The sequence below is a fragment of the Helobdella robusta genome (assembly GCF_000326865.2).
Source record: "Helobdella robusta unplaced genomic scaffold HELROscaffold_53, whole genome shotgun sequence".
NCBI lineage: Eukaryota > Metazoa > Annelida > Clitellata > Rhynchobdellida > Glossiphoniidae > Helobdella > Helobdella robusta.
Window position 1 is genome coordinate 424,492 of NW_008705278.1, and position 72,089 is coordinate 496,580.

Here is a 72,089-nt window from a genome sequence, read left to right on the forward strand (position 1 = left end):
GAGTAAAATGCGTGATTGGTTACCTTTGGCCGTCATGACGTCGCAGAGCAGAGCGAGGTGTCTGTAGTTGACGTAAGAGCCGTCAAAAGAGATGACGTTGTTCATCTCGCGTTCAATCGCTTTACGTACTGCCTCGATTCCCAGGACCTGAAGTTTCATTAAAAGATATTATGAATAAACATTCGGTAAAAAAAAACGTTAACCAAAAACAAACTAATCAGCCATAAACAACTAATTAGTTGCGATGACATACAGTACACACTTACCTTAAAAATTTCTACAATGTCATTGGATACTGTTCGAACTTTGTCTACATTCTCAACCGCTAATACAGTGCTCAAGTCGGTGCCATCAGTTTCCAGTATCCAGTCCCTCAAAGCTCGAAATTCGCCTAGGTGAAGTAGAGTTATGAATTGATTACAAACATCATGAACGTCAATATAATGATCTATCTCATTGATGATTGAAACTATGATAAAAACTTGTTGTACAGTTTTTAATTTAAAATATTGTAACATGTTATGGTGATTTGTGTGTGGTTGTTGTGATAGTAACTATTTTTAAACTTGAAGAACAGCTATTAATTAAAAAAATTTAAAATAATACTGGTGTGTGTTATGATAGTAACCTTTTTCGTCAATGATGATGCGTTTCTTGTCGTCTGTCGTTGGCTGCACCATGTACACCTGGAGAAAATTGCAAACAAGAAGTTTAATCAAAAAATAATTAGCTAATAATAATTATTAGTTAATCAAAGAAGACAATACAACTTATTTGTTTTACAATCTCAGCCCACACAAGCATTCCTAATAACATCAAACAAACTTTTGAAATGTTGTTGAATCCTTGTAATGTCAGGTCATTCAACATGTTGGTCTCAATGAGTTTGAGAAAATTGTCGTCTGTCATTTTGTCAGGCTGATCTTCAGCTATCTCTTCCACCTGGTAAAATTTATTTAAAAAAAATAAAAAATAGGTAATCGTATTATCGAAAATAGCGAAATTATACACAAAAATTAATAAAAGAGCTGAAAAGAAGCAAAACAAAACAAAACTTACAATATCTTTGCCATTTGCCTTATTTAACAATCTGATCCTAAGAACCATTTTTTCTGCGTTGTCGTCATTAAAGATGACATTCAATTCCTCGCCGAAACCTTGTTGAGAATGAATTGTTTTTATTTTTGAAAATTTGAAATTTTTCATTCGTTTGATCTTTTCACGATTTTTTAAATATTTTCATTTATTTCATGTTATCTACAACATTATGAAAACAAATAAGCCTAAGCAGCCGTGCAACAAATATATGAACCAATCCACCTGCTGTGATTTTCTCCGCCACCTGCTCCATTGTTAGTTTTCTATCCGTCATTTTCTTCCTATCCAACTCAATTCTCAGCAGCCATGGCGATAGGCGGCTTATGTCGACATCAGGCAGATCGTAATAGATGTCCACCTACCAAAAAGTGTTGATATATTATACTTTGACAATTTGAATAAATAAATTTACGGAAAAATAACTAGTTTAAACAAAATTAAAAGTACAAACCCATTCCTGATCTTCCTGCATAGTTGAATGCTTAATGTCGGGTTCATAGAAAATTGCAGAGCCGGATGCGACTTTGCTCAAAGTCGAATGCTCCAACTGACAGAGAACATCCTGTTGAGAATAATCAAGTTTGTAATACCAGTAATTTATAACAAATTAAACGAAAAATTAACAAAAAAAAGTTTGGTCATAAATAAAATAGCGCTTCTTACTTTTGCTTTCTCAGCATCCTTAGCAACTTGTTCAGTCAGGAAAACAGTCAACGAAGGAGTTTTGGGCTTCTTGGAAACGTTTATAATTTCTTTCAATCTAGGAACACCCAGAGTTACATTTTTCGAGGACACTCCCGCGTAGTGGAAAGTGTTGAGAGTCATCTGAGTGGCAGGTTCGCCGAGGGACTGGGCGGCAAGTGCACCCACCATCTCGCCCGGTTCAACTTGAGCTTGGGTAAACTTCGTCTCGATTTCACCGATGAGCCAATCAAACGCTTCAGAGGAGAGATGAAATTCTTCAATGACCTGTTTGAAGTTAGTTTCGATAGTTTTGGTTAATATTTTTGTTATCGTGTGAACAAATGACAGCATAAATATAAATAACATTAAATAAAACGTATTTGATCGACAAACTAACCTTCTTAGAGCATAGCGTAGATCTCATTAATATATTCATGAGCAGAGTAGCATTAGTATTGGCGGCCTTACTCAGCCTATCCTCTCCCTTCACGATCATGAATTTCTTGCTGAGTTCGCGCACATCTGTGGTCGCGATGATTACAAGTTTGGATAATTAGATTAAATACGAATAATTGAAAATTATTAATTTACAAAATACAGTTTTCCCATCTCCTTTTATTTGTTACTTTCGACTAACCTCTTATAACTTTCAAAGGATTAAGATCTGACTGCCTCCTAGGGCTTACTTTAAAAAGTTTTTGCGCGTTCCAAATCATTCGTTGAAGATTACACGGAAGGACAACCTGTCAAATAATCACAACAATAATTATTTCTGCATTAGTATCTTAAATAATTGGTTTTTGAGTTACTGAATTAAATGTATTATTAAAAGTGTTACCGAAATTTTAAACAAAAAATTCCTACTAACTTTACTGTCTCCGTTTGGAAATATCTGCCTGACTGCCATGCGGTCATCGAGCAGTTGTTCGTACTCCCGTTCGATCTCGAATGAAAAGTTTGCATCACGATGCATATCTCTCAAGACATCTTCATATAAACAGCGCTTCAGTTTCCTGTGGTGAAGTATTGATATTATGTTATTATTTCAAATATATATGTTTCAATCGTACCAATGTAGATATATTTGAGTTTTAAGAAAATGACAAAATATACTGAGGGTGTAATGAAATAATACTTTACAGTATGATACAGTGTATGAAATAATACAGTTTGCTCACTTTTCGTTATTTGGGTCAAATTTAAATTCCCTCTCAAATGCCTTGTCAGACGGTTTGAGAGATGGCAGATTCTGGAACTCCACCCACTCGCCCGCTAAACCATCCTCTCCGTAGCGCAACTGGATGAGCTGCTCAACTTGGTTTCTAACTGTACCGTCGTATTTGACCATCACGCTCTCCATGGCCTTGATGAGACGGCGCTGAATGTAACCTGAAATAATTTAGAGAACGTTAGGAACGCTAGCAATAACGAAAGCCAATTGAACAACGTGAAAGAATTAAAATGTTTTCTCAACTGAAAACCAAACACACTTACCAGTTTCAGCAGTTTTGACAGCGGTATCGATCAATCCTTCTCTACCGCCCATCGCGTGGAAGTAAAATTCAGTAGGCGTGAGTCCGGCCAGGTAAGAATTTTCAACGAAACCTCGACTTTCAGGTCCATAATCGTTTTTGATAAAGTGAGGAAGAGTCCGATCACGGAAACCGAAAGGGATACGTTTGCCCTCTACATTTTGTTGCCCTACACAGGCTATGACCTAAAAGACGTGGAAAGAGAATAGTAATAACCGGACAATCAGATATTTAAAAATATCAAAAAATAATTAATTGATTGGTTATTCAACTTACTTGTGAAATATTGATCTTGTTTCCCTTTGATCCAGCAACTACCATTGATTTAAAATTGTTAAGCTCTGATAAAGATTTCTGAGCCAAACTGCCTGTTTTGTCTCTTGCGTCATTTAAGATACGATTGACCTAAAATTGTAAAAATGATGTTGTATATATTAGCAAATTTTTAAAATCATAGATATTAATGAGAATTAGACGCAACGTATACAATTTAATTTAAATTGTACTAACCTGATTTTCAAAGGTTTGTTTGAGACTGTTACCTGGAGTTGGTTCCAGTTCACCAATGTATGTTTTTTCAGTGACAGCAGCTACATCAGCCTATTTGTAAGTTATTTTAAAAAAAGTTATATTGCTTGTTTATATATTTGAGTGTGCGTGGCGAGGTTTTGAAGCGGGCTTATTGACAAATATGGAAATAAAGTTATTTTTATCTAATAATTAGTGAATAAGAAGTAATTCACTTACTTTGGCTGCCATAATAGCTGATTGGATATCCGCATATGTTTTAGAGTCTGCAATTGTGTCTGCTATACCAATGCTGTGTCCCTCAACAAGAAGCCATTGATTGGTGACCATTTGAACGTGCGAGTAAAAATCTGCTGTTGCTTCGTGACCCTATATCAAATTTTTTTTAGTAAAATAAGTCAAGTAACCATTTCAACGGAAATATGACATTCATAACATAGTTTCAAACAAAACAATCACAGCTGCATGAAACATTTTTTGTTAACTTACCAATTCGTGGTAAATAATATGCTGAAGTGATCCAGAACTAGGTCCAAGTGATTTCTTGCACAGAATTCCACTAAGTAGTTGTCCATTCTCAACCAATACTTTCGTATCCCCGGGTGAGATCCATTTGTACGGTCCCCTGTCTTCATTGTCGGGATGCGTGCTGTGAGTACGTATGCAGTTTATCTGGCCGGGAATTATGAGGGAGAAAAGTTGCTTGCCGGTCCAGAGGGGTTCGGGTCTCACAATCGCCGGTTGAGGCATTTTTCCGTTCCAGTGTGGTATGTACATGAGAAGGTTCATCATGTCTTCCTGTTATTGTTTTAAATTGATTTTGTTAGATGAACAATATGTATGTATTAATAAATCACCCAGTTCAATCACTAAATCAAAAATAAATCCCCAAACCATACAGCCAAATATTAAACAAACCTTGCTAATAAATGAATCTCTTCTAGTCATTTTATTAACAGCGGTCAGGGAATCTTGTACAATACCCATAACAGGTCTGTTGGCTTGTGGAGTTATGATCATCCTTGTAACTGATGCCAGCTGACTGATCTCTGCCCTTGTTTCCAGAGACTGAGCAAGGTGGAGGTTCATTTCGTCGCCATCAAAATCGGCATTGTATGGGGTTGTGACACTGTTTTGTAAGGTGAAGAAAAAATTACAGAATGAAAAAAATATTTAAAAAAAAACTTTATATTGTTATTGTATAAACAAATGAAGTTTACTATTACAAACCTGAGGTTTAGTCTAAATGTGGAATAAGGCAATACTTTGACCTTGTGACACATCATGGACATCTTGTGCAATGTGGGCTGACGATTGAAGATCACGTAATCGTCGTCTTGCATTTGACGCTCAACCGTGTCCCCAATTTGAAGATGTAGATCAGATGGTTTAGGATGATATCTTAGATCAACGCGAACATTATTCTCCTTAATTATGTACTTAGCTCCAGGGTACTGGTTGGGCCCTCTGTGCACCAGGTGAGTCAACCTATCAATGTTGAAGGGGGTGACCAGCTCTGGATAGGTGAGGTTTGCGGCAATTGATCTGGGAACGCCAACCTGTTGAAAACAATTAATTTTTGGATTAAATTTATAAAATTACGTACATTGCATTCAAAATAAGTGGATATTTTTTGTTCGTAGCAGTAAATAACAATGACGTACTTGATCAATCTTCAACATGGGGTCTGGTGTAATAACTGTCCTCGCCGAAAAATCAACTCTCTTTCCCATGAGGTTGCCACGGACACGACCTTCCTTGCCCTTCAAACGCTGTTTGATTGATTTCAACGGACGACCATTTTTCTGAGTGGCCTGTTTCGCAGTTGAAAATAATCGTTTTAAGTGCAATATGTGATGGCATATTGAAATTATAATCAATTTAACGCTCGCAGTAATGAAAATAATAAATATTTAAATAAATTGTACACTTGAGAACAATTTAAACAAACCCTAGGTAGTCCGGGCATTTCGTTGTCAATCATGGTAGCCACATGATACTGAAGCATTTTAATGTTTTCAGCTAAAATGTGAGCCGCAGCTCCTTGCTCTTCGTTGCGCTTCAATTGGTTGTTGATCTTTATAATGTCGCCCAGTTTGTGTGTTATGTCATCCTATATTTGTTATACATTCAATTAAAAACGTATTATAAAAAGTAATTGCTTACAGATTTATTAGTACATTGAATTTTAAAATTCTTCCTTATTGAGCACTAGTTTATTAAAAGACAAATAGCTTATAACCAGTACATATATTTGAATAAATAATAATATCATTATTATTATCATTCATCGAGTTAGCTCAGTCTGTAGAACCGCCATATCTCGCGCATCCATTGGTCGTTTATTTTAATTAAAATTATAAAAAGCAATATTTTACAGAGTAGTTGGTACTTTTTTTATTTTTAAATTGTTATAATTTAAAAATTATGGATCCTACAATTTTCTGCAAATAGCTAACCTGACTCCTAGCTGATCCGAACATGAGGACAGACGGTCTAACAGGCAGTGGAGGCACTGGCAAGATGGTCGCAATCATCCAATCAGGTCGTACGTACCTGGCGTCCATTCCTAAATACGTGCACGTCTCGTCAGTGATCGCGCTGAAAATCTCATGAACGCGTTCGGCTGTCAGCACAATCTGTTTAGTTGGAAAAAATCATTTAAAAATGGTTTTTTGTAGAGTGTATCAATAATATAAAAAAATTGAATAGAAACCATTTTTTCTTGCTGCTGGTCATTTAAGACCTTCCACTCTGCAGTCAGTTCCAAACCCGTCCTTTTTATTTTCGGTTGATGAAATCCACAACCTGTCTATAATTATGCGATTGTTATTATTGAGTGTTACGACTGATTAATATATTTATTTATGAATTATCGTTCAAAATAGTTTTATTTGTTCTAGAAATAAAAAGATCAACAACATATTACAACAGAACAGAACAACAGAAACTACAAAGGTAAAGTTAAAATTAAGTCAACTAAATCAACATAACGATAACAACCACACAAATCTACCGACATCAGCATTATTAGCAAGCAGATGCAAATCAAAAAGCATAAAAAACGGACTGTCTGAAAATTTGTCGACATGCGGTTTAATTATATCCAATTACGTATTTATCAGTACTAAATGAAAAATACGTGAAAACACTAAAAATCAGTTAATGTAATTGTTTTCCTCAATAAAATTATAATTTTATGTTTGAAAGTAAACAGAAGTTTGCATATAACTGGCAGTCATTTTATTATTAGAAAATATTGCTTGTTGCACATGGTTACGCAAATTAAATTTAATTATCCTTGTTTATTTATTTTATTTTTAATAAAATTTTATTAATAACTATATTACTTACCGATCATTGTTAGCTTTTATGACTATGTTGATTATGTTAGCAGTTCGTATATGTATACCATTTGCTCATACATGTATATGTATTTAAATTTTATTCAAATTTAAATAAATATTTTTTCTTCGCCTTCTTTAATAATAATATTATTATTTTTAATGTCATTTGTTGTTATTATTATTGTTTTTATTATTATACCTAGCCAGAAAATTTCAGCTGGCTAGATAACACGGCAACGTGAGAGAAAGACAAGTAAAGAAATAGAAAGAATACAAATAGCAACCAATCATATTTTTAAAATCATTTATAAAGGTTAAAGGTTACTCTCTCTCTCTCTCTTGCGTTTGCTTCAGAGGTTTCAACGACAAACACACATAGCGTACATGAATACGCGTGCAAACCACGCATCATACACATTGCGTATGATGATAGGCTGGGATATCTTTGTATTCGAACCCAGTCATTGTAATAGCAAGGCCAAGCGCCTTTAACCATTGAGCCATCACGCCGCCCGATAATTAAAATTATAATATCACCACGTTGTATGTTAATTAGCATATTGCGCTAAGGGTCATTAGCATATGTGCTGCTAGCAGATTTCTGCCAGGGAATAATTAGCATATGTGCTGTTAGAGAATCATTAGCATATTGCGTCCATGTTCTACTAAGCAATAGGAGTCCACCTTTGATACACATATGCAATAATACATACCCCCTTGGTGCATGTATTATTATACAAAATAGAAGTGTGAAAATAATTATGGCAATGCTAACAATAACAGCGTCTGTTTCTTCTTCTCCTTCCTTCCTGGCTCTATCTCCACCAGCTGATTCACAAATGGTCTTCACCTTGCAGAGATCGTACACCAGGTTCTGTCTGCGACGAAAGTCCGTTTTAGTTTTGCCTAATATTTCCTTCATTTTTGGGGATTCCTGGAAGAACAAATTTAAAAAACGATCAATATAATAATTAATTTTGGAATTTCAATTAATAAAATATTCATACAATATAAAATCTTTTTGACACAAATACTTACCGGATCAACGAGCAATCTGGAACAGTTGAAGCAAACACATCTCATAACTTTAATGATCTTCGGCAAGAATACTGCATGGAAAACTGGTCTCGAGAGAACAATATGTCCGAAATGACCCGGACATTCCGCCATGTTCCCCCCACACGTCAAGCATCTGCTTGTTCTGTCAACTACGCCTTGACGCGGATCCATCAATCCGCCTATCTTGGGATGCCCCCCTTCTACAGTTTCGGGATATTTTATCCCGCCATCATCCGTAACGGACATTTGAAGCTGAAATTAGTTAAAACGAGTATTACTTCAAATATTTTAAATAGATATTTTGAAAAAATTAGAAACATATGAAATATATATGCGAAATGTAATTTGATTCAACTTAATGATTGATATAAATTTGCAACAAAATAAAACAAATGTTTAAAACAAGTAAAAAGCTTTCAACATTAAAACATAATAATATTTTAGCGATTAATGTGAAATGACAACGAAAGAACAACGAATTAAAAATCGAAAATTATAATATTTCAAACAATTTCATGCGGACTCAGAATTCCAAACTGCATTCTCTGAACATCTCTCTTCGGAGCAACTGTATCGTGGTAAGCCATTTTAAATTTTCGGGATTGATTTTTACCAAAACTCTTTCGGATAAAGGAGTCAAAAAATGCTTTCGTACTAGGAACACGTGGGTTGGGTTTATATACACAGAGAAAGATAAAATGATACTATATCGTAAAAGATACTACATCGTAAACTATGATCATAAAATAATCTTTGGTTAATTATTGTCGTTTTCTTCAATGACTATTGTGTGGTGAGTTATTTATGCAACCATTTTGATAAGTGCATATATATATTTATTTGCATATATATTTCACAGATATATTTTTTAATTTGATATTAGGTTCGATGCGCAAATTTATTTATTTTGTATAAAACTTTTAGCGGTTGCACAAACACATGTTATATGACCAGGACTTCTAAATGATTCTTCCAGATCAGGCTTGATGCCCGGACTCTCTAAATTTGAAGTTGATTGTACGAAATTTATTTTGGAATTAAAGAAATTGATTGATTGAAATAGTTTTTTATTCTATTATTTTTGATGTCAATTTAAACAGTATGCGCGCGTGTGTGTGTATGCGCGCGCGTGTGCGTATTACATAAATTTGAAAATGATAAAATCATCGAAATCACACAAAAAATTTTAAAGATTAAACCATTATCATAGGCTTTCACACTTGAAGTTGCAATATGGAAAAACAAATTTAACTGCGATAATAATTCTTTCAGTTTCATACCTTTCCAAACATTGAACTAATGAATAAACTTTAAGAAGCTGAACTAGAAACAACGAGTCGATGTTTATTTTTTCAAGTTCGTCTATCACACTTGGAAAGCTTCATACATTCAAAACACAAGAATAAGAGTGTCAAAGAACATCGGACAAACAAGGAATAAAAAAATTCGCAACTTTTTAACACCAACGAAATTTCAAGTTAAAAATAATGTTGGCGTTCAATGAAACTGCCTTTAACGCGCGTTGTCCCTTTAATTTTCTTTTATATTATTCTCGTTAGAGTCCGGTGGGTTGTTTATATTCTTATTCATAGGCGTTTTCATGTTTATGAAAGTGATAACATTAAAAACAAAATTTATTTCCTGATTATGACTCAAAATCCTGAAAATATTTGTATAAATGGACACATTAAATGATAATCATATAGAAAGAGAAATTTGTAGATGTGACGCTTACTTAGAATTCTATTAAAAAAAACAATGTGTCCAATTCGGGCCATAGTCAACCGTCCACTTCATTTAGACTCTGAGTCGATACCAAATAACCCGACTTTGAAACTTTGTGGCCTTACCAGATGAAGATCAGAGTGTGGTCATTTAACAACAACAATGTCAAGTGATATCCATTCCATTAAATGACCACACATAATGAAGATGGCGTTGGTATTAGTTTACGTTCATAATCTAAATTGATAGCGCTTTAAATTGAAATCTTATTTTAATAGGCGCCATATAAATTCTTCAATAATGATAATTTATATGAATATATAATGTATATATAAAACTTCGTTGATTTGTGATATTAATTTTAAATATTATAAAATTGGAGTCATATCTTGAGATAAGAATAAATAAGAGCCGTGATTACGTAAGCATGTTGAAGATTGAAGCTACACGACACATGTAAAATAATCTCTTTCTCTCTCTCTCTTATTACATCTCTTTATCTCTCTCTCTCTCTCTCTCTTATTGGTATTTTGTTATTGAAATATCTCTTGACATTGTTTTATTATATCTTGTTTTATTAGAACTTATATTATGATCAGTTCTTATAACATTCTATTTCTGTACCTAAAATCAAACCTTACAACACCCGATGTCTATAACATAACTATTTTGCCTAAAGTCCACGCGTCTTAATAAATGTTTAAAATTTATTTTTATTTATTTTTAGCAGCCGCTTCTTTTCCAGAAATGGTCATTAGATTATTTTTTAATGTCGTTTTGTTGTGCAAAATATTCTACCTGAAGTTTTCTGTTTTTATTTTTAAGTTCGTTTCATAACATGGTTTCTTTATTATTTCTATTTAATTCCAATTCCTGTATGTTTAGAACGTTGAAAGGTGTTAAGTTAAACAGTTATCTTGTATCAATTGCAGATTATATAACATTTTCAATACTATAGTTACATGCACACATACACAAAAAAAATGTAAAGAAGTTGTAAACTTTTTCACCAAACTAATAATTATGGTAACAATTGAATGAATTATTTCTACGGGAGATTGTAAAGTTAAACCCTTTACATTCTTAAATACCTCCTCTCTTTATAGCTATCACGTGAGAACACGTGCTTCTACGGACTAAATATATTCAACACGTGCTTGTCATTTTTGATTTGATAATTGATCATCATAAACATGAATAATCATAAACAACGGACGTTAATTTTCATTAACATAAATTTTATAACATTTTATTTATATAAATTAATTGTAGAAAACACAGATAATTATTGAAAAGCGAAGATGAAAGATTGGACGACAGCACCGTCACCTCAACGTTTTACGATCTTTAGGTTTCGTTTCAGGTTTCGTTTCAGGTTTCGTTTCAGGTTTCGTTTCAGGTTTCGTTTTTGTTTTTATAAAAACAAAAATGACAACGTGATAGCTATGGAGTGATGATGTATTTAAAAATGTAAAGGGTTTAACTTTACAACCCCGCGTAGAAATAATTAATTCAATTGTTACCATAATTATTAGTTTGATGAAGAAGTTTAAAATTTTTGTACATTTTTTTGTGTATGTGAGCATGTAACTATGGTATTGATAATGTTATATATTCTGCAATTGATACAAGATAACTGTTTAACTTAACACCTTTCAACGTTCTAAACATACAGGAAATTAGACACGAAACTGGAATTAACATAAATTTTATTATATTTTATTCATATAAACTAATTTTCGAAAACATAGACAATTCTTAAAAACGATGATAAAATATTAAACGACAGCACCATCGCCTAAACGTTTTACGATCTTAAGGTTTCGTTTTTGTAGTGAAATCTTGCTCGTCCGGCATTTTTGAGTTGAAATTTAGAAATAAACCGTTGTAGGTTTATTCATTTTTGTGATGGACTCTTTGGTTTACATTCTGGAGCTATAAAGTTAAAGTGTGTTTGTTTGAACAAAATTACTTGAATTTGAAATTTACCTATTTTAGATATACAAAATGAAAATGTTGTTCATTGTTTTAAAAAGATTTTTGTTTCTTTAAAACAGATAATTCTTGTTCAAGTTGTTTCAAAAGTTGAGTTGAGATAGAAGAACTTAAGTGTAATGCCTGAAACCTTGAAAATAATGAAACTAATAAAAAATTATGAATGCCAAATAGCAAAGCACATATGAATGAACATATAGACTCACAAACACGGACAAGCATACAAACAGATCACCGCAATAATCAACACACACACACATACAAACACACATACAAACACACACACATACAAACACACATACAAACACACACACACACACATCGCCACAAACTCACACACGAGCCATACACAAAGCATGCAAGCAGCTTCAAGTTGGGGTATTGATTAATTCGCCATTGAGGCTTTCGTTGTTTGTGTTTGCCACGGTTGTGTTATATATATATATATATATTTATTTATGTATATATGTAATATATATATATTATACGCATAAATACTTAACCATATATACCATATATAATATAAAAAGCAGTTGCGTATAGTTTATATACATAGTTGTATATATGTTATAAGCATTAAATGTATGTATTGTATGTATGCGTGATATATATATATATATATATATATATATATATATATATATATATATATATATATAATATTTATATATAATTGTATGGGATTGCGTAGTACGTAGTATTTTAATGCATGCGTTAATATCAAATTAAGCGTAAATGATTATTTGAATACGCCCATTTCTATCTATATTCGCATGTTTCATGTTTAGTAGTCCATTCAGTTGATGCGAATTAAACTTGTCCTGACATGGTAGAAGATTGAGAATATGGGTTATTAAATTAGCAATGCTGTAGTAGTGTTGCCTGGATAATAACTATGTGAATGCCTGCTGCAATCAGCAAATATTAAATAAAGATAACAAGTCGCTTACTTCTTTTATTTTCTTGATATATATATAAATTTTCCCACATGTAAATATAAAAATAATCCTTCAATTCTCTCTTTTTTACATATAAAGTATTTTTATGGGGCACCTTAATATAAGCAGTTAATAATTTTTAATAAAAATTTTCGAATGGATACGTACATGGATGGATAACATATCATTGATCACAGATTTTATCATCTTCATCTTTGCCATTCTCGTCAGCTCTTTTCCAATTGTAGCTTCTAAACCAAATGGTTAGTACATTGTTTTTGTTTGATATTTTTGTCCATTGGACAGTTGATGGTTTTGTTTACAGCTCAGAAACAATAAAATTGTTTTAATCAGTAGCACATTGACTCAGCTCGTGATATTCTGTCAAAAATCATTTTTCAAAGTCCAATCGCTCAGCTATGAGATTAACGTACAAATAAATAGTAGGCATTAAGATGATCAGAAGTGAATAACGTTAACAATAAACTTTATATTAAAATATCTGAATAAAAGCAGTAAAGTATTGAAAGAGAACTAGCCAGTTTCAGTAACATTTCCACTAAAATTTTCAAAAACGCATCTATCTGAAGTCAACTTCACGACTACTATTGAAATTGGCAAACATAAATTACCAAACCCGCAGAGGTTAGAGATTATTGCCAGGGCGAAGTTTTCAGAACCAACTGCTCGAGCGATGAGGTGGTCATAATGAGAAGCGCCGTGTACGGCAGAATGAGGAAAGCCAGATGTGTGAACATCAACATGGGCTACATGGGCTGCCAGGCTGATGTCATCGATCTTGCTGACGTCAAATGTTCTGGGCGGAGGAGCTGCGAGATTACAGTGCCTGATGTGGCCTTCGAATCAAAGGAGCCCTGTCTCGATCTCAAGTCCTATCTCGAGGCTTCGTACGAGTGCAAAAAGGGTGAGAGTGGTTGAATGTCTGCTGAGTTGGAGTCAATTGATAGGATTTTTGTTATTTTTTATTAAAAATTATTGTAATAAAATTATGCATAATCGTTTTTACCAAAAAAATATTTTTATAAGTTTTCATTAAAAACCCTCAAAAATTGTGTTCGATTACATGAATCTAAGAAGAAGTCAAAACTTCCAGAGCTTCTAAAATAACCTTTCAATCAAGATATATTTTCAACGTTTCACATGAAACTAATAAAAAACACGTCAACAACACATAAACATTCAAACAAGTGATTTGAAAAATGTTCAGTGAATTGTAACTCACAAACCACCTTCGCCAGTGATTGCCGTCAACAACAACGACTGCATGAACAATCGACCCTTGGAGACAACGACGACCACAGGAAGCATCGCCAGTGTCACAGCTGCAGAAATGTATTGCGGCATTCGCTCAAGTCCCTGGCTCATTCATGGGTTAAAAGGTCAACAGATCAACTTAACCCTAGTTGATTTTAGTTCTCCGCGAATAAATATATCACACCATCTGCCAAAAATTCTCACAACTCGCACAGCGCGACGAGATATCTAGATGTCAACTGCCAGAAATATGCAACCATCGAGGAGAAAGGTAACGGCGTATTTCAAGATAGGGTTGTTCCTGTGTGCGGTCACAAGTTGCGCTATCAAGAACTCTACACCTCCCGGGGGCACGTTGTCCAACTGAGCCTTGAGGCCCGGCGGGTCAACCCGGATCATTTCCTCATCAATTATGAGAGTAGGTGTTGCTTGTGTTTCAGGGCATTTTCACAAGCGTGAATATTTCAAGTAATTGTTATCTCATCATATCAATATTCTGACTTGAACATATCAAGTTTTTACTATTAGTATTTATAAGTTCACAGAAAAAATTAGGATCCATTTTCATAGATTTAAATTTAAATTTATAAATCAGTGTTTTTAGAAAATATTCATCTAACATAAACTCATATAAATTTACTTTCAAAGTTCATTTTGCACCAACATAGAGCTGAAGTTTCTAAACTTTATTTCCCACAAAACTAAGTATTCGGCTGCGCCGATCCGACGCTTTCGGTTCATTCCTGGTTCAAGAAGGAGTCTCCGAACAAAGCCACCATCAGGTGCAAACCGACCGACGAAAAGTGGGAGGTCACGTGCCAGGGTGGAGTTTGGGTGGGGGCGTATTCTAATTGTTCTGATGGTATGTTCATTCCATATCTGTTCGATGTTGTTTGTTCATTCAGAGTTAATAAAAATGTATGCAATTATTTATTCTAAATAACGTTTTTGCTTTAGTTTTGGATTTTTCAGAAATATTTTTACACCAGTTAACCAAAAACTTGAAAAACCCATCTTTCGTTGTTTGACTGCTACAATTCTTGCGCCCCTCCTGATGCATTCTTTCTATACGCAAGCATGTGTGCAAGCTGAATGTTTGTGAAAATTGATTTCAAGCAGTTCCAACTTCGTACAGATGCACAATACGCTAAATATGAAATATTTACGCATTGGTTTTATTTAAAAATTGTTGATATATTAAGTAGAGCGAGTATAGAAAAACAAAGAAGTATTCTTTAGCCTGCTTTCATTTCTTCTACGCTTTTGTGGCACGACTCATCATTGCTGATACAACGTTTTTAAATTGTAATTGGCAGTTTGAAAAATTTTTTTCAAAAAATAAATTGAATTTTTGTATTATTTCGAAGTCATGATCGGTGAGAACATGGGAAGAGCTTCAATGGAAGATCCAACAGTTGGAAGTAATTAGCTGATGTTCTAAGAAATATGTCATACAAATTTTTAATCATTCATTTCAATTTGAAATCTTTGAATAACTCTTGTTTGGTGAATAATTTCATTTTTTTTTTCAAAAAATTGTTGTTTAATTATCATGTTTGGATACAGAAATGAGAGTTGCAATATAAATATATTAAAAATGATCTATCGGGCTTACACAATAAAGATTTTCAACAATTATTGTTGCTGTGACAGTGCTAATATAAAATAAAATTAAGATCTATATAGCTTCAAACAAATCTGCCCAAAGAAATCATTTAAAAAAGTTAAAAATTCCAAATTTTTCATAAAATATATCTTCAGGAAATTTTTATTTTTGTGATATTTTTTTCGCTTTAGGAAATGTCCTGATAACGATCAGTGTCCTCTTATTGATTTTCGTGGCATTCATCATCATCGTCGTCGTAGTTGTTTGTCGCAGGTACGATGTCGTTGTTATTTTCCATTTTCAAATCATGAAAGTGTAAAGGAATAGGAATTTCATAAGAACTCAAAAAACATTTTCCAACAAAAAACATAAAAAAACCAATTTACTATTAATATCATCACTAAATATGGTTATACTAATCTACGTCCTCCCTGCTTAATGATTTTTCTAAATATTTCAATTTTCATTCGTGTACAATTTTCCAGGTACAACTACCATCATCATCCCCATCATCACCACCATCATCACCAATGTGACTATCCGACACCTGTATCGTTGAAAAGCAAGAGCAGTTTGTACGGAGCCTCGGAAGACGATTTGGACCACCATCACCACCACCACCATCAGCAGCAGCAGCAGCACCACTCGTCATCATCCTCTTACAACGCACGCAGCTTGAGGTACGGCCATCACCACGCGCATCACCATTCGCAACAGTCGCAGCAATACGAAAAGAGTCGTCGATCGGAGTCGCCGTGCTCGCGCGGTGGCTACAGCGATTACAGTGCAGCGAACTACGAGAAGATGGATGACGACCTGGAGGAGTCGCCTCCCCTACCACCGCTGCCTATCAAAACAAAAACGTCCGCGAAAACATCTGCAGTCAATTTGATCACATCTACGGGAGAAAAGGTCACCCACATCTGGGAGATGCCACTGCCTGTGCCTGGGAAATAGATGGTTGTCTTGTTTAGTTATCTGTTTAAATTTTATCTACGGTTGTCCGTCTGTCTGTCTATTACTAATCAATTCGTCTGTCTGCATCATGTCTGTCTAGATTATTTGTGCTGCACGTTGTGTTTTTCTTCATTGTTTTGGAAAATGTATAATTACTCAATACTTCAAATCAACTTATTTGTTCGCATGATACCCATTTTGGACAATTTCTTTAATTGATGAGTAAAATTATTTTAATATGCAATATTTTTTACTACCCTGTGTTTCCTTTTTTTCTTGGTTCTTTTGTCACCTCAGGTTTTTTAATTCTTGATTTATACCCAAGTGTAGTCAATTTTTCCTGACTAAAGAAGCAAAATTTTTGTAAATCTTTCTTACTGCATCACGACTACGACTAACGTGTCATCATGTCTGTATTATTTTTTGTAAATATGGAATTCCTATGAAAAAAATCTCAAAAATTGACCTCCAAACAATTAACAACATCATGATGGGTTTAACTTATTTCTCTGAAAAAAATCCACTTCTAAATTTGTTGCAGTAGTTTGGTTTGATATAGTGCAGAGTTGGGAGCATGGACTGTTAACGTTAGGATTAGGATCACAATTTTTACATCTCTAGAATGTAAATTTCTTCCTAGCTTGAGTTTCTTTTCTGTTAAAATTTTTTAAAATTATTACGTTTTGTAAAAATAAAAAAAACTTTCTGTTAGATTTTATGTAAGTGTAATTTTCCTATCAGCCAATTTATCAAAAACGATTTTTGCTTATTCAGATGCTAATCTGTATGTTTGTTTAGCGTGAATTACATACTGTAAAGAATAAAATAATCAGTATATATATATATATATATATATATATATACATGTAGATATATGTATATATGAATTTATTTATTTACAGATGTGTTTGTTTATGTTTGAATATGTAACAATCTTTTCAAGGAACACAAAATCAACACAACTTTATACAGTTTTTTAAACACATTTTCATTTCAAGTTATTTTTGATTCGCAGCCTTTTTAGCAATTTCGTTTTAATAGCTATGCTATGAATGTCAATGATTTGTAAAGGAAGTTCCTTGTTGTAAATAATCGAAAATATAAAATAAATGTAGTAATAAACGTTTAAAATGAATTAAGTGCTAATTATCCTTATTAAATAGAAACTTTTATAAATCTTTTTTTTTTGTAAATTCGTTTTAACAGTTTAAAAGACGCACATTTTTCAAATACATAATGTCAGTATGGCGATCTGGCAATACATACGTGTTATTTAAACTAAATTAAATAATTTTTTATGTAAGATTTCGAAATTGAAAATTTAACAAAAAAAAAAATGTAATAAAAAGGTGAAGTATGTACAATTTAGTAAAAAATATTATGGTCATAATATTGTCGCGAACTTTGTTGGTGTTGACGGTGTTGTAAAGCTGATTGATGTTCACGCAATTATTGTAGTTCTTAACAATTGTAGTAGTGTGAAAATTAATGTATCGGATGTCATGGACTACTTGTTAACGCTAAGCTGACGACAGTTCAACAAATGCTGGTTTTTAACATCAGTGCAATTATGGTTAACATTAATGAAAACAATTGATCGCGACAATTGAGATAATAATTTTAATACAGGTACTAATGATGGTGTTTAAGATGATAAAAGTGACGTGAATGATGATAATAATGATGATGACGACGACGACGATGATGGTAACAACAGTCTTAAAATGATGCGAGTAAAATTAAAAATGAGACGCTGAAAATGTCCAAAATGTGGATCGACGAGGTTCGTAGAAATTGATGGATATTATGTTTGGAAGGCAGTTTAAATCGTCAGTTCAATTGGTGTAATGGTCAAATGATCCTAAGTACTCTAACGCGGCACGGTAGCAGAAAGAATATTGCTCCTGGCGAAGAATAAAAAATTCTCAAAAATTATAAGTGTAAATTATTTACGATTTTAGTATATTGGTATATCTGATTATTTTGCAGACATCCTCGTTATAAATGGGGTTTATTGACATTAAAACAAAATGAAACAAACTATTACGACTGAAAATAAATGCAAATAATAAAAAATATTAATTTTTTAATTTTAAATAAATAAAAAAAAAATTTATCGGCACACCCCTGTTTGAACAAGTCCAGGTCTTTGCGTCCTGAGAATGTTGACAGTTTGAAACATGTCGACCACCCCTTCAAATCTCATCCTCTCTAGAACAATACTCAACGTTATGAAGACTCCTGTTCTACCCACTCCTGAACTGTTGTGTTAAAGGTTAAAAGATAAAAGGTCATTCCATGCCTGAACTGTGACGTTTAATAAAAGGTTGAAAATCATTCCAAGCCTGAACCGTTGCGTTAAAGGTTAAAAGGTTAAAAGTCATTCTCTATTTTTTGCAGGTAAGACTTTATACACACATATAGCGCGAGTTTAAATGATATTATAAATTTTGAAAATGAAAAAAATATAGATAATACGTCATTTTAAAAAATAACCCAACAAACCGGCCAACTAACTAAAAACATCAACCAACCAGCCAACCAACCAACCAACCAACCAGACAAGCAGCCAACCAACCAACCAACCAGCCAGTCAGCCAACAAACCAATCAGCTAAACAACCAACCAGCCCGTCAGTTAACCAGCCAACCAACTAACCAACCAACCAACTAAAAAACCAACCTGCAGTGGACAGCAATGGGTCCTTCCTGACCAAACTGCTCTTTGGTTTTGTGAACTTGCCCAATAAATTCAATGAAACCATCCCCTGTTGGAGGCACACCATACTCCGGCCAATCTGTCAGTTGGAACTGTCGAACCGTCCTGGATTGTCCGTCCTACGTATTTTTGTGGGCTCACATTTAACGAACAAATAAATCACAACAGAACGTAGTAGATGTAAAAGCAAAAATAAAAGTAGTAAAAGAAGAAGATGAGAGGTGAGAGTAATTATAAGGTTAATAAAACAAAATGGCGCAGTTGTAATGAAAAGTTGATAGATCTGAGGACAGTACCTGGATTAATTAAACCTTATAAGAGAGTTTTTCTCATGGATGAATGAAAGAATGAATGGATGAATGAATGAATGAATGAATGAATAAATGAATGAATGAATGGATGAATGGATGAATGGATGAATGAATGAATGAATGAATGAATGAATGAATGAATGAATGAATAAATAAATGAATGAATGAATGAATGAATGAATGAATGGATGAATGAATGAATGAATGAATGAATGAATGAATGAATGAATGAATGAATGAATGGATGAATGAATGAATGGATGAATGAATGAATGAATGAACGAACGGACGAACGAATAAACAAACGAACGAATGAACAAACGAACAAATGAACGCTAACCCGCGCATCAGTAACTTTAAATTCTCTCAAAATGTACTGTGGCATGTTGTACTCAGCGAGCGGATCGACGACAAAGTACTGATACCTGGCTGACCTCTCGTTTGGCCAGTACTGATGGCACTTCTCCTGTAAAAATTTCCAAATTAATTATAAAAAAAAACTAAAATAAAACTTGAATTTGTTTAGAAAGTTGGTATTGGTAAGTGATGTTAATGAAATGTGGTTAATAAATGAGAATATTTTTTATAGAAATAATTAACTTTTGTCTAAGTTTTTTTTTGGAAAAAGACATTTAATTTATGTAATCTCTATTGATATGGGCTTAGGAACGTTTAAGTTTTACCCGATGTTTTTTCTTTTTAATAATAATAATAATTATTATAATTATAATAATAAATAACAATATTTACACCTAGAATAATAATTATTTAAACCATTCTAATCTTACCCTTCCCTGCTCTTTCAATTTAGTCAACATGACGATGATGTTGCAGTTGCATTCCCACATTGCTCGCCAGAAATCTTCAACAGTCTCCGCGAGAGGACCTTGTGTTGCTATGTAGGCTTTTCTGTATCTGTACCCCTAAAAATTCGTTCATATAAATTTTATTTGTTTGTTTGTGTTTGTTCATTTGTTTGTTTGATGAGGTTGTACAAGGGTAAAAGTGCGTGAAATTGTTAAACTATTATTATTACCATTATTATTATTATTATTATTATTATTATTGTCAGTAGTAGTAGTAGTGTTTTTGTATTTTTATTATCATTCTTATTAATATTTGAGCATTTATACATAGCGTCCTTATACATATGTTCAAAGATGAATTTTAGCTAACGTCTATGAAGTTTGCGTTAATGTAATCCGACCCATCTACCCCTCTTATAGGCTGCAAGCACACTCTTGTTGACTCGACTGTAAATTATGAATTATAAAAAATTTTTATATAATTATAAAAAACATAATAATTATAACTTCATAACGAACTAAAATTGTTTTCAATAATTTTTTTTAATTCTTTCACAGAGAATAACTGATTAAATGAGGCTTGCAAAATAAAACAACTCTGTTTCGCACTCTTAGCATAAATGTGTGAAAGACAAATTTGTAACTTGTGTCAACCGGTCATTTTATTTTGCTTACAATGTGATAACTGCATCTACATATACAATGACCAACAATTTTTTTTTCTGATCTAAATATGAAAAAAAATATGATCCAAATTCTAGAAAGTAGTATGTTGTCTAGATTACAACATTCATTGCTGAAGTAGCCCTTAGTTTGGTGCATGTTCTTACTATATAGAATTATGAAAATTATGAATTAAAATTATAAGAAACGGTGATAAAAAATGTTGTTCACAAATTGTAACTAACGCGGTAACACATTGACCAATCTGTTTTTGTGTTTGTTGCATGACTGATTGGCACTGGCAAACGACAGGGTGGTATTTTTTCCACTGGACAGTTTCTGATTCATTCAATTTTTTTTCAAATATTTTCTGAGAACTTATGTTAAAGAAACAAAAGTTAGGAATAAACTGCTAATAAATTAACATAAACAATTACAGAATTTATAAACTGTTGAAACACATCAATGGAACAATTAAAAATGTAGTTGAGTTTTAAAGGGTTTGAGTTGATGGCCAATAAACTACTAGCTACGAATGAATATATCAATTGATACATCCAGAAAACACGGAAAGTTTAACAACAAAACGCGCCTTGAACTCTGCCTCCATGCCGCTGATGGTAGAAGAAGACGCGGAGAATTGGTTGGCAGGCTCCATAAGCGACTGAATATGAGCAAAGAGATTCCTGGCAGGTACTTCGGTGTTGCCGCAAGTGACCGCTTCTAAAATGGCTGTATGTATGAATACGTACTGATCTTCTGTCTGGACCATGTAGTTTCGTTGAGACCTTAAGCATGTTACATGTCCGTAGATGTCTACGGTTCCTGAATGTTTTATTCTTTCTAGCATGGCGTCTAGTACGATGTAGACTCCCGTTCTTCCGACTCCGGCGCTAAAAAAAGGTGGAAATATAGAATTATGCAAAAATACAAAGTTTTAATGAAATTATATGTGATTGAAATAAATTAAAAAAAAGTTTCTTTTTCACTCTGTTTCATAATTAACAACTCAATATAAAATATAATCTTGTTCTAACTGAAAAATTGCTAAACAGTGATTCAACTGTTATGTCAACAAATTGAAAACCATTTGAAGAGACTAAATGGATATAGGAATTTAAGAAAAATCCCAACCTGCAGTGCACAATTACTGGACCTGACCCATTCAATGTCATGAATTTAACTCTCTTCATGAAGAGTAGAAGTGGTGCAGGGTGGCTTGGTACTCCGTAGTCTGGCCAGGCCGTGAACTGAAAGTGCTTAACTTCACGTTTCTCTGGTGTGAATTCCTAGTTTGGATGTTTCAATTTATTGTAAGAAACTGATTAAATTGTTAATAAATAATTATTTAAGGATTATATAGTAAATAATTATAAAGTTATTAACTAAAGAATATCCAGCCAAATCTTGTTGTCTTGATTATTAAATTAAAATACTCTGAAGACACTTTTACAGTCTACTTATGAGAAGTGCAATACAAATTCAGCAATACATTTTTTTTTGCAATTCAGCAGAAATATTATTGGAAATTTAGATAAGAGTAAAGAACCATTGAGAGCTGGAATGTCCTGATTGTGAACGTAGCCAGCTCAATGACATCAACCAGAGTAACTTGCAGTGATCCGTACATCTCGCTTCCACGTGACGGCCAGTATTGGTCACATTTTATCTGTTCACGTCAAAAAATATTTTGGGAAAATAAATTTATGTTATTCTTTTTGTTTTTTTTTATGCAGTTCATGATGTCGCATTAAGTCTATTTGATATTTCCATATTTTTTATGTGTTATGGTCTTTATATATATATATATATATATATATATATATATATATATATATATATATATATATATATATGAGAGCTTTCCCTTTTGAATTGCAAGACCTATTTTAAAAATGTTTTTAAACTTCATTTTTTATGAATAATTAGATTGAAGTTTAAAATTTTTATTTTTAATTCACATTTCAGGGTGAAATTTGTTGAACAATTTTCAAAAAATTCATACTACAACAGTGCATTTCAATCTCACCTCGATAAAGAAGCATCATCGTCACATCATGCTAACTCACCCGGTTTCTCTCCTCCAGTTTGGTCATCATGACAATGCTTCCAGATTGCTTCTCCCACACCATCCTCCAAAAGTCGCAAAACGTATCGGGCATTGGTCCCTGGGGAATGAATGAATTTTATAAAAATAACTAAAAAAATCATTTACAATCGTAAGAGCTATCATAAGCAAATGCTGATACATCACTCGACAATAGGACTGTAAAGACATTTCATGAAAGAATAACAATAATAATAATAATAATAATACAATGTTTAAATGTGTATTCTAACTTTGCAACAGCTATAAAAGATGGAACAAAACCTGTGTAGCAATGTAGGCATTAGGCTTCCTGAAGCCATCCAGATAATTAGCATTGATGTAATCACTGCCCGCAACTAACTGACCAGGAATGGTAGTAACGAGTGAATGAGTATGGGGCATGGATTGTAACACCACCCTCGAATGATCGTAGGCTATGACGTTGGCGTACCTGTTTTTTGATTTGTTCACCTCGAGGTTCGATGCCTCCCATGTGAACTGTTGACCTGGGTCGATCGATTCGTACTCCAAACTGAATTTCGCGTTGTCATTTGCTCTCAGCTGTTCGATGTGACACTCGAGGTCGGAGATTGCAATTGGTGGATGGCAGAGCATTGCTGGGGACAGATTAGTTTATATGGTGTTTCTACATTTAAAATGTGTAAATATATCAGGATATATTTTACTAATGAACTAATATTTTAAATCACAAAATTTAACAAAATCCTGTTAATATTTCTGCCAAAAGTTCTGTGGCATATATTTTAATTATATTTACTTGTTTTAAAAACAAAATTAATTTCGTTTTTTTCACAATTTTCAACATTTCAGTTAAAGCTATAGCAGATAAAAAATTTTCCGAAAGAAAACAACGAGCACAACTAATGAGAGACCTGGTGACTGGTACTGGACTCTTCTAATTTCAACTGGGTCAACCACACTAGCGGGCACGGGGGCACTCCCGGTTGTCATGACGACCTTGCTGGCGCATGTTGACACACTTTTGTCGTTAATCCTTCGTTTTCTGCTTTTAAAAAACCAACATCATCAATTTCAATTTTCATACAAATAACTAAATCCCGATGTATACGAAACGATATAACTACTATATCTAATTCCGATACATTTGAAACGAAATAGCGAACAGTTCACCTAGCGATGATGATAATAAGGATGACTAGGAGAATGAGGACAACCGCCGCACAGATTGGCGCAACGATCCACAACAAATCGATGCTCTGTCGGCTGTTGTGGTGTGGCCCGCTCACGGATTGGTAGTAAGGATTGGGAAGCAGGGGACGAGAATAAGGAGAAGATATGTGTTTCTAATTCGATAGGAACGGTTGAAGAAATTATAAATAATTTTGAAATGTTTGAAAAATTAATTATAAATATTTTAGAAATGTTTCAAGGTTTATAAATAAATATTATTTAACAGATTAGGTACAAATGTCGAATTATGAATTTCAAAATTAAACTTACCCGCTCAAAAATACAAAGGTCTAAAATATCAAAAAATTAAGGATAAGCAAACAATTTTGTAAAAAAAATAGTTATGCTACTAGGCCTAACTTACATTAGATGCATAGAAAGCCCTCAGAAATGCTACATAGTTGTAGTTCTTTGGTAGAGGTCTGTTGAAAACATCGCCATCGTCATTCTTTCTGCCGTCTCCAATGATGAATTCTGTAGGTAGGTGGTCCCCATCAAATTTGCCTGCTATCCATCCGCTTCGGGGCGAGCCTAGAGATATCTAGCGTTTAGTTTCGTATTATTTTTCACGATGTGGTTGTAAAAATATTTTTACCTCATTTAATTTCATTAACTAGGTATACAAATTTTAACGAGAGAAATCTTACTCAATGAATGGTGATTTAAGAACTTTTGAAATATCACAATCAAAATTAAAAAAAAAATAGATTTTACAAAAAAATTGTACCTCTCGGTTATTAAAATCAAAGGATCTTTTTGTATCAGCAGCATCGGTTGGCAGAACGACCAGCCAGTAGTACAAGACACTGTTTCGTTCCTCATTGGCGGGTTTCAATCCCAGCTTTACCATACTGTCCGATAAGGACCTGATGACTGTTGGAGATTCCAGACTTGAAACTGATGGTAACAGGTCAACATTTAAAAAATGATATTATTGAAATAAAATGTACTTTGATGAATATAATAAGTGAAACATTGAAAAAAAATTTAAGCTGCTTTTGCAGTAGGAGGATTCGAATTCGAAAAGAACCCTTTCTTTTACTTTACACGAATTGATAATATGTTTAATGTCTTGATTCACGCGTATTCAAATGCACTATGTTGTTACTGTTGATAAAACTAAAAAATTCTAAAACAAATAGAAATTGTAAAACAATATTTTTAAAAACAATGTAGCAGTGCAGAATTTTTGGAATAAAAAAAAATCAGACCGTCTTGTGTGGTTTCTATATGAAGAATGTTAGTCGGTCCCCAGCTGCCATCAACGAACTTTGCAGTAATGTTGAATGTGTAGAGAGTTGAAGAGACCAAGTTGTCAATGTGACGAAGTTTTTCCTCTTTCGGAACGATAATTTCACGTCTCACGTCTACCGTCGTCTCCTCCATGCCACTGAAATCTTTTATCTTCCTTATGCCCATGTATTCAATCTGTTTTTCACGTAATTTAGTAAAACATTTTTAACAATTTGCTAATATGTTATTCATCGAAGTTTGATGTTTTTTTTTGCCTATGTTGTACAGCATTTAAAAACAAATTTGTTTTTATTTATCTGAAAACAGCTATGAGTCAATATAAGTTGTGTTATTTTGCAATAGTTATTTTAGAATCAACCTTGTATCGCGAGACTCCAGGCTTTCTTGGAGGTTTCCATTCCAGCGTGACAGAGCGGGAGTTGTGGACACTGGCAATGAAACCGCTCACAGCATCGGGTTTCTCTGAATATAATAGCGCTAATATAAAACACTGACAGTGCAAAATCTTAATAATATTGCTTAATAACCGCTTGTTGATATGAAGTCGTAATTAATTTTTCTAATTTTTTAAACAAATTAATCGAACCGTTTATAAATCTATCAGATATAGATGTATGGCTGTAACCACCGAATCGCCCGTCCGTTGTTTTAGCCCTGACCTTCACCGCATATGCCGTATTCGGCTCCAAGTTCCTAATCTCTGCCCAAGTTACATGATTGACATCCAGACTGGGCCAGTTTTCAACGTTAGAATTTGGTTGTGAACTGTAGTACACTCTGTAGCCGACAACTTGCATTTTGTTCTTCATGGACTTGCTACGAACTGGAGGTTCCCATGTGACCTCCATTGATGTTAGGGTGATGAACTTTGACTGGACGTTTGTGGGAGGAGGAAGAACGCCTGGTGGGAATATTATTTCCAAATAATATTTCTTAAAATGTTAGAAGTAATTATCAAAACACTTTAACGATCTATAATTTATTTACTTTTTGTCAAAACTGCAAATAATGTGGAGAAAAAAAATTATTTTAATAGATATGATTACATCTTATTGTTCATCCTTGAGATTCAGTGAATGCATTAGAAATATTTTCATCCAGCATTATTTAAACTCTGAAACTTTATGAAACAAAATTATATCTTCAAGAAAATGAAACCTACTGAGACTGAACGTTTTCACCGCAAGTTGGCTGGCCCAAGGCCCGCCGCCAACAGACGTGAAGGCCCTGATCAAGAAAGTGTAGCTAGTGTCTGCCTTCAAGTTCTCGATTAACATGCGACGATCGGTCGTGTTGATTCGTACATCATCCTGTTGGTCCATACTTTCGCAGTAGACAACCTCGTAAATTAGGATGTCCCCTTGCCGATGTTTCTTCATTGGTGGGTCCCAGGCTAATTGGATGCTTGACGGCGATAGCACGCTTGCCGTCAGGTTTTCCGGAGAACCGGATGGCACTGTTGGTAATAGGATTTTTTTGAAAAATATTTCAAAAAGTTTTTCTTCAAATTGAATTTTGAATAACTTATTAAAGACAATTAAAAAATTCATCTGATTTAAGTTCAGCATTCCTCAAAACAGTTGTAAAGCGATAAAATGTATTGAAACACGTATCGTAAAGACTCAGTAAACGTAAAAGTTATTATAAAATTGCGAAGTTTCAATGAAAATAACTGAAAAACTAAATGCTGTTTAGTCACCTCCTTCGATTGTTTTAATAGTCTCTGTGGCATACTCTCCAAAATCAACCTCATTTTTTGCGGCTATTTTGAATTCATAAATTGCCCCGTGATCTGAAATACATTAAACATTTTTCCACAACATTTTAGAAAAAATTAACCAAATTTAATTTTTTAAAGTGATATACAAATTTAATAAACTGGAAAATAAACCTAAGAATGTTGCGGTAAATTTTTCGATGTTGGCCCCAAATCTCCTCTCATCTACTTTTGCCTCTCCTTGAACGCCAAATGCCACTAAATATTCTTTCAACTCTCCGTGAATGTCTTTCGGTGGCAGCCATTCCACAATCACACCTGGACTGCCGGGCTGGTCTTCCGATAGAAGTGTTAGTTTCACTCTCTGAGGAACACTTGGTACTATTGAATAGAAAAAATTATAGTACAGTATACAAATTAGACAGTTATTTTACTCAAAGACCCGAAGTATTGTACACCGATTTTAAGTAATTTAAAGTTTCCAACACCGTCAACCTGCTGTTTTTGTTTTTGTCTTTTTCGGTTTGGCGTTTGGTCCTTCGCCGTTTCGCGTGAATGCAGCAACTGTGATGTTATAGGAGGTGGCAGGCGAGAGTCCTGAGATCAAGTGCTCGTTCTGGTTTGATGGCACGGGCTCGGATCGGATCCAATTGTCTTCATTCAAGTCAATCACCTTAAAATTTCAGTTTAAATTAGGTACAAGTTTTAGTATTCTAACTTGATACTATTTACAAAAATTTGTATCTATTTGAAGTTTATTTGTAAAAAGTTTGTCGGAAACTAATTCGTGTGAATGTCTTTTTGTACCTCAGCGTATTTGATGTAATATCCCTTTATATCAGCGTTTCGATCTGTTGGTGGTTTCCATTCTACTCTCACAGCCGTCGAATTAATCGCTTCTAATTTCAATTTTTTTGGCTCTCCCGGGACTATTGAAGAATTTGTTTTATAAAATAATTTTAGTATGGAGGTCAACAATTCGTTGGTAGGACTATCATATCAAATATGACTAGCACAAAAATAGAAATGCAGTATTTAAAATATATTATTAAGTAACACAGACTCAACACAACATTTTATTACACTTATTGCTAATGGTAAAAGAATGTGTTTCTGCCATAATAACTTTCCAAAACTAATTTTAAACAGAAATCTTTGAGCCACTTTTACGAATCTATTGCTGGTGAATAAACATAATGAGTTTTGTCGGAAAAAACCGTCAACAAATGAAAGAAAGACAAAACAATTGAAATGAAAAAACGAAATGAAAGGTGATTAAATGAACAAATGCATCAATAATCGTTCACCGAACGGAAATATAACGTCGTAAGAGAAGCGGTTTGCTTTTTAATCACGCAGCAGGTATTTACTTAATACGCATCAGCCGCAGTCGATTGCACCTTCTCTCCTTATTTATTATTCTCTAAACGTGCCTGCCTCTTTCTCTCTCTCTCTCTTTCTTACTCTTTTTTTTCTCTCTTTTTTTCTCTCTTCTCTCTCTCTTTGTCGCCCTTTTATGTTTGTTCAATTTTGTTCATGAGGCGTTAGTTTATTCATTTCAGTTCTTCGTTCAAACTCCTATATATTTTTGGGAAGTATGACGATACAGTTGTCTTAGGCTGATGAAATTTCATTTTTTTGATATAATAAGTGAGTTTATTCAAGCGTTTCGTATGTATATTTTAAATTATTTTATTATAAGTTACAATTTATATTCAAATGTGGCAATCAAGAAATCCAACCACATCTCTGAACATAATTTTGTTTTAAATTTGAGATTTTTTGTGTTATATTTTAGCGGAATGAGACAATTTTATAAATATTGTTATACCAAAAAAAGAATTTCTTGGCAAACGAAAAAAATTACATTTTTACGATCGTCTATTGCCATTTTAAATGAATTTATTTATCGCTCAGCGCTTCAGGTAAATAATTTTGACATAAAAGTTTAGTTTAATGAAGCTATTGAGTTTTAGAAGGTTCGTGCTTTAATTAGCTTTTGACTTTTTGTTGTTGTGGTGTCGGTTTTTTGCATAAAAGAATCGTGACTCAGAAAGTTTTTGTTTTTTTGTGTGCATTGTTTATGTGCTATTGCATGTGTTGTGTGAATATTTGATATAGTTGAGTCATGTTCAAATGATGATGATGATAGAGATGTTGAAAATGATGGTGAAGAAGAAGATGATGTCGGTTGAGATGACGACGATGACGATGATGTTTTTTTTTCATTTTTAAAACAAAATAAAGAGACTATCTTTGTTATAAATGCCTGAACAACGTGACCTGCCTGAAGTTCCACCTCCTTTAATTCTTAATCTTTAGTTTAGATTCCGCTACCTCATTAAATCAGCAAATCTCAAATTTGCATAGAAAATAATATTTTTAAATATTCACATTTTTCAGTAAAGTAACTCATTTGTTTGACAATAATTCTTAAAACAACATTTATTGCATTGTAAATATTATTCTTCAAAGATTTTATTTGAATATAAATGTTTCAATCAATTTATTTAATAAATAAAACAACATTTATTGTATTGCTTCAAGAGAATGAACCAGAAAGGCTTAATATCTTTACACTAGTTTCACCTCAACATTAATTGAACAACAGCCAATGGAACAAATATATCCAATAAATTATGAAAACATATAAAAAAAATTGATTTTTCTGTTTATATCAAGAAATAATTGCTTGATGTACCTCTATGAATAGGAGTGAGTTTAGGTAGATGGATGTGTGATTGGTAGGTAGTGGTTTCTCGGTGAGTAACTATTTTTCCGATGAATCAATGACTAAAACGATAGGTTAATAACAAGAGGAAGGATGAAAACTGATCAAAACTATCCATCTTTTAATATATGACACATTTTAAAGAGCTAACTTTTCAATATTATGTTAATTGTTAATTGCTATTTAGTTTTGCTATGTTGTATTTCTTCTGGAAAATATTTCATAATCTGTTAAAAATGTTTGAGCCTATCGCAAATTGTTATTGCTTTTTGAATTATGACTTGTTTCAGCGTGATATATTGAGGACAATAAGTAAGACAACAAGGAGGAAAGAAAAATTGTAGCAAATCTATGAAATCTTCGTAGCAAGCCTGAGTAATGGTCAACATCATCTTTCAAGCATTTTCTCATAATGCTAAATTGCATACATGTTTTGTTTTCTGGATGCGCGAGCTATAAATAAGGAACTTGGTTTTTCTTTTAAAAAATGCCCTTCATAATCTTTATATTTTTGCATACCGAGCGTTTTATAAGTGCTTGTTATTTATAAATATGTTTCAACTTGCAAGATTTTTTTATGATATTTTTTGTTTTACTGTCTTATTTGATGGTGTGCCAACATGTGTAATACTCATGTTAAATAATGCAAAAAAGAGTGTAAATGTATTCAAACTATAAAATTGACAGCATGCTCTCAAAGTAACAAATGATTTGATTGTTTACAATGTTTGTTCATATCTGAAACAATCATTTTGGGAACCAATCAAAATTTCAAATTTTCAAAAATTAAGAAGGACCTCTTTCAACATAACTGAAACATTTTTTTTTCTAAAGTTTTTAAAACATCATTTATATTACCAGAAACTGAACTACAAATTTGTAAACCTTGCGGATCGGTTTGAATCTGGATAGTAGTGCTAGGTGGACCTTCACCCTTCTCCGAGACAGCAGACAGCCAAATGTTGTAGTAGGTGTCCGAGTTCAAATTGCTCAACTCGTACTTAATGTTTTGCGACGGCGAACTGAATTCACTGTCAGGAACGTCTCTACTGAAGTTGGATTTGCTCCGGTAATCCATGTAGTTGATCCTGTAGGAAGTTATCGATCCGGTCGTTGGTCGATCCCAGTGGAGTAGGATGGAGGTGGGGGATTTCTGGGTGGCCCCGAAGTTCGATGGCATGTCTGGTACTGTGTGTTGTTTTCGTGGATGTTGTTTGTTGTTGGGATATATGTTTTTGTGTGTGTAAGGTGCTGAGTGGCTGATGTGTAAGATATTGTTTGTGGATCTGTCGATTTGTGTTTGTCAAGTTGAAAAATTAAATACTTTTGTTTTTCCCAAGCAGATATTAATGAATAAACAAAAAAAATAACAAAAATTGAAAACTAACAAAATATTATAGCATCTTATAAACGGCGAAAACTATAAAACAAATCGTTTTCACACCAAACTAAAAACTTGAATTTCTAAAAAAGAACTAGTTTTCTATAAGAATCTTAAAAATTCAAATGAAAATAACAATAAAAACGCATCTAGTCAGCAATGATCTGACGACCAGCAAACATCGCGGATCTGATGATGCAACTTCAAACATTCCAATGTGGTCACATGACGCCAGGTGATAGTTCATCATGTGTATTTAACCACATTCTCGTTGGATAACACACGCACCACACACACACATACACACACCACACACACACCACACATACACACCACATACCATACACACACACCACACACACACACACCACACACACACACACCACGCATACACAACCACACGCACAAACACACACCACATACCATACACACACACCACACACACACACACCACACACACACACATACACATTCACTCACACAATCACACACAGTAACATACAAACGCAGAATTACACACAAACATATACATTCATGCACACATACAAACATGCACACAAACACAAACATACAAACACTTTTTTATGTTAAATAACCAATGTAACAATAGCAACTTCTGCATATTTACACCGCGGATAAATAACAACAAACTAAAGAACACAGATACGTACGCATCACGCTAATGACAATGATTATTGCAATAGATATAAACTTTCAAAACAGAAAAACTTAAGCAAGAAGTTATCTACAAGACATTATCCAAGACAAGACGACGGCAGCTAAAGACATTGGACATAATCAACCACTGCATACAAAGGAAGAAAAATCATTTCCTGTATTTCTCATTCGCCACAATGAAAGACAATTCTGACTGTTTTTGCTAACAAAAAAAAATGCAACTTCAATAACAAAAAGTTAATGTCATCAGCATCAACATTATATATATATATAGTAATACATTTAACAAAGCAATATTAACGAATTGACATAAATAAGAGCCTGTCTGGCAAGAAACAAAATTTTGCAGAATAGTTTTATGGTTGGGACAAAAATGGCACAATGAAATAGAAAAACAGTTTCAGGTTTTGAAATAAAACAATTTCTAAGGAGGAACAACAAAGTAATAGAAACTTTCAAACAGCAATAACAGATTCGCTGATTCGGCAAAAATAAGCTTTCTAAACTGTCATATATAGTTATAAAATAATACAATAAATAAATATATTAAATTTTTTAATTTTATAATTAATTTATTCATAAAATAAATTATTCATAATATAAAACTGGCTTAAAAAACTAAAAAAACAAGTTTTTGCAAAAAATCTAACATCCTAACTGAACCTAACTGAGTCTCGGCAGAGACTCTGTCGAGAATATACTTTCTACAAACGCTACAACATAGCAACAGACTTACAGCAGCAACAACATCATCAACATCAACAACAACATCAAAACAACAAACTGCCAGCCAAAAACCAAAAACAGCAACAATCACGTCAGCAACAACGGTCAAAACAACAACAGCATAAAAATGACGCCATCAACATTTCGTTGCTGAACAACAGTACATTAATAACCGCAGAAACTACAAACACGTTAACAACGACAACGCAGACTGACACTCAAGCAAAAATCAAAAAACAGCGGCATCTGGCAAAAAGATGTAGTCACTTGAAAATACACGGAAAAGAGGAAATCTTTTCCTCTAGACACGCATAGCAACGGACGGAAAATGGAAGTAGCTGAAAAGAACGACAATAATTTGCGCTGTCACACGCATGGATGCATTGCCAATGCAAAATCATGCAAGCTAGCCCTAATGTTACATGACCACCAACTCCACTGTTTGTGTTGCATTTTTGTCTATAAAAAGATGCACCACACACACACACACACACACACACACACACACACACACCACACTCACTCACGCACATACCTACAGCATTGTAAGGATGTAGGCATTTATTAATTTATACATTACATAGCTTCCTCCATATAACATCACACAGACACAACTTATTTTCAGAACACTAAAAATCACATCCTCATTAAACATAGCATCAAAAAGCAACGCACCACACTAAAAAAACACCTCACACTGTCAGTAAACTTGGATTTTTTTGATTTTTTTTTATATTTTTTTTTAAACTTTACAAAAAAGCAATTTTTTTAGATGGGCAGTTGCATTTGAACTCGCTCAGTTTTAACACGTAAGAATTTCAAAAAATAAAATACGAACAACGAAAACTTGTCAAATAATCATATAACTACCTAGTCATATGAATACGCATTTTGTAATAAAGATGAATGAATACTTATCTTTCACTCAACTTAGGCGTATTTATTTTTCAACTTCGTAGAAATAAATAAACAAATTAATTAGTTTCTACGTTCATTTTCTTCCAGCTTTTTTGAAAATCATAAAATAACATCCTTACATGCTTTGTGTTCATTCGAGCGTTTATAAAGATCATTTTTGAGAGGTAGTTTTATTTTTTACTTTTATTTAAGTTTTTTGCTATAAAATTTTTTTTTTTTTGAGAAAAATATTATTTTTCCATGCGAGTGCATTTAATTTTCATCATTTTTCCATCTACTAGAAAACTGCATTTAGATGAAATCTCAGTAGAAAAATATTTTTCTCTCATAACATTTTAAGACATTTTAAACATTTTTCCTTTGACTAAAAGCTAAAAAATTAACTTAGAGAATAAAAAATTTTCACAGTGTAAAAATTTGTAGTGCAAATTCATTACGAGACAAGCGTACCTAGTAACCATAAATTCATTATTGCAATAAGATTTCAACCATTGATAAAAAACGCTAAGAGAAAATAAAAAATCTTCGATTTAGATAAAAAAAAAACATTTCAAAAAGTTAATTAAATTCCTATTATCTCCGTAGAATCACTGCATTCATTGTTCCGTTGAAAGATTTAATTGCGTTATGTCACAATCACTTGCCGCGTTCAACTTTCATTTTAGGCATTTATATATGTGTATGTAAGTATGCATGCATGTATGTATGTATGTATGTATGTATGTATGTATGTATGTATGTATGTATGTATGTATGTATGTATGTATGTATGTATGTATGTATGTATGTATGTATGTATGTATGTATGTATGTATGTATGTATGTATGTATGTATGTATGTATGTATGTATGCATGTATATATGTATGTATGCATGTATGTATGTATGTATGCATGTATGTATGTATGTATACATATATACACGTATAAATATGTGTACAAAAATTTCATTTCACATTATTTTTCAGATAAAAAAACAAATCCTTCTATCTCATACTGACAAACTAAACACACAAACAACAAACATCCACACAAACAGAAAAAACACAAAACGTGTTTGTTTTTGAACTTTGTCATGTGCATTTGAATACACATGTAAGTACACTTTGAATGAACCCACCATTGCAAGTCTCATGTTTTAATTCAAAAACAGCATATTCACGTCTCTAGGAGCTTCTGAACAAATGTACAAACACACACGCTGGCTATGTCCATTCGTCATGTTAGTTCATCAAACATCAACAAAAAAAAATCATTTCTAATATTAAATTATATAAACAGCATCGTGTTAATCATGATGTTCAAATAGCATAACAGTATCTACATTTAAAATCATTTACACAACGCTTAACAATTCGCTATGATAAGAAATACATTCCCCTGAGTCGCATTTCAAATGCATACGTATCCATAAAGTTGCTTGTTTAAATCGTGGTATTTTTTACCCACAAACACAAAACATGTTGCAAGTTGAGTTGGAAACACGCGTGTGTATGTTGTATATTCAACACGCATGTACACATAGGGCTGTCCGTAGGGGATGTCACGCTCTGAGGGGAGGGGTGCGGTCAGAAAGTTTGTACCTCTTTGTCGTAAAGCGGAAAAGTGTAAAAGCTTGTCTGACGTAATAATTTGTTTAGCTTAATTTCAATTACTATCCTGAATGATCAACAAATTTGTAATGACATTTTCATTAAGAATAGTTTATAACATTTTTACCTGTTCAATGCAACGATAATTTTCAATTGTTAAATGTTCGTGATATTGATAATTTGCATGAAACATTCTAAATTGCAACTAAATGGTGACTTCCAAAGAGGGAATGTTGGAAATTTTGACGGGCTTAAGTTGTGGAGTTAACAATTCGTGACAACCTCTGTGGCCAGCCAGATACGTATACATGAGAACTTTGTATTGATAAATACACACATCCAATTAAACGCGAATGAAAGTTATTCGCGTACGCATGTATATTTTTTGTATAAACGTAAATACAAATGCATACATAAACATACATTAGCGTCTGTGTGTATGCATGTCATTTTTATCCTTAATTGAGAATTCAATTGATCAGACCAACCTGGACTCACTTTATTTCGTGGCGTTTATAAAGAAATTTAATTTGTTTAGATTTTCTCTTATCCATCATCAATCACAAATAAACGTTATTATTTTAATTATATCTTAAAATAATAAAATATATTATAATGAGATTAAAATACCATAAGCCAATGTTGAATTATAGCTAAAAAAAATTATATAAAATGTATTATATGAAATGAGATTATTTTTTTTAAAAACGTCATCAATGATGTTGAAAATTTTGGAACATGGTTTGCTTCAGACAAAGTCCAGAAGTCATAAAAAATAAATCTTTGGTACATGAAAACACAAACAGAACACGAATGATTGAGTGTGTTTATGAGTGTGGATGACTGAGCGAGTGAATTTTGGAGTGAATGAGTGTTGAAATATTTTTTATGAATGAATTATGAAAGATGAATTATTAAGCATGGAATTATGAATAAATTGAATGGGCAATGTTAACAAATATAACGGATGGATGAATAATGACTGAAGGACTGGCTGAATAAATGAATGAAGGTATGAATGAATGAATAAACGAATGAATAAATGAACTAATGCATGATTGATTGAATGAATACGATTTATAAAAGTTTATTTCATTGTTAGAAAAAGTTTTTGATTCTGAAAAAAAAACATTGAAGAAAGGTAAAAATTTGCATGAAAATGAATCAATAAAATTGAAAAACTGATCGACCAGACAAAAATTCAGTTTTGTGACATCAAAAAAAAAATAAAGAGCCAATGACAGATAGATTGCAAGAACACAGTCCTGAATAAATAAACAAGCAAACGTAAAAACAAAACAAAAACTTACTATCGTAAATCCCAACATTCACTTCTTCAGTCCATAGATTTATGCATGATTTTAAAACCATAAATTAATTAAAACTATAATTTCATCTGCTTAACGTTTAACAATAAGCGTTTCGCAAGCAAAGATGGTGTGGTATTTAAAGATGTCTGGTCCTGTTGGTGTTGCAGTAACCGAGTTCAAACGCAAGAAGATCTCCGTCTATCAAGAGTAATGAATCTGACGTAGCGATATACATGTATTCGTGTACTATGTGTGCGTGCGTGCGTGCGTGTGTGTGTATATGTGAATGGTGTGTGTGTGTTTGTGTCACTGATATATCCAAAAAATCAAACATTTCCAGCATTATATCTCGGTGAAGACTGCATAGTATTTTCAAATTAATTAATCAATAAATTAAAATAAATTAATACTTTAATTGAAATTAATTAAATTAATCGATTAATTTAAATTTTTATTTTCTAAAATCCACACACCATCGGTGTTAGTGACGACATGAACGTTCTCAGAGAGAGGGCCATCCCCGACTCTCGTGAATGCGAGGACCGTGATGGTGTAGGTTCGATTCCTCATGAGGTTTTTTAGGGTGGCCATCAGAGTGTTCTCCACCGTATGCTGGGTCCATAGGGACACGGGCAACGAGTTGGGGCTCAAGGTGTAGTAGACTTTGTAGCCCTGTTCAGTACGTGTTTGCTTGCGAGATGATGATGTGTAACTAGGTTGTTGGTTTTGTGCGCTTGGTATGTGTGTGGATGTGTGTGTGTGTGTAGATGTGTTTGAATATGTGTGAGTATATGTGTGGATGTGTGTGAATGTGTCTGCTGTGTGGACGAGTGTGTATGTGTATGTGTGTGAATGTGTGTGTGGATGAGTGTGAATGTGTGTGGATAGGTATGAAAGCGTGTGTATCGCATAAATTGATCAAACTGTCCAGGCCAGGTCTTTAAAAATAAATTGTTCAGTATTAATAGCATAGAACAAAACTCATTAATTAACTTCTGACACCCGCTTTCAGGTTCAGGGCTTAACGAAATTATTTTATAAAAAATTTAACACAAATCTCAGCTAGCTAAATGTTTTTTATCAGAACTTATTCAGGTACAATGCTAAATATAGAATTTTAATTGATACACGCGTGTATAGAACACGTAGGTTTGTGTTTGTGTTTGGTGTGTGTGCATGTGTGTGCGCGCATGTGCGTGTGTGTGCGTGTGTGCGTGTGCGTGTGTGTGTACGTGGAATTATGCTAAAGAATTAGAGTGAAAGAAAAGAAAGTAGCAAAAAAAAAGACAAAAAGATGTAGTGTTCTGCTGGCGTGCACTAAATGTACTTATATTACTAAGTGCCAGAGCACTGAGATGGAGAATATGATAGTGATGTATGTGTGCGAGAGGAGTGAGTCGTTCATTTGAAACGAGGTTTGTTAATTTTAAACGATAGACGATGAGTGACACCAATGTGGTCATGATGATGATGAATCGGCAGGGATGATGATGATGATGATGATCATGATCATGATCGTCATGATGTAGTTGTCGTTGATGTCGATTATGATGATGATGACGACGACGAAGATGATGAGGATGATGCTGTTGATTATGATGACAATGATAATAACTGTTTCGTTGTGAAATCTCATTATCAGTGATAATGATGAAAAGATTGTATGATAAAATGCTAAAAATGAAGGTAAACCAGGTAAACCACTTGTAAAGATGTTAAATTTAAGCCAGTCTCCGTCTGAACTATAAAACATCATTATCCACAAAAAATGATCCTCTATTAAAATAGCATTAAACACATTTGCAACACCATCGCTGCTCATTTCCACCATCACACTCACCTTAATGACACCATTCGTGATGTTTGGTTCCCTCCAAGTGACCACCACACTGTTCGGACTGATGGCTCGTGCTCTAACTTCCAAAGGCTGACTTCCAGGTACTTAATTATGAGTTTTAATTATATTATAAACGAAAATTTATAAACATGAATAATAAATATTATTACTATTAATTGTTAAAATTATCATTTAATTTTTTTTTAGTTTTTATTTTTAAAAGAAACGAACAGAAACATACAGACAAACGCACGCACACACACACATGCGCGCACGCATACTAACACGCACACTCACACACGGTCTGTATATACAATTTACATTGAGATTATTATGCACTCCATAAGGTTAAGATTGGCAGTCACGTTCCTACTCTCACACACGATAAGTAGTTTGTCAAAATTGAAAATAAATTATCAAGAACTTTCCACCTAGTTCGCCTGTTGTGACGTCAACAGGCTGGCTGGGAGGACTCCTTCCATTAGCATTGAGGGCTATGACTCTGAAAATGTACTCTGTGTAGGGTAACAAGTTGCTCACTTCGTGGTCCGTCCTGTAGATATCTCTGTCTTCGGTTCGGCCTAATTGTGTTTTAATTTTTTTTTTCATTCTGTAAATCAAACTTTGTCAAACGCAGAAAAATAGATAAAGTTGAAAAAAAACATATTTGATGAACCAGCCAAGTGGAAAATAATTTGTATTCAGTCATTATTGAAAAGGTTAGATAAAACAAAGTACCGTCTGTTTTTTTATGAATCGATAAAATTTAAAAAAAGAAAAAATTTTGTAAATTCTGAATGAGCATAGCTTCTTGTTCTTGTATTTAAAATTTTTTTTTTTTCTTGTTCATGTGTTTCAAATTTTTTTTAGGGAAAATATATAACAGTATATAATTCGACATTGAACATTTAATCAAGTTTAAAAAAATTAAAAACTATGGCGTTATACAATGGCAAAGACCAAAGTGAATAATCTCTAAACATTAATTGAATCAATGAAAAATGGAAAACAAAAAAAGTTAAAAAGAAAAAATGGTATCGGAACCCTTACTGAGGGCATAGTGGAACTTGGGGTAGTACTCAACAGCGTAGGATTCCACAGGCTCCACGTTACCAGAAAGCCACGACAGCCGCACAGAATTCGGGGACACCTCGGTTATTTTCACTCCGACCGGTGGTTTGGGGAGGGCTGAAAAAAAATATTTTCACATACGCACATACGCAGACACACGCACAAACACGCGCACACGGACTGACCTTTAACCCTAACTTCAGCAGTGTGGTTGATGGTTCCGTGAGTCGAGTTAGCGACGCACGTGTAATTCGCAGACTCGACGACTTTGTGCAGCATCATCACACCGCCGCTCTGAGAAAAAATATTGGGATCACTGTCGACACCATCCTCTCTCCTCCATTTCACTTCAGGGGCTGGTGTTCCCTGGGCAGAGCAGGAAAGTTTGATGGAACTGCCGAATGCCACTTCCTCGTTGATTGGCAGCATGATCCATTCAGGGGCTGAATATCTGGCTAGTATGTTGGTGAAAAAACGTGTTTTCTCTATTAATTTCGTTTCATTAATATTTAATTTATTTTTCTTTTGTGATTAGACCGCTATTTATACTATGAAAAAACAGCATAAAATAAAACAGCAATGAAATGAAATATCCTCTAGCACGATCAAATTCTCCGCCAATCCGGAGCAACACCAAAATGCATTACTTATTTTTAGGAAAAATACCACAAAACAAAACCACAAAACGACCAGCTGAAACAACAATACAAATAGAGAAGACACCATAAAACGAGCAACAAACTCCACAAAGTACACCAACGTCCAACCTCTAACAAAGACATCAGCGGGCAGACTGTAGTTGGTTCCTACCTCGTTTTCCGCCACACATTCGTATCTCCCCTCGTAATGCTGATTTGTGTTCAACATCTGCAAGTCACCTGTTATACAAGTTTGTTTGCGATGAATTGCTGTTTATTTTCCATCTAAAAACCTAAACTGTTCAACAAACACACACACACAAGCAAACACACACACATACACACACATGCAAACAAACATACACACACACATAAGCAAACACATTTTAGCAACGTTTACTTGAAGTTTGATATATGATGTTTAATATTATGAGTAATTGATGTGCTGCCGTCATGTTTGAGTTGATTTTTACTTATTGCTGTCAATTGTGAGCTGCTCATTTGTCTATTGATCGTCTTGGAGTTGATGAAATTGTTGTCGTTTGGTTTTTTAAAGCGTTTGTTAGGATGCTGCTTTCTTTACAATACTGTATACAATTTATATCAATATCTATGCCGTACGTTTTTATGGACAAAGCTATATAATTTTCATTAAGTTAAATTTTAAATATTTGATGATTTGCTAATTTTTTCCAGTAGTTAAATAACTTATGCTTATGACGATCACACTTTTTTAAATTCAATTTTATTGTAAGTTAAATTTTTTAAAATAAGAACATAAACAAAAAGAAAAACCAGTCCAAACAACAAACAACCATTTTTCCAGTGTTTTTGTCACCTATTATTTTTTCAATCTTAAACTGCCATAAGTTTTATTTGTTTAAACATTCTAATAAAAAAACATAAAAGTGCAACCAAAAAAACTAACCCACATTAATTTAGAAAAGCCTTAAACTGACATTTAAAAATACTTGAAATATCTGTCTTTATTTTTCAAAGACAAAAAATCTTAATTGGTTGAAGCAATAATTTACATTGGGAATAATTCATCAGGATATTTATATGTAGTCCTTAGTGATTTATATACACTTGTATATATATATATATATATATATATATATATATATATATATATATATATATATATATTAAATTATAGGATCAACAAAATTTTGACAAATACCGCAGGCATATCCATACGAATCACTTGTCATATTTCATGATTTTCTGTGCGCTTGCTTTATTGTAGATGAGGCTGATATGAACGTTGGAGTGATTTTTTACGTTTTATGAGTCATGGAATTTGAATGCAACTATGAATATCATTTTGATTTGTTTGTTTGTTAGTTTTAGGAGTCATAAACGAAAATGAAATTGTATGAAAAGAAGAAAAAAGAACAAAATTATGTGACAATTTTTATCACTTGTTTAGGTAAACTAAATTTTTGGACTAATTAAATTAAAAATTATTCATTTAAATTAAAAAAAGGATTTATCGAGTTTTATTATAGTCCAGAATATCTAAAAAAAATCAATTTCGTCTTATTTCATCACCATGCATGGTTCTTACTCCTAACCGACCTTCATTCAAATAAATTTATTCTGACGAAATTTCTGAAGTTCAGAATGTAAACAAAAAAAACACACAATCAAAAACGTAATCAAAAACATAAACATAAAAAAACTTAAACATAAACCGGAACATAAACAAGATAAACACAGAAGGACACTGTTTAACGTGCATGAATGTTGAATGGCCTTGAAATAATAAAAAAAAACACGATTCCACATAAATAGTGAAATCATAGAAAGTTTAATGCGGACGATATATCTCCAATTGGAGTTATATCCCTACCTTGCCCTTTAAGATGGTATAACACTAAATGACGAACGACTTAAAGACGCCCAAGCGAGAGAGATGTAAGACGTTTATTTATTTTAGTTTAGTTTTTTCTTATTATGTTTTTTTCTCATTTTTTGGTTTTATTTTGTTCCATTTGTTGTTTCGTTTAGTTTTGTTTCCTTTATTTTGTTTTGTTTCATCATGTTTGTTTGTTTGTTTAAAACATCAAAACTTCTAAGAGATCAAATGTTCAACCATCTTCTCTAAATCTTCCAAAATGTATTTGTTTGAACTTGGAAAGTGGAACGAGGCTACGGATAAACAAACATCAAGAAATTTTTTTTTAATTTGAACGATAAAATAATACTAAATTGAAAATGACTCAATAAAACTTGCCAAAATCGTAACTTGAGTAAAATTTTCAAGAATAAAAATGTGATTTCTAAAACAATAACCGAATAACGAAAGCTTTTTACATCTATTAGCACCACATGAAACGTGTTTGTACCTAAGTTTGACGAATCAAATCATCGACACACTATAAGATGCATATGCGTACATAAATACCATTCATTGCATTAATTCATCAATTCACTCGTGCCTTCCTACACAAAACCAAACACCTAGCAAACAAACGGTGCATTAAAATGAATCAACTCTGTTTACATTTTCTGTATGTATAATTGGTAGAACAAAGTATTGTTGTGCAACAAACCAAACACTATTATTCAAATTCACTTTGAATAAATTTAATCCAGTGACTTCATGTTTATTATTAAGATAAAAAAGAACTTCGATTAGATGGCAAACCTGCATTTAAAATGAATAAAATTATCCATCAATGAATTCAATTTATAAAAAAAACATTTCGCTAATTATTCATCCCAAAATTAACGAAACCAAACGGAATCAAACGAAACGAAACGAAACCCTACCTCGGGGTACAATGGAGTGACTGAACCTCCACATTTCAATGGGTACATTGTCCTTCAGCCAAGTGATGTTTGACTGAGGGTAGGCTCCACAGTTTAGTACGAAACTTTTGTACATGTCGATGATGGTTTTTGCTGGCTGCGGATGGATTTGCGGAAATCCGTGTGGGACTGTAAAAGTGGGATTTACGTTGTTTTAAGTAGTTTAATATTTTTGTAAAACAAATTGAAAATTCATTCAATTATTCACCAATAAAAATACATACCTATGTAATGTATTGTGTGTTAGTTTATTGGTAAGCCGTAGTAATCTAGTACGACTGTAGTAAATATAAAATTATTCTTTATAAGTCTTTTCAGTTTACTTCAAATTATTTTATAGTTGTCCATAACAAACACAGGCGTAAAAAATATTACAAATGTAGAGATATAGAGATCAAATAATTAAAAGTCAATCAAATATCTATAAAACTTTTGTGTATATTTATTTAGAGTGTGACAACAGGTCAGATATTGATCCATCAATGAACACATAATAACTTTTTTCAGACATTTAACTTTTGAACAAGGCTAGCATTGTTTCCCCAATCTCAAATTAATATATTGTTCCTTTCAAAATGTACAGTATGACCTACCTAACTGTTGAGATAGAGTTTTATACTAACTTTTATTGAAATAAAAGATAGGAACCTCCAGTTGAATAAACTAGAAGAGTTTGTAATCCTAATTAATCCTAATTAAAAAAAAATTGAATAAAAAACTGTTTTTCACCACATTCGAAACGACAGGTCGTAGAGAACTCGCGAATGAAGCAGCACGTACAACCACGCTATGATGATTCACGAATTAAACTATAGAAAAAATTCAAGAATCTCAAAAAAAAAATTCAAGAGTTCACTTCAGCATGAATAAAATTTTATATACAAAAATATAGTATAACAAAAATATTCACCTATTACACATGTACTATGAAATAAATTAAGAAACTATGAAATATACAATATATTGCATTACCATAACATACAACAAGAAAATACGTGAAAATAAAATAAAATGGCTAATTGAAAAATGGCATTGAAGCCAGATTGCTGGGGTGGTTGAGGTGGCAGTTTTCCTTATCAAAAGTAATTTATTTAAACATTGCAATGAAGTTTGTTTTCATATATGCATTACTTCATAACTTGTAGACATACACACACACGCACACACACACACACACACACACACGCACACACACAAACAAACACACACACACACACATTGCATTTTTTTTATTGAAATCAAGTTAGAACAACGCTCTTCCTAGCCATCATATCATCTCGTCAGCCGTCTAAAGCAAATGAATCCAGCCAGAAATTAAATTAATTCTGTATTTCATTTTAAATCCTTGGAATTGGATGATGACAAAAAAAATCAGTCGGCCAATAACGATAAATAAATTTAACGATAATAACGTATAGGCAATCGCGGTCATTCAACGGAGAAATAAATCTCACCTCACACAGAATGCACGCGTTCATTCAAATGTATTACAACGCATTTTCGCCTCGATATTTTCCACCTTAATTTTGATTAAATTTATTTTTTCAATTCACGCGATTGTCATTCGTTCTTTCTGCGGGCCTTTTCTTTTTCTTCGTTTTTTTAATTCATAATGTAATTACCAGGAATGTGTTGTCAACTACGTTCAACCGCAAACGCAAACACTCGTGCAAATGAAAGCAGGCACTTACGAAGAGAAACAAAAACACACATACGGACATACAAAGTTAAATACATATGCAAACAATCACACGAACACAAAATATCAAACGAACGCATGTGAACAAACAAACCGCACGCACACATGCAAACAAAAATGACAGACAAAGAGAAACACACATACACACAGCACAACACATTCAGAAACGCACGCACACGCCATAAATAAAACTCTCTCTCTCTCTCTCTCTCACACACACACACACACACTAACAAACACACACACACACACACGAACAAACGTGTTTATTGCTAACAATTGAATGAATTTTTCAACGCTAAAAATTTAATCTCCATTTCGAAGAACTCCTATAAATCTGCTGAGACGCTGGGAGAAGACGATGATTGGTTGAATGTTTGTGATGATGACGACGACGACGATGACAATTATATGCAGCTGTCATAATCATATTGATAAAATTATACATAATTCAGTGACGGTCAATTTTGTTGGTGTCATCATCGAAAATAGTGATTTTGAGTTGAATATGACGATTATTAACTAAAATCACGATAATTTTTTTTATCATTAAATCTCAAAACTGAAATAACCAATAATTAATTTGATAAAATTTAAAAAAAATATGAAGCATATTTTTCATCATCCTGATTGAAAAAGAAGATTATTTTCTAAAAAAAATCGCAGTTTGATTTCCTGCCAATTGTAAGTAGGATTTCAACTAAACCTAATAACATGCCCCAATTTAACAATGGAGAAAAAGAAAACAAAAAGTTTCGAGTTTCAACAGTTGTTTATTTTATTATTCCAATTCAAAGTGGTTTGATTTGAGATGAAATTTGAGAATTATTTCCCAATTAATATTGTATATTTATTTCATTCTAATTTATACATTTTTATTCTTTTAAAAGTAATAAAATTGACAAAAGATTTATTAAAATAATCTGATTAGGGCAAAGGAAATGAAATAAAAAAAAATTAAACTCTCAATTAATTTTCAGATGAATCAAGAGCACACACATACACGCCAGACAACATACATACACACATACACACACCACACACACACGCCACACAACACACACACACACGCCACACAACACACATATACACACACATACTCAAACAATGCACGAGAGTCCACATTACATGTGATAGTCGGGGATCTCGCCGTATTCGAACCCAATCACTTCAACATCATGAACAAACTTTTTAACCATTTCCCCATCTCGTCGCATTAAATGTAATCCGTCTGATTGGAGAATGCTATATATGAATGCTATATATGGATAATATATTAATATTGTATACTTATTTCATTCTAATTTATACATTTTTATTCTTTTAAAAGTAATAAAATTGACGAAAGATTTATTAAAATAATCTGATTAGGGCAAAGGAAATGAAAGGAAAAAAAATTTGGTTTACAGGATGAAGAATGGCCTCTAGTTTGTTGAACTGGAATGGTGTTTTAAAAATAAGTTGCATACACGCAAACAATCCCATTGAACGACGTATTCAAACTTAATTATTCAGCAATTTTTATAACATTGTTATACAGTTACATTGTTTCTCACAGAACATTAAAAATGTTCTGTGAGAAAATTTCAATTCTATCCGTTTATTAATTTCAGCCATCAAAAAGAAAAGAGGGTAGGTGGAAGACAATTTTATTTTTTACCTTTTGTGGCAACGAGTCGTCTCAGCCATTAATGCTTGTTTCCTATAAGTATTTTTCATTGAATATGAACGTTTGTAAAAAAAAATATCTTTTATAAATATATTCTCAAAAAAAAAGTTCTCTGTTGTGTTACTCTCTTTAAGAAGTGAGTTCACGTTGTGTTATCCTCTTTTGAAATTTTTGTTTTGTTATTTTTACGCCTTGTTATGTTATGTTATTCAATCTGGAAGGCGCATTAGTTCCCTCTTTATCTGGCTAGATCGTGTTACATGTTGCGCGCCATTTCGCGGGTGTTGTCGTTGCGTGCGTTCGTAAGTTACCAGGGAAGAAAACCTCCTTTTAAGTTTCTGTTACAATTCTTGTAAAGTTATATCGCATTTCGGAGAGTGTATTCATTCATTCGGAGCTGCATAAAAATGTTATGTTTATGTCGAATATATGCTGCTGTTTACTTTATGAATGTGAGTGTGTGTGTGTGTGTGTGTATGTGTGTGTGTGTGTGTGTTTGTGGTATGTCTCTCTCTCTCTCGCTTTCTTCTCTCTCTATCTCTATCTTTATCTCTATCTCTCTATGTGTGCGTGTTGTGTGGTGTGTGTGTGTGTGTGTGTGTAATATGTCTTTCTCTCCTCTCTCTCTCTCTCTCTTTCTTTTTGTGTGTGCGTGTGCAAAATGTGTTATGGATGGAAGTGGTTGATGTGGCGTTGAAAGAAGACGTCAGTTTAAATAATATTTTTTGGAATGATTGCACTCATGAGATTCCAATAAATTTTTTTTAAAATAAAAATATTTCAGCTAAAAATAATAAATTCATAAATCACTTTAAAATTCTATATTGTACAAAACGTCTAAGTACTTTAAATAATGAAAACTAATTCGAAAGCATTAACTTTCGTAGCCATGCAAACAAAAATCATGGAAAATTTCAACACTGAACACATTTTCTTTTGGAAATAAATTATTATTTTAGTGAAATCATTTCAGAAATAACTCACAATAGTTTTAATCATCAGCAAATAAAAAAAAAATTTGTAACTCTAAGACGATAAGAAGGTAAGAAGGTTGCTGTCTGTATGAAATATTCTGACGTTCCAGCGATCATTAAACTGACGTAAAGAATAATATTTTGATGTTTACATTGGAGTTATCGATACGTTTTAAGATAATGTTTATTTTATGTGCATTACGTATAATTCGAGAATGTTGGAGCATGTATGTAAGATTTGCTTCGTAGTTTTGTGTGGTTTGTTGCGTTAGGGCTAAATTTGGTTGTATTCTCTAAATTAACGTACATTCTTCGGCGATAAGTGTCAATTAAAAACATTTGCGTGGATTCGTTTGTAGTGCAATGTTAATTTTTTAGCATTTGGTTAGAAAATTAAAAGTGTACATGAAGAGAAACACGACATTTTATGATTGATAATAAACAGATAGGGAGTCAGTACAGGTTATTAACCAGAAAACACGGAAATTTTTTTAACATTGTTCCAGGTTTCAAAATGCATTCAGATGAATGTAAAACATTCATGATTAAATTATGACTTATCAGACTTAAGAGAAACATAATGTTTTATTGAATAAAATTTTGAATTCATACTTTGTTGAAAAAGTTAAATGTCATTCATTTACACTACAGTCTTCCAAGTTTCAGAGGAAGTAACAAACAACAAACAGTCAACAACCGTTTTTTTAAATTTAGCCAGCATTTTCTACTTACTTGCTTGTTTACATTTGAACACGGTTTTAAAACAAAAAAACACCGTTTTACATCAAAAAGATTGACACATAAGCTGTCTGAGAAGCTGAAAAAAAGCCGCTAGTTAAGTATTTCCAATTTGTGGCCCCCTCAAACTTTACGTGTCTAGACAATTTTGCGTGTCTAGACAATTCTGTCACAAATGTCTAGATATGTTGGCAGCTGCAGTAAATGTTGTGATCATATTCCAACTGATTAAAAACTTGTCCGCTTATTGACAAATGAAACATTACGAAAGAAACAACATTATCGAAACATTAATATCAGTTTGATAAATTAATAACACGATATTTTTAAAAGTATGCTGCAAAATCAAATTCTTTGCATACTATAAAAAACTTATTTTGATCAAAAAGTTATCAGAGAGACATTTACAATGTCACACAAGCCTATTTTAAAAGCAGTTACTGTTTTATTTTAGTCTTACAAAGAAAAATTTGGCGGAAAATAAATTTAAAAAAAAAATAAACGAGTCAAACATAAAATCTAAAATAGCCAACTAACTGTTGTAATGATCGTACACAGTGAGGTTGAACGTGGCCTGGCTGCTGGCCCCGACGTGATTGTTTGCCTCGCAGATGTATGTGCCTTCGTCTTTCTTTCTTACCTGGAAGTTTTTATCCTCTTGGTGTTACGTATCTTACATAGTTATTTGATAAATTAATTATTAATAAAATTGTTAAAATTATCTCAATTTACAATTTTTATTGCTCAATTAATAACAAAATTTAGAAGTGTAACAAATAGTGATAAATGAAGACATTTTAAGATTTTACCTGCGTGAACTTAAGCACCGATCCGAAATCAACGGGCTTGATAACAAAAGTCGGATTCCTAGCCGATGGGATCATGATCCGGTTGTTATGTCTCCATGTTCCTTCCGGCTGAGGTTTGCCAGTAAATAGACAGTAGAATGTGGCAGACATGCCATCAACCACTTTTAAACTTTTTGGGGGTAGGGTGATTCTTGGTGGGTCTGGAGAAAAAAAGAAATATTTATGTTGAATTTTTTTTATAAGAAAGTTTAAATGATGCCATTGTCGTGTTATGAAGAGATAGTGAATTGGTGTAACGTGTTAATGTGTCTGGTTCTATTGCTGCAGTCACTTCATACAACAAGCAATGCGCTTGAAACTTGCATCTACGCATGTTTATAGAAGTCAAGTGTGTATGTATATGTGTGTGTATTTGTTTGTATGTGTGTGTGTGTGTGTGTGTGTGTGTGTGTGTGTGTGTGTGTGTGTGTGTGTGTACGTGTGAGATGAATGTGTGTTGTTATTATTTTTGTGAAATAGTTGCTAGAAAATTATTAATTAAAATAAAAGTAGAAGAATGTTGGAATACATTTATAAAGTTGAGTGGATAATGAACGAAACTCGCTTTCAACGTAAAAAAATATTTACATATTTTGTTTGCAAAAATGTCAAAAGTTTGGTCATTAAGAGATATTAAACTAAAAAAATATTATTAAAAGTATTGAAATCGTAAAAATATGAATGTAATCTTTCATGATTAAGTAGAAGACTTAAAAAGAAACTGTTCTCCGTTCCGAGATTTCAAATTAAAAGAATTTTTTAAGCAATTTGTAAGGAAACCATTGCAATGAAAATTGATGTTCCGCTTTTAAAACTAATTAAAATTAACTACAAAAAATTGCTATCAAATGATGAAGTTTTCAAAGATTAAAGTAAAATAAAAATTATAAAAATTATAAATATAATTCAACAAAAATTGTCTAAAATTGCAACGTTCTGAACCATTAAACGAAAAAAATTTTATAATCAAACCAACAAAAACAATTCAAATAAAACTAATTAAATTTGAGATTATGGTTTAAAATTATTACCCAATGACAAAATTTATTTTAGTATCCATAAAAACTGATATTTTTTAGCAAAACATAATGACAATGATGAAAATATAAGCACGAGAAACGAATTATAAACATGTCTGGACGCAGTGGCAAAGTTTTAGATGGTTAATTAAACAAAGTGCTTAGCGAGAAATCTCTATATAACTTGCAAGACTCGTGGTTTATGCAATTTCTGAGGAAATATTACTGAAGTTGTAAATAAATATTTGAGTTTGGATGTCAATTTAATAAACGAAATTTCAGACAATAACTTAGTTATTTATTTATAAAAAGATCATCATACAAATAGCCTTTGTTTGATAGCATCTTTTATGTTTATTGAAATAGTAGAAAAAACACAACAAAAACACAAAAAACTGCACCAAAATGAAACTTAATTTGAATTTATCTGAGCTCAGTTAATGTACTAAGCAGTTGTTTTGATGGTTAGTGTGCTAGTCAACATGTCCATTATAAATAAACTGGCTTTAAATTTTTACTTTAACAAAAATTTAAAAACAATCAATTTTCTTTTTGAATGTAAGCATTAACATGTATTTTTTTAAACCACACTAATAATAACATAATTATGTACAGAATATTTGAAAGTTCATCTGGATATCTGTAAGACACAAACATCACAGCAAAAAGTCATATCAATAAAAAATTTTGAAACAACTACAGCAGAATTAAATTTACTCAAAAAACCAAATCACAAAATCACATACATAAACGTGGTATAAAACTACGGAGCCAACAACATGTGCATTGATGGTTGTTCATCATCTTTTATACAACATTTATTGTTTCGAAACTTTTCAATCAGAAGCTAACAAATTATGATAGGCCATGGTACATTTTGTCGACCGGCTGGCCATTAAACGCGGCCCAATTCTATTATAAGATGTGTATTGTATTACACTACTTAATATTGCATTTGTATTCTTTTCTTAGAGATAAATTATTGCAAACATACACAAATGTGTGTCTTTTTCTCTCCCTCTCTCTCTCTCTCTCTCTCTCTCTCTCTCTCTCTCTCTCTCTTTCTCTCTCTTTTAACTCACACACTCTTCTTTCTTTTCTCAACAGTTAACTATTAACTTTTTGAAAATAACTGTTTCGCATTTTTGGTACAAATTACAATTGGATAAATTTGAATACATTGCCGCGTTGTGAATGTTTGAGTGGTCAAATCTTTTAAAAAAACTCATAAAGGTTAACTAATGTATATAATGTAGAATATATTTACGAGAGATTAAATATATCTTTCAGACAAAAACTTATAAAAATTAGTCATGAATAAACATTCTCCAACGTTTATGGAAAAAACTAATTAAACTGGCAAATTCTCAAGAAAAAAAACTTTTAAAATTACATCAGAAGCAACAACAACATCAACATGTTGGCAAAAACAACACATAATCAGCGTAAACACCAACAAATCAAAACGAAACGAGATTTTTTTGTGTAACAAAAAATAGATAATGCCAAAAGCTTGACCAGGATAACATTAACACCAGCGATAACATTAAAACCAACAACAACACACAAACACATTCCCAATCACAACTAACTATCAAACCAACCATCACCCAACCGTCCATACAACACAGTATGTATCAGTGTATCTCTCCCATACAACACAACAAAGCATGTATCAGTGTATCTCTCCCATACAACACAACAAAGCATGTATCAGTGTATCTATAATGGCCCCCTATCATTAGCCTAATTGACAATTCATTAGGCAATTAACGACCAACAAATTAAAACATATGTCCTTTCGCTATGTTATTCAGTGCCTCTGATAATATCAGGATATGCAGCTATATTTAGTCTATAGATGTATATACAATGTCTTCAGCATACATATATAGATTTGCATATATGTGTGGGTATATGAATATATTATATATATGGTATAATTAATATATATATACATATATATATATATATATATATATTATATATAAGTATAATATATATAAACCTAATCGGCACACCTGAGTCTTTCAGTTTTCCAAGCGGGGTGATGTATGTTGAAGATGACTACCTATACATAAATACATGCATATATGAAGGTATGTGTGTGTGTGTGTATGTGTGTGTGTGTATGTGTGTGTGTGTATGTGTGTGTGTGTATGTGTGTGTGTGTGTGTGTGTACGTACATATAGTTTTGTGTATTTGCTTGCCAGAGAGTTTGTTTGTAGTATGAGAATAACCTGATTTAAACATGTAATTAAGCTGGCACTGAATCTCAAAAGTAAGAAAAAGTCAGTGAGACTTATCATGTTGGTTCATTGGTTGTTTTTCATTCCCAACATCTATCCATCGTTTGTTTCATAACAAAAAGTAAAATTTTTATCATAACAAGTTGCTTCTGCAACTAAAGCTCAGAGAATTTTTTTTAATGTTATCCAAACTTTGGCGTCTAAAATTGAAGATGTAATAGCATATACGCATGCAAAAACAGATTTACATGCAAGTAGACTTGAAATTTTAATAAACGTCACTTTACAATCTTACACGAAAAGTTGCTATTAAATTTTTGTTTTCATTCTTTTAATTTTTTTTGTTGGGAACATTTGATTTAACATTTGCAACTATGAAACGATTACAGTGCAAAGCAGTTTTATATACATTCCATTGTTTTAAATCTTTAATTTTTTGGAATAAAATCGTTAGAGGCAAAATTTTAAAATTCATTGACGTGTATTGGAAAATTTAAGGATACTACAATTTACAAATAAAATTTTACATTTTTTTCAATTGTTGACAAAAACAAAACATTGAAATGTGAACATTAAAGTTTATCTACATCATTTGTCTGTAATGTAACGTTTGTGAATGCTTGTGTGCATGCAAGCAGATATGAATGGAAAAACAAACATTTATTAAGCATTACATAAGTTTTTTCAATGAAAAAATCATCATACTCTTTCAAATCTCGCCGTATTGCATCAATCCACACGTTAGGACATCGCATTGTATTAAATCAACTTATACAACATCACAACGAAAAATGACATCAAGTCACTTTTATCAAGTCACATCATATCTCACTACGTCAAATCATATAACATCACATTACATTGCGTGGTCACGTCACATTTCATGCCATTAAATCCCATCATCACAGCAATCCGTCTCTTATAATTAGCAAGCATAAATTAATCACATCTATATAAAACACGGCACATCCAGACCAGGCTTTTAAGACCTCGGCACACATCAAAGAGGTAGATGCGACATGTTTCAACCAATTAAATTTTCCAATTTGTGTATTAGTTTGAAAAACTGTTTGAATAATGATATTCTACGGAGAAAGATATAATATCGCTAATAAACTAATTATTGTATTTTATAACTTTAAAATGTTTTATGAAAATATTAACACGCCTTACATAATGTTATATATATTTATATAAAATATCGACTGTAGCTCTCCATCGTACATAAAAAGTAAGTCTCGTACCTATGAATATAGGTAAATTTCATTTGTGTGAGCGATTATTGTACAAATTTGAGAAACTTTATGGTGAATATTAATAATTTGACAAAAATTACCTCAAGCAAATAACTGAGTACGTGTAGAAACAATTGCAGACAACCATCACATAGACACGGACGTAAAAAAAAGAAATGCATGTACGTAAAGAATCTCCGCGCGTTTTGAACGCATTTGATGTATATCAAACGCAATTTTTTTATATAAATTTACACATCTTCCAACGAAACTTTTCTATTACAACTGACACAAATATCACGTGGGCACATTTCACAACTCAAACAAGCCACACTCCAGGCAGCACACATAAAGACGACGCGGGAACACCGTTAGAAAAAAATGACAGGCACTTAGTGTTAATGTGGCAATTGTAGCAGCGAGGTTAGCGACAGTAAAAACGCGACGCCGAAACAAAAACATCGTTGCCTATGCGCAATAATTACATCATATGATAATTTTTGTGTGTTTCATGTCCGCATGCAAACGTCACTGGACATATGACCATCTGGGAGTGGCGATGCATATTAACTCAACCTATTGTATACCTACAATGTATGAATTGTCAGATGCCCTGTGACACGAGTATGTGATTAAATATGTATGGTACGACACGCAGAAAATTATTTAAAGATTTATTTTAATCTCAAAACTGAAGTGAGGTAATGAGTGATGGACATATATAACTAAGGTTTGTGAGCATGCTGTACGTTTTGTAAACATGCTCACGTTCGTAAAATAATCGTTAAGAAATAAAAAATTAAATAAAGATTCCCTAAAACCCATATGCAATTTTTAATATTATTCATTTTAAATAAATTTTGTTTAATAAAGTCCAATTTTTCAATATAACAGTGATTTGTCGCATTCATTTTCCTAAATATGAAACTTCTGACAAAACGTTTCAACACAGGCGAGAAATAATAATCCCAAAAGTTTAAAACACTATATTTCCAAACATCAAATGCTGCAGTTTGCAGGCTTTCAAACAACAAACTTAATTGAAACATTCGTTTCATCATCAACGATATTGGACCTGCCTTCGCTGCCAATATTCTGACAGGCAAAAAAAAAAACACATCGTAAAAATCTTTTCAAAAAACTCCTAAAAAAATTTGACGCAAGTTATGTTGGAATGTTTTATGCGTGTTACTTCATCATTTTGATTTTTTTTATTATTCTTTAAAAATCAGGATCTTACAGACGCAAAAACTGTAACAACATGCATGGCAGTATAACAAAATAAAACAAATAAGTGAGTAAATAAATACAAAAAGTTAGAAAGAAAAATGTTAAAACATAAAAATGAACTAACTTAGAATAAAGTAATTAATAATAATAGAAAAAAATAAAAGAAAATGTAATTGACGACAAATTAATAGACTAGATGATGACTTAGTGAGTTAGTGAGGTGATCGATAAATAAAAACTAGTTCTGTAATGATAAAGTTTTAGTTAGTATTAATATGTTTGAGGTGTCTTGTGATGAAGGTCTTTTCCTGGTATGTAGAATTCAAACCCAGTTCCCACGCGTGTGTGTAGGGTATATTCTGCAAGTATTCATAGACACGTTTGTGTCCATGATTTATTGTAAATTTTGACACACGAAGGTGAGAAAATATTAGTTATTATTTGGTTATTATTTGTAATAAGCCAGTGATTTCATGCAAGTACATGTGCGGTTGAGCGATTGAGGCCTTAGTATAGTTTTTTTTTTTTTTTTTTTTTATTGGCTCTCTGTTCTAATATGATTTGGTGAAAATTTTGTAAATTATCATTTATTTATTTTAGCTATTTTTATAATATATTTTTTAAATAAAATGTTGGCTTTGCCAAATCAGAAAAATTTGCATTATATTTGCTAACGAAATTGTGTTATTCACGTTCCATGAAATTTGTATATAAGTATTAAGTACAGTACTGTTAGAATGCTTTTTCGGGGGTTTCAATCAAATTTTCAATTATAGTCAGGCTGCAAAAAATACTGAAAAAAACTCAGTAAAATACAATTACAAAAAAATTTTCAAAAGTTCCATAAAATAGAAAATTAAACAAAAATGCGTACAAAGACATCAGCGCCAGCGATCATATGCAATTTCGTTTAGGTGCGTCTGTCAGCTGAATTTACTTCAAACAGAATAAAACGATTAGAAAAAATTGAAAAAAGTATGAAAAAATATATACTCGGAAATTAACCATAAACAGAAATAAGAATCACGAATTACGTTTTACACACGCATATTGAATTCAAACGTTTCTTCACACTCACACAGACACACCACACACACACACACACAAACAAATACACATACACACACACACACACACACATACAGATACGTACATGCACAATCAAGTACACAAATACTCAATAAAACACACACACACACACATAACATACGAACATAGCCTCTTTTAAATAAACTAAATTGTTGCACACGTACTAGCATGCAGATTGCAGATTTAGAGATATTAAGCCCACAAAAATACAAACATGAAGATACATGCAAACAAACAAACAAACAAGCAAGCAAACAGACGCGCAGACAAAACTGCAAAGAGAACATCAACAAAGAAGTGCACATAAGCAGCATTTACTGGATGTCGTCAACAGTGTTAGCGCCTGAACCATGGCAACCAGGTGATAAACAAATTGATAGTCTTCTCACAGGCACGTACAACATAACACAACTTGACATATGATGTGCATATTTGCATATATGTAAGTGTGTATGTGTGTGTGTGTGTGTGTGTGTATTGAATGTATGTATGTATGTATGTATGTATGTATGTATGTATGTATGTATGTATGTATGTATGTATGTATGTATGTATGTATGTATGTATGCATGTATGTATGTATGCATGTATGTATGTATGTATGTATGTATGTATGTATTTGTGTGTAAACTAGCTATGTTGTTGATGTATGTTCTACGACCTGTTTATGGAACGGTTGCAGAGACTATGTTTGTATATGGAGCACGTAAATAAACATACATTTTGTTAAGTGTTTGTACGATGAAACATACACACAGAGCAACCAACCACATGCATATTTGTTTGTGGAGCTAATATGCATACAAACACAAGCATTGATTGGGAAATTTTTTCTTATCGATGTACGTTCGGCATCATTTTTGTGTATGTGTTGGCCAACAGATAAGGTCACGAGTCTGTGTGTGTTTTGTTGTGTCGGTGATTTTGTCTGTGTGTGTTTGTGTGAATGTGTGTGTTTTGTTGTGTCGTTGATTTTGTGCATGTTTGTGCGAGTGTTTTGTTGTGCTGTCGGTGGTTTTGTGTGTATTTGTGTGAGTGTGTGCTTTGTTGCGCAATGGTCTACAGCTCTTATTTTCATGTGAACTACAGATCATGTGGTTCGAGTAAAGAAGTTCTGCAAATGTTGTGAGATTTTCTTAGTGTAAAGGTTTTTATGAATTTTACGTGGGACATCGTGTGGTGTGGTTGTTGGGTGGTTTTGTGTTTTGCGTCAAACACAAAGTAGACAGACACTCAGCAATGTTGGTTGACTTGTTTTTTTCTAATTATTTATCGTTACTTGAACGGGCAGATCGCCGGTTGAGTTTGTTTGTTTTGCCATTTGCTGCTAAGTCTTTGTTAATATGTGTGTGAGTGTTTGTGTGTGTGTTTGTGTGTGTGTGTGTGTTTGTGTGTGTGCGTGTGTGGATGGGGTGGTTTGCAGGTTTGTGAATTGTTCTCTGCTGGTTTGTTTCTTTAAATGTTTGTTGTTATAAAGGTTTACTTTTGCATTGGAGTTAGAATGGAAAATTTTCCTAACTTTAGCTCAACCAGAATTTTCATTCTAAATGGGTTGGGAAAAAATTTGAGACCTATTTGAGACATTAGAGTACCTTGAAAACACTTTTACCAACGCTAAAATCCAACTGCTAACACTGAAAAGTAGAAACATCATAAACATTTGACGACAAACTCAGCTATTATTCATATTTTATTCCCATTTGAACAAATGAGCACAAAAATAACAAACCACACGCACACCCACACGCACACACGCACACCTACACAAGAGTGTATATTTAATTTTTGCTGCGACAATTTTCAAACAATTTGACGCTTTCAAATGTACAAACGCGGTAATGGATTCATTGTTTGGTTTAAATGGTAACATCCTGTAGATACAGACTGATGTTTTAGCGAAAACAATTTACAAATAATTTCAAAACAATTTTTTTTTCAAATTTGTTGCTAAAAAACAAGAAAATGCGTGGAAAAACGGCAGTACACATGTGAAATTAATCATAGTCCGTCCGTAAAAAAAAACTCCATCAACAATAAAACGTAAAATTTTTTATGCTATAACATTCGCAGCGGAATGGGGACCCAGTGGTAATATTTTTGGATAAAAACGTTGAAAAAATTGACAAAAGCAACAATAAAATCCAAGCAGATTGACTATGTAATAAAAATTGAAAAAAATGATTGACCATCAGGTAAAATTACATAAATGTAGAAATTATGATAAATACCATTGAAACAATCTTTCATCATTAGGTACTGAAAGCATGAGTGGAAGTTAGCTCAGGAATTACTTTCCATTATATTCCACGATATGGCAATCATCTACATACTTGTGTGATTTTTACATTTATGATAAAAATGCAAAAATTGACAAAATTAATTTTTGTTAGGAAACTGGAAGCCATAAAAATTATTGAATGAATCAAAATTAAACAACGACATTATAGTTAATTATAATTTATAGAAACTTCATTTGTACTTCATTACTCAGACAAAGGTGTATTTATTATAATAGTTCAGAAAAGTTTATCTAGTATCTAGATTTCTAGTATCTAAATTATCTAGTATCATAGAAAAGGTAATTGCTTTTACTCCAATTTCGGTTCATTGCAATTTTATTTTCTTAATTTCTATAATTTTAAATCTTTATTTCAATTTATATACCGTTATTTCAAATTATAGATGACATCTTTGTCAAAACAACATTGCTAGCCACACTATGATTGGAAGTTTTAATAAATATGAATTGCAACAGTTACGTGTTGTTGAACGTTTCTTTAAGAAATTAATAAATTATAAATAAAATTAAATAATAAAATTAATAAACGCTAAATGGGCAAAATCATTTAGTCAAATTTGTTATCATAGATTTCTCCAATTTGACACTGAAATATGTAATTCTTTTAATACCCCTTTAAATCTAAATTCAAAATTTTCAAATGTTAACTACTTGAATTTTCTAGTTGGACTTAACAGTGTTGAAGGGTATTGTGAAAAAAATTCTCCCCCCCAAAAAAATTTGAATTTGGTGAAAGTCTCCCAACAGAGGCCACAGCATTTTTCTGCTAAATATGCTCTCCTTGGGGTTCAATAAGAAAGAAATATAGAAAGAGAGAGGGAAAGAGACAGAACGGCAGAAAAAAATAGAGAAGAAGAGAGAGAGAGATTGTAAAGCGGTACAACAGGCAGAAAAATAGAGAGAGAGAGAGAAGAGAGAGAGAAAAAAAAATAAAAAGAAGAGAGAGAGACAAATGATGAGGTATCTGTATATATATATGTTACCGTTAACTAATTATATATCTGTCTCAGAAATTGTTAAATAATTATGAACATTTTATGATGTTATTATGAATAACGAGCAAAAATAATTTCTTATTTTCTTAATGTGTAGAGAAAAACAATTACCTGAAAATTATACGTGTTTGCGTGTATGTGTGTGTGTGTTCTGTGTGTGTGTGTGTGTGTGTGTGTGTGTGTGTGTGTGTGTGTGTGTGTGTGTGTGTAGACAGAGGACCAATTGAAGAGATTCTGGCTGTCATGTACCAAATTGGAAAATTGGATAAGTGGATAATTGCATGCTATGCCAACAACAGCAATGCAAACATAATTATCCAATTATTCTTCTGAATTAAAGGTTAACATAATTTGGTTACATTACATCGTGCAGGTGAGTGAGGTAGGGTGAGGATGGAAAGTGTAATACATGATTTTCATTCTGTTAAGTTATGTGTTTGTGTGTTATGCTGTGTTGTTCTGTTGTTACATAATATCCTATCATGTTGTTTGTTATGTATATATATATATATATATATATATATATATATATATATGGCAGGCGTTTATATATATATATATATATAGATATATATATATATATTAACGCCAAACATTCGGTAGAATTTATAGAATATTGTAAAAATTATATATATATATATATAGATATAATTTAATATTATATAATAATATATTATTAATATAATATATATATATATATATATATATATATATATATGTATATGCATACGTGTATCTGTGTTTGTTTGTGTGTGTTTGTCTGTGTGTGTGTTTAGATTAGTGCGTTTTTTATTATTTTTTTCATTGTGGAAATGAAAAACTTGAGCTAAGAAGTGTAAACTCGATGTTTTGCTGTCATAAATCTTAAGCGAAATTGCTAATTTAAGGTACCCACGGGACACAAGTCTTCTTGCTTTGTTTTTTTTTTGGCGTAAGTTTGGATTTCTTTAATGGCGAACTGTTGAAAATTCTATAAATTTTGAAAGAATTTTTTAAAAATTTTCAAAACCATATCAGATATATCAATATTTTTTGTTTTATAATACTCAAAAAAACTGCAAATCTTAAAACAACCGAAATATTTAACAAAATAATAAAAAAATAATCTGCAAAACTACAGGTTATTTTTAAAACTAAAAATTTTTAAAACTAAAAATGACGTCACGCATTGAAGAGGGGGGTGGTGATGTGGTGAGAGAAAAAAAATTGTGACATGCTTTAAAAAGGAGGATGTTTAAAAATTGAGACAACTTGTGACCGGGGCTGGGAAGGCGTCAAAAAAAAACTCAAAAAAAGCATGACTGCCTTTCTGAAGACCAACAAGATGGAGACATACAAAACTTCCACACCGCCAAAACCGCAGTAGTAGTTGTTACAAATTTGATATTATCGATTGATGTATACAATACATACACTAGATTGTATTTGCTTTGTATTGTAGACTGTGTTTGTATACATATATAAAATTATGTAACAAAATTCGACGTTTTCAAGACAACAACACGCACAATGATTGAATTTTTTGTTAAAAATCAGCTTATACGCTTACGCGAACATTTCTCTAATAGAATATTTGTCGTTGTTGTTGTTGTTGTTGGTGGTGGTGGAGGTGTTTGGGCTGTTGGTTCTGTTGGTGTTTTGGGGGTCTGTTGTTTGGTTTTTTTTCATAACGTGTGATGCTGCGTCGTGGTTCATTGTTGATGAATTTATTGTTTAAAAACTTTTTAAAATATAATTTGAAATTTGAAATTCGGTTGAAGTTTATTCATTCAATGATATTTTTATTTATTTAATCAGAAATGTATTTATTTATTTTTATATTGATTCATTCGTTCATCCGTTTGTTCATTTGTCTATTCATTCTTTCATCCATTCATTCGTTCGTTCGTTCGTACGTTCATTCTTTCGTTCATTCATTCATTCATTCATTCATTCATTCATTCATTCATTCATTCATTCATTCATTCATTCATTCATTCATTTTATCCTATTTATTTTGCCATTCCCGAGCAATACGAAATTATTTCCACTGTAATTCACTGTTCAGTTCACGTGCGTTACTATTTGATGAGCATTAATTGACGTACATACATAATAACATTATCAATATGATTGTCAGTTTTGAGGTGTCACGCGAGTCTATTGCTGTTTGTTTGTTTGTTTGGTTGGTTGGTTGTTTTGTTCGTTTGACTGTTTTGTTTATTCGTTCGTTTATTTGTTTGTTTATATTACAGGTTGAGGTCTTTTTGAATATCTTGTAATTGTAAGAGCCTTAGTTATTGTGATGTTAGTCACCACCATCATTATTATGATCATTGCAAGCTAAATCGTCGTCATCATCATCGTCCTCATCATGACGTCATACGTTCGTCACGAATGTGCACAATGCATCAACTGTTGACGCTGCGAATATTAATCGCGAAAAATGCATTTGCGTCATTACGTGACGTCATCGTCGTCGTCATACTTTTATTCATCATCTCGTCGCCATAATCATCATTATTTTTCATCATTTCATCATCATTATACTTACATTCATTGCAACCAGCGTCGTCATCAGTCACATTATAGCCATCATTATCATTACCTTTATCATCATCATCATCATCTTATTATCATCATCTTCATCATCATTATCGTCATCATCGTCGTCGTCATCATCATCATCATCATTATCATTCTCTTAGCCATTTATCTATTTGCTTTATTTATTCTGAAAACTTGTATGTCACTCAGAATCTGATTCGCCAAAATCTGAAACCTAAACACACACACACACACACACGCACGCACACACACGCACACAAAATACCCAACAACAAAACAAAATAAATAAAAAATTGTATGTATGATCTGGCCGAATGTATGCAACGTACACACACTGATTTGATATTTGCAATGTGTCACGATAAATAAATGCGAAACAATGGACTTGTTGTAGTTGTTGATGATGCTGTCGTTGTTGATGTTGTCGTTGTTGTTGTTCATGATGAAGTTGTTGTTGATGAGGATCTGATTCTTGTTCTAATTCGTTGTTCTAGTAGTCTGTTGCTGTTGTTGTTAATTCAAGTTTACTGTTTTTGGTGAAGTTTTTGTTGATGATGTCACAATTTTGTTTCATTTTTTATTTATTTTTATGCCCAATGTTTTACACGTTATTGCTATTCAGGCGATTTTTTTGTTTTCTGATGTCACATTTTTATCAATTTTTTATTAACTTCCATCTCCAATTCAAAGTAATGTCTCTACATTTTGCCCGTACGGACATCAAAGTCTTGTGAAAAAAAAGTCCTTTATATATTAATAACTAATGAATTGTGTATCTACACTGATGACTCTTTAGTTGATCAGCGATCTAGTTGATCCAGTTGATCTAGTTTAGCAGAATTAGTTGATCAAAACTGCTGAATGTTTAAAAAAAATCCTATCTCGCATTATTTTACTAAATTATTTTAGATTTATACCAAATGCTGACACACAAATTTTTCTGGAATATGGACAGACCATATGATAAGATTTTATAAATTGATTTGTATATATCAGGATAGCCACTGAGACCTACGTGTCTATGTTTCTTCATTATAAAAATATGAAAGAGTATCTAATGAACATTAGATACAACATTAGATAAAACATTACTAGATACAACATTAGATGCAACTCTAGATACAACATTTGATACAACATTTGATACACCATTACTAGATACAACGTTAAATACAACATTAAATATAACATTGGAAACAACATTAGATACAACATTAGATACAAAATTAGATACAATAATTACTATATATAACATTAGATACAGCGTTAGATATAACATTAGATACAACATTAGATACAACACTAGATACAACATTAGATACAATATTAAGATTAAATACAACGTTAAATACAACATTAGATACAACATTTAAAACAACATTAAAAACAACATTACTAGATACAACATTAGATACAACACTAAATACAACATTAGATACAACATCAAATACAACGTTATTTTTTATAAAAACAGAGCCATATGAATCAGGCAGAATACATCCCTTTAACCTTATCATAATAGTCGCACGTACTGCATCAAACACTGTGAACTGTGATATCAAAAAAGTTACACACGCTTAATAAATGATACATTCGTCTGCTACTAATACAGCATAAACAATCAAATAGCAAAAAATACTTTCTATAAAGTATTTTTGAGTTTATGTAAGTAATGAAGTTTATGTTTGTCTAATGGTAAGAAAGAGTAGGTTATTATATATACTGACTGACATTAAGCTTTATCATAGTTTAAATGGTGTATTTAATATAGCTTTTATAACTCGCATTTAAAAATAACTCATATGTAAATAGAAATATTATTAATTTTAAATTTAGAAATTTTCCGAAATATATTTTTCTTACACTTACACAAATGATAAACAGATATACAAACGAACAAATAAACAAACAAATGAACATACAAACGAACAAACAAACACACAAACAAACAAACAACCCCTAAAAACAATTACGATAATACATAACAAAGTAGTGGAATGTAAAAAAAACTTTGCATAAAATATCAATCAATAATGAGAACAAACAATGAACTAAAGAATAGTCCTTCGCCGCTGAAACGAGAATGAAGTTATGCATGCACACCACGCGAGCAGCAGGACGATAAATCAAAAAGTGATTTATTCAGATAGGAAGGAGGCATTTGAAAGGTTTCATATATATACAACAACAACAGCGCGACGAACAATGCAAATATTTGGAATACATCATTGCCGAAACGACGAAATCTGTTTTCAAAATATTATATTCATTATTTTTAGTTATTTTACACAAATTTTTATTACCAGGTCACTTTTCATCTCAAATTTAATCTTAATTTTGATAAGTTCACAAATAATTATACTCAATACTTGATGCAAAATTCTTTTTTAAAATTCGAGACGTCAAAACATTCACGTTGAAATCGCGTATAGCAGATACTTGTGCTTAATGATTCACATTTCAAATTTCCATTTATTATCTCCAATCAAACTCATCTCAAGCGTATCAAATATTTTCTCCTATGAATCCTATAAACAGAAGTTTGGAAGGAAAAGCTGGTCAAAAACTCCGCTGCTGAATGTTAATGTGCCACGCAGACAAATACACAAGCACATTTTGAGGCTCTTGTGATTGATAAATATGGCCTACTCCAGAAGAAACAAAAAAATTGAGAAAAAAGAAAGAGATAACAAAAAAAGGAAACCGAAGAAAAGAAGAAAACAAGTAGAACAAAAGAAAGCAGAGGACAGAGGAGGACAAATATAGAGAAAATGAAAAAGAAAGCAGAAGAGAGAGAGAGGAAGAAAGTGAAAATAAGGAAAGGAAGCACACAAAGAAATAGACACCGAGAAAATATAACAATGAGAAACACCGTAATGAGGGAAGAAGAAAAAAAAAGAAAGAGAGAAAAAACGACAAGGAGTGTGAAACAAAAAAGGGAATGATACGAATGAAGGATGGGAAGAAGGAAAGAGATAGATGAGGAAAGAGAGAAAAAGAAAGAGAGAGAGATAGAGAAAGAGAAAGAGAAAAAGAGAGAGAGAGTAAATAAGATAGACAGAAAATCAAACATTTGATAGAATTTGAAATATCCATAATTGTTTATTTTTAAGAGATCGTCATCATTCGAGGAATGAAAATAAGCAGAATATTTGATGAGAAAAATTAACCAACGAGCCATCATGTGGAAAAATAAACACTTCAGCTCATTCCCTTCGTCTTAAACAAAATAAACACAGACTGGCATACAAACATGCATTTGTCGAACAATGTGCGGCTGTGCGAAATTGTAACGGTAAAGTGGAAGGCAACAGGCAATGCTTTTGTTTGTACTCGCTGGATTCCATTGCAGAGATCCCAGCTCGCCAACTGCAATGTGGCTGACGCGATGTTCCACTCGTATTTGAAATTTTTAACCCATTTGCATACGCTTTCGATAACTATCATAAAATCTACGTACCACAACTCTATCATACGTTTTGAATGTGTTGGTTTGAATGAGATTCGAGTGATTTAATTGTTTGCTTGATGTTTAAATTTAAACAAATAAGTAATGAACTTGACTGGAATATAAATCTGAAATGAAGTTTTTTTTCAAGTTAGTTTAAATAAATAAAATGGTAAAACAACAATAAATTAAAAATAATTGTAGAAAATTTTTGTTATTTCTTTATAATTGGTCAAATATTACGGAGGTAACGTGTTGATTTATAAATAATTTACGCAGGGCTTTTCAAAACTTTATTGGGCCTAATGTGCTTTAAATTACTCTGCTTGCTTGTTTGTTTATATGTTTGCTTGTTTGTCTGTCTGTTTGTTTCTCTGTCTCTTTGTCTGTCTGTTGAGATTTATGTTGTTGTTTTTAATGTTGTTGTTTTGATTGTTGTGTTTGTTTGTTTTGTGGTGCTTTTTGTTGATGTTGGTGTTGATGTTGCTAGGATGGCTTTACAACTTTTGTTTTGTCGTTCTGTGAGTGTTGCGGTTATTTATAAGCGCAGTTTTTTTGACCGGGGGATTGGTTTTTTGGTTTGTCAATTTTTTATTGTGTAAAATTGAAAGAGTTTTTAATTTGTTTGCTTTTTTTTTGTTTATCTTTGTGGTTTTGCTAGTTTAGAGCTGGATTAACTTGGCAAGTATGAATAATAATTTGAAAGTTAGTGAAACTCAGTTTTGAAAAGAATGTTCGTTGTACGTTTTACTAGATGGTTTTGTTGCTTTTTGCTGTTGTATAATTTGTTGCAGAGAAATTCCCCGGTTTTCAATGTTAATAATTTGTATTATTATCGTTAACAAATTTTAATTGTATTAAACTTTTTAAAGTATCAAAAACAAACAGAAACAACATATGTGAACAAATCAACATCTGACGGATGGACTTCTTTGCAATCGAAACCATTTACTGCAAAAGCCAGAGCAAGTACCATAACCACTACACTACACTACTGTGCCATTGTCATTGTTGTCGCCCGTTGTAGCTGTAGTAGTATCTTGTTTGATGTTCGCAAATGATTAATGTGGATTTGGCATGATTGGATTATTAATTGTTTTTCATCATTATTCGCATCAAAAATTTCATCTTCATCATCGTCGCCACACAACGTCATCGTCGTTATCATCATCACCATCTTCATCTTCATCATCTTTGTTATCATCATTATTATATTCGCCATAGGTATTGATATCATCACCATCATCATCTTCATCATCAACTATTTTACTATCCCAATTGTGCATGTGCATATCCGAGAATTGTCGCTTTTAGTTGTAAGACAGTATTCGAACCAGGTCATGGCGCAATAACGTCACGAGACACGGCGCTTCTACTGACTGAGCTAACTCGTCGACCTAACTAGTTCTAGATGATTATAGCAATTACAATACAGTAGTGCCCGTATAATTGAAATGAATGTAAATTAACGTACCGTTGTGATGATGAAAATGTTATTCAGCCCTACTTCAAACGTTTAATTTCTTCGCTCATTATTTTTCGCTGGCCCAAACCAAGAGTCGTACATACTTTGCTGAATGCTGAACTCTTAATTAAATTGGCGTTTGTGAAGATTAAGTGTGCGTGTGTGCGTGTGTGTGCGTGCGTGTGTGAGAGTGTGTGCGTGCGTGTGTTAGTGACTGGAAAGACGTGATTTTTTTTACGCTTTCTTATATTTTTCTCTCTCTCACTCACCCACCTTCCCTCCTCCCAACTTTTTTTTTCACCTTTCTATCTTCCCCCCTCTCTCTCTCTCTTTCTCTCTTTCTCTCTCTTTCTCTCTCTCTCTCTCTCTCTCTTTCTCGCTCCATTTTATGTATGGCCATGTTGGCAAAATGCGTGCGTGTGTTTCCTTTCTGGGAGATAATTTTAATCCGTGGAATTTAAAACAACAATGATTACACTGTCATGCTGAATACGCCAGCGTGTAATAGTAACGACGACGAATGTCAATTGTGCATCGCCTGAAGTGAATTAACTGCTACATGCCATCTGTCATTAGAGTGTATATAGCGTGAAGATTTGAGTTTTAATTTATATGATCATCGTGTAATCACACGTAATGGTACACAGACGTAGCAAAAGCTTCTAAATAAATCATATACATATATATGTGCCTGTGTGTGTGTGTATGTGTGTGTGTATGTGAGTGTGTGTGTTTTATTTAAAATTTGCTCAAATTGAGAACGATCAAGTGAAGGCCAGACGTAAACAAACAATAATTCATCATTCCGATGTAATACAAATGAACTATCTAGCGATTTAACTAATTATTATTACTGAATAAGTTTGAAAGAAGAGTATATACAAAAGTATAATCAAACGGTTATGCGAATGTGCTGCTATGTGGTGTGGTGCTAAGTTGCATTGGGTAAGATTAACTCTACGATTGAACCATAAAATCGCACATACGAATCTTTGTATTTACAACAAGAGATCACACAATAATTGCACAGTCCTTCCAACCGTTCATACAAATACATTTAAAAACTAATAGACATTGGATAAATAATCTCTATAGTGCAATTTCCTGATGCACATTGAAGTGATTACACTCAACAAATTTTAATGAGTTGATTTTTTAAGGTATCTTCTATAATATCTCCATTATATTATCTCATGATTAAAAAAGTCGATATAATTTAATGCTGATATAATTGCTTGAAACTAAATGTTTAAAAATCCTGGTGAAAATAATTGATCAAATTAAGTGTTGATTGATTGATTGTTGATTGATTAGTTTGAATGTTACTACGTTGTTTAGTGTGTTAAGTGGATGAAATTTGAAAGTTATTTTTTAAAAAACTGACTTTATCAGAAATTTTTAGCAACACTTTATTATACTAATTAACATCGGTGTGTCTAATTGAGGCGCTTGTAACAAAACTTTATTTTATTAATTTAGCACTAATTAGAACAACTTATACACGCACACACACGCACGCACACACGCACGCACACGCACGAACACGCCCACACGCACATACACACATAAATAAATATGTAGTTATAAATTTTTCCTTTCAAATTTGACGCATCAACACTTCAACATTTGCGTTTCCATTGTTGTTGCCGAGCAGAGTGTTAGGAGGTGAGCTTGTGTGGTTGTGACGATGTGTAGTTAAAGATTCTATAGTTGAGTGAATTTTTTTTGCAATTTTTTGAAATGCAACTGGATTAAAAAATTCTTTCTAGATATTGTCGTTAAATATTTAACGTTTGTCGATGAAATATTTAGGATTTTTTTTCGGCAAGCAGGTTTTGATAAAATTTTGTCAAATATGTCCACAACAAACTTTTTACAAAATTCTATACTAAACTTTTTAAATATAATCTTTCTAGAGTTTAAATGCATTAACATGAATAAATAAATACAGAATTTAAATTTTACTTCATCTTTGCTTCTAACGTCATATTAAAAAAGAATGGAAAAAATTTGCTTTGGAATGCAATGAAAAATATTTTGCGCTTGGTCTTTTGGTATCTCTATTTCAGATGGTATAGTATGATAAGTTTCAATTGTGAATTCCAGCATCTCGCTTGGAAACAGTTACTTTGGTAATCAGGGAACCTTATTAAAAGTTCGAACTTACAAAAATTCTGAACAATTTCATAACTACAGATCAAACGAAATTAACCGTATTCAGAAAGGCTGATAGAAAAATTCTTGAAATAATACAACAGAGAAAAAAACTACACATAAACATTGCAATATCAACAACGACATTACATTAAAAACTACAGAAACATCTATTATATAAAACAAAGCCAACAACAACAACAATGTTACAGCAACAAAAAACCACAACAGCGTCACAACAACTATAACAAAAAACAACAACAAAAATGAAGGGGGAAAACTGGAGGTGGTCTGATTGCTGAGAAAAGTGAATTAAATTTATTTCCAAGTATAAAAAGAAAGCCCACATGAATAAATGAAAGGTAGAATGGATGGATGGATGGTTGATTGGATAGATGGATGGACGAATGATTGGATAGACGGATGGATGATTGGAGAGATGGATAAATAGATGAAAAAATGGATAAAATAATGAATAGACGAATGAATAAATAATTAAAACACCGATGGTTGATGGTCGGATATGGCGTGTTTGAGAAGCGTAAAATCGCACGTATTCAAATAGATTACGTTGTTCATACTATCGAGATTTAATATTAAAGGAATTTTTTAAAAAGTTACAATTGTTAATATTTCTGGGCAAATTTATAAAACCAGCAAATGAAAAACTGAAATACACATTGTTCTTAATTATTGTTTGACAAATGAATAAGGCTTAAGGCATTGCAATATCCAATTTTTGACGAGGACAGAATGAATGAATAAATGATCGATCGTTTGATAGATTGAATAATTGAACTTTGGTGTTTCTCAGCTGAGGAATTAAATCAAAATTGACAAGAATGTTCATTGTTTTAATTACTAATAAAAATTATGTAGTCTTGAGTTAATACTTAATACATATAATTCAAAAATATTGAAAAATTCTTCGAATTTTTTACCAAAAAAAAATGTAATTAAAAGCTTAAAACAAAATTATTTTTCTGATCATCAAAATGTTATTATAAACGTGTCACTCAAATCTGTGTTAATTATTATTGCCAATATCACCCTCATCACGATTGAGATCAAGGAAAAGTTTTAATCATTATAGATCATCATATATATCATTAATATAGATTATATCATTAATATAGATTATATCATTAATATATCATCATTGTTACAATCATTCAGTTACTCCTCTATCATTGCAGTGCTTTTCAGCCATACGTAACTCGATCACAACAATTATTTTTTACTCGTAAATCAATCATCTATCCGATTGTTATCACCACCATCCTCATCATTTATCATACTCTTAACAATTTATCTCTATATTCCTATATAATCCTATTTACAGTATAGATAAAATATTTTATTTATAATATACACAACATATTTTATACTATATAATTACAATTTCATCATGTAAACACAAGTCTTATCATCATACAAATTACCATAGGTTATCATTATTTTCATAATGTTTAATTAGTTTGTTTGTACGATCATTAAACTAATAACTTTATTTGCTGACAGTGTCTCATCCACATATAATAGATATTATGTTGATTGGTTGACAACCTAATCATTAAAACATTAATTGTCATCGAACTCGTCATCATTATCACATCATTATCACCGTCATCATATCATCATCGTCATTGTCATCTTCATAAGGATTGGAATATTTAAATAAATAGTGAACAAATAAAAATAAATAAATCAAAAATAATAACCATTGCTTTCGATCCAAGATACCGACAGTACATGAGTGATGAGGACGACGACGACGATGATGTGAAACATGAATTTGGTTCTGCTACTGATGACGATGATGTTTGCCATCTCGTCTTATGAAACTTTAAAAATGTTTTTTCAACAAATTAGACAATAGCCGAGGTTTTAGTCGGTTCATGATACATCGATGATTATGTGATAATTTAGACAGAGTTGCCGTGAGTTAAGATATGATGCTTTTTACTGAGTAACCTGGCGATTATAACGATGACAAGATGATGATATTTGCGATTTTGCAATTTACTATTTGAGTTACTCAGTTATGTGATGCAGTCATGTGTGTTAAACTAGTTAAAAGTAATAAGCAACTTTAAAATATTTTTAATTCAAATTATTTCCTTTTTTCCGAGTTCTTTAATTTCTTGTACATTTAATATGGTGCAAGTCTTAATAAACTAATTCTACTTTACATATTAGAGACAGTTATGACAAAAAGTTGTGACAAGAGGACGATCGTGCTAAAGATTTTTTGAAAACTTCAATAAAACGAGAGTAAATTTTCAACAGTAAATAGAATCGAGGAAACAGTTCTAGGAGACGTTTTCAAATTGAAGCTTCATGGATCTTGCATTCCTTGGTCTTTCCAATATTTATGAAAATTTTCTACTTTTTCAAATTTTCTTTCAATTTTGCAAAATTGAAAAATATTTTGTTAAATGTGGCAAATTGAAATTAGCCAAGTTTAAAACTTACAACGTCTTTAACGACGATTATATCCAACTTAAAGTTTTAACCTAAGTAATATATCAGTATAATCAACTAATTTTTCTCTCTTTTAATACGTGTATAAAAGACATTTTTATAAAACAGTTGAATATTAATTTGCAATTTTCTTTTACCTCTGTAAATATTTTAAGGTTGAATCAATGATTAGTAACTTTCGGGAAAATATATTGGCCCATTTTGGCATACGTCTGAACATTTTTCAAATTTGAACTTTAAGTAAAAAATTCATCAAACTAAAAATTTTTTTTCATGAAATCATCCATTATATGTATATAATGTATCACTAACATTGCTTATGGTACATCAAAAATAGATATATAGATTTATAGATATTTAATAACTTATTAATTGATTGATTAATTTAGCTGTTTATTTATTCATTTATTCATAACTGAACGCTATTAAAAAATTATTTAGATAATGAATGACAGGTTAGTTTGAAAATTTTTCCAAAAGAATTTGCAGAAAACAAACAACAGTGTGAACAAAGAACCGTGACGCATTCTGTTCAAACTGGCATCCAACATGGCCTTATATAACTCTCGACTATCTCATGCTTCTATAGTCCAGCATATATAAAAATGATATACTGGAAAATGATATATATATATATATATAATATATATATAAAAGACGTACACATATGAGGATATGATATATGATGCACATAAAACATATATTAAAACATATATATATATATATATATATAT

The 72,089-nt window shown here is 32.2% G+C and overlaps 3 protein-coding genes across 3 annotated transcripts in view; 1 reads left to right on the plus strand and 2 right to left on the minus strand.

Annotated features, from left to right (window-relative positions):
• The window catches only part of HELRODRAFT_193523 (hypothetical protein), a gene marked incomplete at its 3' end in the record, with an annotated part of 10,985 nt that extends 2,125 nt beyond the window's left edge, over positions 1–8,860 (minus strand). Inside the window, exons 1-26 of the mRNA XM_009028115.1 lie at positions 8,758–8,860; positions 8,228–8,500; positions 7,965–8,123; positions 6,559–6,654; positions 6,302–6,481; positions 5,794–5,955; positions 5,507–5,656; positions 5,073–5,401; positions 4,761–4,971; positions 4,332–4,640; positions 4,062–4,211; positions 3,825–3,914; positions 3,591–3,719; positions 3,277–3,499; positions 2,961–3,171; positions 2,651–2,795; positions 2,420–2,525; positions 2,180–2,304; positions 1,762–2,067; positions 1,550–1,660; positions 1,321–1,456; positions 1,060–1,157; positions 826–942; positions 629–686; positions 267–391; positions 24–147 (exon numbers count right to left, since the gene is read on the minus strand). Of these exons, the coding sequence (XP_009026363.1) occupies positions 24–147; positions 267–391; positions 629–686; positions 826–942; positions 1,060–1,157; positions 1,321–1,456; positions 1,550–1,660; positions 1,762–2,067; positions 2,180–2,304; positions 2,420–2,525; positions 2,651–2,795; positions 2,961–3,171; positions 3,277–3,499; positions 3,591–3,719; positions 3,825–3,914; positions 4,062–4,211; positions 4,332–4,640; positions 4,761–4,971; positions 5,073–5,401; positions 5,507–5,656; positions 5,794–5,955; positions 6,302–6,481; positions 6,559–6,654; positions 7,965–8,123; positions 8,228–8,500; positions 8,758–8,835 (4,201 nt within the window). The 5' untranslated portion in view covers positions 8,836–8,860. The remainder of the gene's footprint in view (positions 1–23; positions 148–266; positions 392–628; positions 687–825; positions 943–1,059; positions 1,158–1,320; positions 1,457–1,549; positions 1,661–1,761; positions 2,068–2,179; positions 2,305–2,419; positions 2,526–2,650; positions 2,796–2,960; positions 3,172–3,276; positions 3,500–3,590; positions 3,720–3,824; positions 3,915–4,061; positions 4,212–4,331; positions 4,641–4,760; positions 4,972–5,072; positions 5,402–5,506; positions 5,657–5,793; positions 5,956–6,301; positions 6,482–6,558; positions 6,655–7,964; positions 8,124–8,227; positions 8,501–8,757) is intronic.
• Positions 8,861–12,707: 3,847 nt separating this feature from the next.
• On the plus strand, positions 12,708–17,365 carry HELRODRAFT_193524 (hypothetical protein; the record flags this gene model as incomplete). The annotated part of the gene is made up of 9 exons (XM_009028116.1): positions 12,708–13,169; positions 13,550–13,831; positions 14,166–14,259; positions 14,397–14,599; positions 14,888–15,043; positions 15,549–15,595; positions 16,505–16,611; positions 16,671–16,747; positions 17,286–17,365. The coding sequence occupies exons 1-9, from the start codon at positions 13,079–13,081 to the stop codon at positions 17,363–17,365; spliced, it is 1,137 nt and encodes a 378-aa protein (XP_009026364.1). The 5' UTR covers positions 12,708–13,078.
• A 78-nt stretch (positions 17,366–17,443) lies between these two features.
• HELRODRAFT_102544 (hypothetical protein) lies at positions 17,444–49,281 on the minus strand. Its single transcript, XM_009028117.1, has 36 exons — positions 49,102–49,281; positions 48,830–48,932; positions 43,174–43,341; positions 40,525–40,635; positions 39,943–40,212; positions 39,737–39,874; positions 39,118–39,267; positions 38,690–38,790; positions 37,323–37,521; positions 31,111–31,433; positions 29,519–29,783; positions 28,491–28,523; positions 28,322–28,443; positions 28,010–28,187; positions 27,689–27,895; positions 27,497–27,589; positions 26,960–27,253; positions 26,384–26,698; positions 26,156–26,259; positions 25,755–25,971; positions 25,271–25,440; positions 24,908–25,084; positions 24,484–24,656; positions 24,225–24,358; positions 23,614–23,948; positions 23,312–23,410; positions 22,792–22,911; positions 22,377–22,531; positions 21,826–22,135; positions 21,488–21,581; positions 20,950–21,026; positions 20,562–20,696; positions 20,114–20,239; positions 19,427–19,581; positions 18,870–19,005; positions 17,444–18,648 (listed from the first exon to the last, which is right to left on the minus strand). Exons 1-36 carry the CDS (start codon positions 49,249–49,251, stop codon positions 18,580–18,582), a joined length of 6,006 nt encoding a protein of 2,001 aa, XP_009026365.1. The 5' UTR covers positions 49,252–49,281; the 3' UTR covers positions 17,444–18,579.
• Between the last annotated feature and the right edge of the window lie 22,808 nt (positions 49,282–72,089).

Excerpts from the sequence above, each read along its gene's own strand:
- HELRODRAFT_102544 (XM_009028117.1), bottom strand. The coding sequence starts at position 49,251 with ATGTCTGCCACATTCTACTGTCTATTTACTGGCAAACCTCAGCCGGAA. Across the intron at positions 39,875-39,942 it reads TGCTGAAGTTAGGGTTAAAG|CCCTCCCCAAACCACCGGTC; the intron begins GTCAGTCCGTGT and ends ATTTTTTTTCAG. Across the intron at positions 37,522-38,689 it reads TCACGAATGGTGTCATTAAG|GGCTACAAAGTCTACTACAC; the intron begins GTGAGTGTGATG and ends CGTACTGAACAG.